Genomic DNA, 63,964 nt, shown 5'->3' on the forward strand with positions numbered 1-63,964 from the left:
CTCAGAGCTACTGGACATAATATTTCATCTTTTCTACACAGCAATCTATGCTGACCACCTTTAACAATGAAAATCAGCTCCAGTCAACTTTCAGTCCTTCTGTGCAATCTTCTCACATGTTAATTGCTTTCCTAATCATTAATCCTGATTATGTTCTAAAACTGCAGTACTTGCCCTATGAGGAGCCTCACTAAATTATCCAGGTGGCTAATCCTTTGTATAGTCTCCTACTAGGCAGCATTTCCTTGGGATTTTTTTATTGATTGCCACTAGCATAGTTATTCTAAGGTTCTGACCTGTATTGGATTTACACTGTGACACCAAATCTGTTTTTGGTCATGCAGTTTTGTTGTGTTGCCTGTGTTCATATTCCTTTTACATGAGCGTTAGCCATGGTACCTAACACTGACGTGCCATAGATGAAACTTATATAGGTGTAGGTTAGACTTGACTTTTGAATGAATATGTAACTTTCCTTTTGTAAACCAAAACTGCTTTGTTTACAGTTTTGTTCCTAGTTCCTATGGCTGCATGTGGTTTTTAGATAAAGCTGGAAAATTGATATACATACATAAATACATACATACATACATACATACATACATACATACATACATACATACATACAGTACATATGTGAATATAATTGTGCCTGCCCCAGTGTTTTTTAACCAATATTTCAAGCAGTGTTACAGTAATGGAAACGTTCTCCCTCTTGTAATTTCTTTCTAATCAGAAAACATGGCTACTGGTTACTGACTGTCTTTCCCACATACTTGAAGTACTAATTCCCAAATTGTGCTTCTAAAACTTTTTGATGGTAAAGCACAGTAAGCTGTGCAGTATAGTACATGTCTTACTGTACAATTAATGTGTTTCAAACTTGCTTCTTAGCTGCAAAAGCAAAATTAAGGCAGTGGGGTCTCATTTAAGACACTTGTGGCCCACTATATTAAGTATGTTAGAGCTTTAATCAGTGACAGTAGCCATGTCTTTTGGGCACAAGAATTTGGCTGGTCAGCAATTTTCAGTGCTCTAGCAGTATCTGAGTTGTTTGGCTGGCTTATTAGTAATCTTGGAAAGCGCTGAAGCCATCCCTTCTGGGGTACTGCTGGGGGACCTTTTTTTTTTTCTTTTGCTGACACTAGCTTGTCTTGATTCTTTGCTATAAATGTGAACTGATGTTTTATACATTCAGCAAACAAGAACCCGGTTGGTATGGAAGAGGCATTTATTATGTAAATACTGATGATATGCTTGGGTGAGTAAAAGGTAATCCGCATCCATGCAGTTTTGCTATGGAGATGGTTTATTATTGCCTGAGATGTCTTTTGGCTTAATGCCTAGCCCCAGAGCCCTGAAATGCTCTGATGGTCTCCCACATGAGCCCAGACCCTGCATAGCTTGTAAGCATAGATGTGGTCAACCAGGTGCTGCCATGTGAGGATGCACGAGGGAGAGATAAACATGAAAATCCTTATCGAGGGTGACTTCTCTGTGCTTGAGTTACCTCTGGCCATTTTATTCTTCCTTTTTTGAAGGGTGTGGGGAGCAATTATTGAGGCTTCTGAGCTGTTCCAGAGGAGTAATTAAACATAGCAGAGATAATTTACAATATCTGATTCAATGGTTTGGGGGAGCTATCAGGCCTTCTTTAAGAGAAAGTAACAATTCTTGCATATAGTTGCATGTTGAGAACAAATTAGAAGTACAGTGGTACCTCTACTTAAGAACTCAATTCATTCCGTGATAGAAACATAGAAACATAGAAGTCTGACGGCAGAAAAAGACCCCATGGTCCATCTAGTCTGCCCTTATACTATTTTCTGTATTTTATCTTAGGACGGATATATGTTTATCCCAGGCATGTGATCAGGTTCTTAAGTAGAAAAGATTGTAAGTAGAAGCATTTTTCCCCATAAGAATCAATAGAAAAGCAAATAATGCGTGCAAATCCATTAGGAAAGAAATAAAAGCTCAGAATTTGGGTGGGAGGAGGAGGAAGAAGAAAAGGAGGAGGACAGTCGCTGCCAAAGGAAGAAGGTGAGGTGAGGGGAATCAAAAAAATCCCAAATGTTAAAGTTTAAAAAAAACAAAAAAAGAGGGACTCTGAGGTGGTGATGAGGAGCATGTGCCTCCCATACACCTGGTGCGAGGCTGCCTCCCATACACTGCGCCAGAGAGAGAGACCCAGGTGGCCGAGAGGGGGGAATCTCCTGCTCCTTTGACCGCTGCTGTTGCTGCTACCTGCTTCCTCTTTCTTCTCATGCTGAAGGGCTCCCCTCTCCTCTCGCTCGCTCGCTTTGTAGCCAGCACCTTTCCTTCACTGTGGTGACTCCTCGGTTTGGCTGAAGCCAAGTTATTCTGGCCGGGGCAAAGCGTCCCCTTTTGCCTTTCCATGCCCAGACGCTCTAGGAGGCAACCTTGCTCCGGGTGTATGGGAGGCAGCGCGAGAGAGTCACCACAGCAAAGTGGTTTATTCTCTCTCCAGGCGCCCAGAGAAAGGAAAACGCTTTGTTCGCTCTGGACTGCCAAATTCTCCTTAAGCGCCACCCAAAGGCTTGTCTGGCAGCCCAGAAAAGCCCAAAATGGCGGGGATTAAAGGGGGAATGGCAGGAAACTGGCCTTTGTGCCACTCTCAAATTTCCTGGGAAATTTTTCTGGGCTCAGGTTCTTAAGTAGAAATGGTTCTTAAGAAGAGATAAAAAAAGCTTGAACACCGGTTCTTATCTAGAAAAGTTCGTAAGTAGAGTTGTCCTTAGGTAGAAGTACCACTGTATTTGATTTTCGCTCTTAAGGAAACTGGTGGGTAATTTTGGTTTACTCAAGACAGCCACAATGAATGACCAAGATTTCTCTATTTGTGGATTATGTATGTCTAAGAAAGCTCTTGTGAGTTTAAGTAGTGGTTTCAGTAGTGTAAGATTAAAACAGATTAGTGTCTATTCAGGTAATGTAAAATTGCTAGCAAATGTTTGTGTTATCTTGGAGAACTTGTATTTCTTGTGAATACCAATATTATAATTTATAGGTCCATCCAAGACTTATATGATACATGCTAAAAGCATAAATGTAGAAGCCTCATTCTAATACTTTTAAAACTTCTTTATATTTTCCACTTTTGGAAGAATTTCTGAAATAATAAACAATAAGTTAGCAGCACACATTTCCTAAATAATGAGTTGTCTGGAAATTTAGAACAATGCAACATGAATACAATAAAACTCAGGGATCAGACTTACCGTGTCACATTGCCATCATGTGATGTTTCACCCTGTTTTTCCCATTTGCGAAGCTGGGGTGGGCGTGGCCTGCACCTGGTGCATCGGGCCCATGGGTCGCCAGTTTGACACCCAATGCAGTAAGTGACTAGGTGACTTCTTAAGAATGGAGATAATATTTACCTGCATCTATAAAACATTGGCTGTATCTCAGGTTATTTTTGGTCCTGTTGATAAATGGCAATGTGAAAGAAAGCAACTGAACAGAGAAATAAATGGAAATATTTAATTTCTGTATTGCTAGTCAGAACCTTACCCAGCTGAATTTCTTTCTTTTTCCCCCAACTTTGTGTACTTACCACCAGTGTTCCCTCTAATTTTTTGGGGGGGGTGGGCAGAAAAGTATAGTGTCTGAGTGGCAGTCCCTTCGGGACTGGGCGGCACAGAAATAATAAATAAATAAATAAATAAACAAACAAACAAATAAAAAACCCACCCTGTTTTGCCTCAGAGAATTTCAAACTAAAATACTGTACTGTGTGTCTATAACAGTGAGCTCATAATAGGGCAACTCTATCAATATCAAAATGCCACTTAAATAGTTGAGCTAGTTTCAAACTAGATTTTGATTTTCTTTCTCTCTTCTTTACTCCCATTCTTTTTCTTTCTCTTTTCTTTCCTCTCTTTTTTCTATCTGTTTCTCTCTCTTCCTCTCTCTCTCCTTCCCTCTCACTCTTTCCCTCTCGGCTTCTGGGCAGGTTTGGAAAACTCTGAGTTGATGATGATTTGTAAGTGAGTGATTGCTCACTGCTCAGCTTAGAGGGAACTATGCTTACCACTGTTCTTCTATTAACATGTATGGGAAAAGCTAATCAAACAAAGACAGGCTATCAGAACCACAACAGTAGATTTATGCTCAATAATGACTATCCAATTATAGTGTATATAGTAACCTGGAGACAGGTAATTCTCTAAGGTTCTGCATGTTTCCCATTCCCTTGTCTGTCTTTTCCTTCCATCCTCTGGTCTTGCTGTTCTGTTTTGTAGATAAATAAATACCTCAGGTAGAGTGAATTAATTAACTGACTTTTTTTTAAAAAAGGTGCTATTCTTGAATACTTCTCCGTTACAACTATGGGGATATAGTGTTGCTTTGAACCCTATCAAGTCTATAAGGGTAATTCCTTGGCAACTCTCTTAGACTGCAGCTCTCTTGCTAGGCTGTAGCGTAGTATAAGGCGTGCACTGTGAGCGAGGCTGCTAATATGCTGAGTCAGCATGACTGGCTCAGCACAGCCATGCAGGACCCGGGCTGCCAGGCTATTTTTAAATGTGGCTTCATCCTATTCCAGCTCCTCCCAAACTTCCAAATCTTCCTTTTTCGTGAGCATTTGCTCTTAAGATTTATAGGAAGCTGTGGGGTTGGCAAGAGACTGGGCAGAATTGGTTAAGAGGTCGTGTGAACCCCACAGTTGGTTAATGCTGTATAGAGAATACCTGTATTTGGTACTTCCATGCCTGCCTAGTCCGAGTATTTATATTTATATTTATATTTATATTTATATTTATATTTATATTTATATTTATATTTATATTTATATTTATATTTATATTTATATTTATATTTATATTTATATTTATATTTATATTTATATTTATATTTATATTTATATTTATATTTATATTTATATTTATATTTATATTTATATTTATATTTATATTTATATTATTTATTTAGCTGCTTTTGGATGATGCAGAACGTGACTTTGATACCATCTACCCATTTTGTATCTTCCAGAATTTGATTGTGAAGGCTTGCGTGTTATGACGACCCCCAACAAAGGAAACAAAGCCTTGAAGGTAAATAAGGCAAGACTTGGGGTTAGCTGGCCATGCATGCAACCAGAATCCCCCTAAAGCATGTTTCTGCGGTCTCTGCAGGTGAAGCGGGAGCCAGGGGAGAATGGGACCAGCTTGACAGATGAAGAGCTGGTGACCATGTCTGTACGGGAGTTGAACCAGCATCTGCGGGGCTTATCTAAGGAAGAGATAATCCAACTCAAGCAACGCCGGCGGACCCTGAAGAACAGAGGCTATGCTGCTAGCTGCCGGGTCAAGAGGGTAACACAGAAGGAAGAGCTGGAGAAACAGAAGGCAGAACTTCAGCAGGAAGTGGAGAAGCTGGCTTCCGAGAATGCTAGCATGAAAATGGAACTTGATGCCCTGCGTTCCAAGTACGAGGCACTGCAGAACTTCGCCCGGACCGTTGCCCGGAGCCCTGTCATCCCTGCACGGGGGCCACTTGCTTCCAGCATGGGGCCCCTTGTTCCTGGCAAAGTTGCCACCACCAGCGTTATCACAATAGTTAAATCCAAAACGGACGCCCGGTCTTAGTGAAACGAGCACTGCCTGGGCTTGTCTGTGCAGGGCAGTTAGGCACAAAGCTCATCCGGAACCCCCAAAGCACAACCCTCTCCCAGATGGCCTAGCCCACACACAGGCACATGCTAGCCTGCTTGTCACTGCAGTTGCTTTGTTTTTAGCTTGTTCTGGTTGGTGTGACTGATGGTAACGCAACCTTTCCATTGTGAACAGAACCGTCCACCTAGTGTGTTCTGAACGTGGAAGCGGAAGGACCTCGGTACTCTTGCCAAAGAGATTTCCAGCAGCACGGAATCCATTCTTGGGTAGGAAATAACCCAAAGGGGAGGGAAGAGGTCATAGAGAGTTGGAAGACCTACTGTCAGTGATGACTTCAATACCGTTCTTCCAGGGTTGAGTCAGCTGTCCAGTTTGCTGCTTGTAAATTGCTTGGTATCAGGGGGGGTAGTTTGTGTAAACCGTTTTTATATTACCATCTAGTTGCACCTTTTAGGTTGGAAGATGGGATTCCTTAGGACTTTTCTTGAAGGAGAGGGAAGTGGGGAAACAGCTATTTCCTGGTGTCTGTGCTGCAGAGGAAGGAAAGTAGCCAGGAATGAGCACTGTTGTATCTACGTACCAGATGATGTGGGTTACATTGCAGTGACCACAGGCCAGTTTTGTGCCTAATGTGTTGCACTGAACAAGACCAAAATCACTAGCTGTTTTCTGTGTTTGGAGAGTATCCAGTGTCTCTAGTGTGATGGTTTACACAACTAGTTTATGTAGTTTAAATAGCCCTTTATTTAAAAAGAGAAGCATTCATTTAAAACGTTATTAAATGATCTAAGTTTCAAATCTACAATTCGGTGAAGCACTTCTATTTAACAGTCTCCTTTTAGCCTGGGGACATGAGAATATACAATTGTCATATTCTTGGAGACAGAAAATGCAAATTTTAATAGTTTCTCGTTAAGTCTTTGTGGCTCTGAGGTTGGTTTTTATAAAGAGTTATTAGACTTTTATTTATAAATAACATAGGAAAAAAAAACAAAAAAAAAGAGGCTAGTCCTGTTTGATATCTTTTTTGCAATTGTACCAAAAGTGACTTATTCTTGAATTCCCCATCTGCTTCTTTTGTATTCCTGTTGTATTTAGTTGTCTGTGCTCTGAGGTCTTTTGTGGCGCTGTGACGTGATGGTGCCAGTGGCCACTTTGCTATGTGGGTGTCCTGTGAGCATTCGTTTGGCTTTCCCAGGGCTGAGTGCAGGTTTTCTGGGGCATTTGCCAGTAGGCCTTCTCAAAGGTGTTGTCTCATGAGAAAAATTACCTGAATCTGAAGACTGAAAAGAATGAGTTCTTTTAAGAGGTTAACAAAACTGCTTAATGATAGCTGGCAGGCAGTGTTGCATTATATCATGTCACTTGTATTACAATTGCCAATTTTTATTTTTTATTTTTGTGTGTGGCCGGGACTGGATGTTCCTAAATGTTGCAATGGTAATGGGTTAGAAGGGATCACTCCTGTAGGAATATGAAACAATTTACAGCATATCATACAAAAGGTCCACAAAATATGTTTTCTTGGGTTGGATTGTATGTAGCATTTGTGAAGATCCACTATTGCGGCAAGATTCTGTTGCTGGTAATACTACAGAAATTTTGTTTCCTCTTTCCTGTTTCCTTCTATGTTTTAGCATATTGAGCATTGCATAGCTTTCTAAGCCAGGAACTCAACAAGGTCTAAAGAGCATATGATGGTCAACATGACCCAGGGAAGTTCAAATTCATTGTTTTATCTTCTGGATACATAGTCTTATGGGAATCCTGATTTAGTTTCTTTGAAAGAGCTAGTCATTACAGACAAAGAAAGTTGCTTTACCTTCTCTGTTGCTTGCTTTGTAATTGACTTACAGAGTGTGTTACCAAGAGGAACAGGTGAGTTTGTATCTAGGTGGGCACTTGACCTTTTGCCCAGAAAATTGGCCATCAAAGTGAGCACAATTACTGACAGCTGGTAAACATTGAGTACTGGCCTATTCAGATCACCATATTTGGTCATTGTTTAGTTAACAGATACTAGAACCTGTTTTCACTAACTTTAACTGTTTCCAGAATTCACACTTAGTGAATTCTGAAAATTTTCACAGCTGAGACTCGGCTCAAAAAGCTCTTGTGGCTTTTCAAAAACTTCCAACTACATTCTAGGTATTGATGGCTAGAAAGAAAAAGTAGCTTTAATAACTTTTAAAGCAGTGTTAATAAATTCAATAAATAATAATAAATTCAAATCAGCTCAGAAACAACTATTCACAAAATTTAGTTGAGAATTTTGAAAATGATATTCCTGATATCTATTAACTGGCAAAGTTTTGCTGCCTAGAGTATGCTGGAGGGGAAAAAGGCTTTTAATGAGGACTTGCCTTCAAAATACAGTATCTTCATCATATCTGCTGGAACTCCTTTTTTTCTCACTGTAAGACCAATGCCCTCTGCAGATTACCTTTCTCAAATGGAGGGAAGGGCACTAGCTGTTTACAATATCTCAGTTGCCCTTTTGACACAGCAGATGGAAGGTGTTTCTAATTCTTTGTGCTTATTCTTGGCATATTTGAATTACATGTGTGTAAAACACCACTGAGCGATACGTAGACACTAAGAATAGCAAACTTCAGAGAGAGAAAAAAATAAGGTGCTTTAATGTGAACATGCGCTTCCCCCGGCTCCAGATTCTATCCAGAAATCACCATCACCACATTAGTTGCTACTTTTTATTTTAAATTTAAAAGCAATGGAATACAGGTTACTGCATACAGTAGCAGTAATTGCTAAGTCTTGCCTTAATTAAGGCATGCAGTTTCGGATCTTAAAAATTGTACCTGTGTGAAATAAATTGCTCTGAGCTACCTTGAGGTTAGTAAAATCTGATAATTTCCCTTGGGGAATGTTTTATCACTACTAATTTGAAAGACTTGGTAACCAATGTAGATCTGTGCAGAATTACTAGAGCCAGAAATTTCTTATGTTTAATTGTTCCATATCACTCTACCTCCTGGCATCTTTCTCTCCATCCTTAAGCTGTAGATTTTTTTCCCTTCCCTTTTCTTCCATTGCCTTCCACTTTCTAGTCCTTGCCAAAGAAGTCTAAATTCTGTGAAAACCAAACTATTGTAACTGAAATAAGCAATATTTATGCTTTCATGACAAACATGCAAATAACAATATGTAATCGCAATTTTCTCACCATCAAATTTATAAACAAGAGGTGAATTGTGGATTGAACTTTTAGGTTACCCGGTCATAGCTTCCTTTGAGAGTTGCATGAAATGCATTTATGTCACCTTGATGGAGGAGGAAACAACTCTCATATCTGAGCTGCCTGCTGTTTTAATTCAAAAGTTTGCCTCTCCATTGTTTGGCATGCTTTCTCTGCCATATTTGCACATTACTCCAAGGAAAGCAAGGCAAAGACATTGGTAATAGTTCCATACTGTCACAATACAGTTCAGTGTTGGGCTGCATTTCTGAAATAGGAATTTGTTTTTCGCCAGATAAATAGTTTTGGATCTCTTCAGTTCCATGACCATATATCATCCTAGACCAAGTTGGTTCTTCTATGATTTGTGGACTTCAACTTCCAGAATTCCTGAGCCAATCATGCTAGCTCAGGAATTCTGGGAGTTGAAGTCCACTTTGTAAGCGAACCTGAGTCCACTGGAAAAGGGTGGCCTAGAAATCCAAATATAATAATATAATAATAATAAAAATAATATCATAGAAGAGCCAATTTTGCCTACCCCTATCCTAGACATTTCTTGATTGGTAATCCTTAGAATTGGCTAAATAAATTTTTTTTGGTGCTTCTTCCTGGGTTGCTTGTTTTACAATCAAGATCCTGGATGCCGTGAGAAGCTGATTAAAAAAAAGTCTGCCTAGGATTTTATAAGAGTGGCTAGATTGGTTTTTGTAGTAAAACCAAGTGTCCTGGCACTTTAAAAACTATTACAACATCTTTTGTGGATTGAAATTTACTTCAGATCCATGAGATGATATCAAATTGGCTCTAATATATACAACTATCCAGATACATTTTAGATATTAAAAAGTACAGACTAATAATTTTTTTAAACCTTATACATACACACATTAATAATATAGCTTCCGTTTTCTGCAAAGTTGGTAACAAACATTACAAGGTATCTATATTATCTGCATTAGTCTGTGATCACTAAAAACATTAAAATATATTGGAAGTGCAATCTATATTTCTTGCAATTAGATTTTGATTATTCTTCCTACAGTAACAGTTTTCCCCATAAACAACCTGTACTCAGTATTAATTGGCCAGTTTGAGCTAATACTTCATCTATTGAAGTTGACTTGTCCACATAAATCTATGCCATAACATATTTGCTTGTCTTTAAGGTGCCACAAGACTCAGTCTCTTCCTCTAAAGATGCACCTTTTGCCCTTTTCAAGGCTAGATAAGTGAGATACTATCATCATTTGAGTGGGTTGCAAGACATTCTTATCACCAAATGGATATTTATGGAGCAAATCTGGCTCCAGAACCCAGTGGTCAATCTTCCAACTGGAGGTTGGGGAGAAGACAAGGGAACCCTTCATATCTCCCAGCTTCCTTCACTCTCAGCCTGTCTCCTAGTGTTCATGAGTTTGTTTTTGTTTTTCTGTCCTAGATTCCCCTCTCAAGCCCTTGCCCTCAATTTGTTTTCTGGTGTATAGCATCCAGAGTGTGATAGTTCTTGTTTTATAGGTGACTGTTTGGTTTTCCTGCTGTGAAGGGTGTTTTTGTTTTGTTGTTTTGTTTTGAATGGGGCATTTTGCTTGATGCAACAGGTTGCGGAGCGTTGCTTTCTACCTGGATGCAGAAGAGCGCCATGAAGTAGAATTCTGCCCTCTTGTGGCTGGCTTTGGGTGGGTGGGAAAAGAAGGGTTGTTTTATGTCGTGGTGAATTATGTAAAAGTGATATTTTGGATAATGAAAAAAACCTTTTTCTTTCCAGAAAAAATGCAAGACAAAACTGCAGGCTAAAAGCTGAGGAATATGCTAGTTAGCAATGGGTAGAGGCTACTCAGATGTTAGGTCCTTGAGGAACATGTTCCGGGGTGAAATAGATGCAGGAGCAGGAGGGAATGTACTACTTTGCACAGAAGACATTAAACATTTGTTGTTTCTTGCGGCATTGATCAGGTTTTTGCATCTGTTGTACACTGGCACATCCCAGTGAAATAGGATAGCATTTCACTATAATCTAGCAGTAAGCAGAGCTGGCGTATCTATATATTACTTTCACTTGGACTAGTAGTGTGTTCCAGTGGTACCCCTTGTCTTCTGTGCCAGTGAAGATAGAAGCACTTTCTGACAACTTGCCTTTCACCTCTTTCTGATATCTCAAACTGTATTTTGTTAGTAAAATAATTAATTAAGGGGCAGGAATCTTCTTTTCTGGTTTAATAGCACTGCTGCCGCTTCCAGTGATGCAACAGTGAAGAGCTGTGACTGTTCCTATAGAGGATTGTTCCTCCCTATGCAGAAAGGATCACGTAGTGATCCAGCTGTGGGCATCAGGCAAGTAGTTCTTCCAAGTATTGAGGACTTAGTCCCCTTCCAGATCTGATATACAGTATATGTGAGCTCTAGCTGCTTGCAGCTGACACTTGCCTGAATGAGAGGCACTGCACAGTTGAGTGAGCAGTCTCCTGTTTCCCAGTAAAGATACGTCCACTATTTGGCTATGCAAAGGTGTTTGGGATTCCTGTGCAGTTTCAAGTGCTACTTGTCCTTGTCCTCACCTGCGGTTTGCTCTGAATTTATTACATCCTTTGTCAAACTGGAATATTATGGAGAAACTAAATTATATTTGGTGTACTTAATGAACTGAACTGAGGGACTGTTCCTCCCCAACTCTCCAAATGTTGAAAGTAGTCCTTTAAAATATTAATTGAAATGACTTCACTACTGCTTTAAAATATTCGTTTAACAAGTCGGGGAGGAACATTTTGATCATAAGAAATTCAGTCTCCGAAGCTGATACAACTGGAGACGAATTCTATATGTTAGGGGTGTAAAAGCATACTGTCATGTCCTGGGTCTCTCCTGTACAACAGCCGAACCCAAGTAATTAATCAGTATTTATTGCTAAATTATTGTCCTTTTTCAATCTGTAGATAACTGTTGGGGATTTGTTGCCACAGCCCCAGTGGAGGTGTTGTTAATTTATTTATGTATATAATGTATGTTGATATGAAGCATTCTTTATTTTGTATATGACCAATAAACATCTTTAAAGAGGCTGGCCCCAATGATATCACTGAGCAGGTTTGGGTTGCTAAACTTGTTCTGTTGCTGTCAAGAGCTTTTAAGATTTTACTGTTTGTGTGCATTGTGTACACAACCTGCTCCCTGCCGCTTGAAAAGTCAAGTTAGTTTCCTGTTTGGATTTGGAAATTTCCCAGGAATCCTTTCCAGCTCAAAACTTTGGTGTGGTTGTTTTATTAGAAACTGTCCAGATTATTTGCCTCAGGGTTATATTTTTATTCGACATCCCTTTCCTCCAAGGATGAATAAGTTATATTCAATATTTGGTGATGGATAAATATATTTATTCAAATAGCATATTCATTGGTCTTTATCTACTGTAGTACAGAAAACTACATACTGCTTTCTAGTGAAATCAGGTTAATGTCCTTTACATTAATCTCCCTGTTTTTGAATTATGTACTTTAAAAAATGTAAAGCTTGAAATCATGCATTAAAATATGCAAATCTCTGGGCTTGTGCTCAGGACTGACACATCTAGGTTGTAATAATCCAGATGACCACTAAACAACAAAGAGGTAGCTATTTGCTGCCATCTAATGATTATCTAGATTTCTGTAATCCAGATAAAGTAGCCAGGTTAGATTTTATATAACATCTTTTTTAAATTTAGCTTTATTAAAACAACACTATTGTTCAGGTTATTAAGGTACGTGCTGGAGTTGGGCTAATACATGTAGGATTTAAGAATAAAGTGAATATTTTTGTATTTATCAAGTATAGCATAACTATAGGCAGTGACCCACAATAATTTTTCTTAATTATGTATTTCTTAGCAGTGCCTATATCTAACATTGTTGATATGTCATTACAAAAACAAAGTAATCCAAGAAACATTTTTGTGTTGAAGTTTCAGATTTCTCTTTCAGCACTCAACTAGACAAGGTCTAGTCTAAGATAGTGTGGCAAATAGCCCTGTTCTAATTTACATCAATATGCATAATAGCATCTGAAGCAATGTAAAAACAGAATTATAAGAACCTCTGTCCATTTCTGGTAGTAAGAATGCAACATTTTTGTTTTCTACAGATCTCATTAGACTAATATGATGAAGAAAGAAAAAGGAATCTAGATATTATCTGGATCTATATAATATACGAAGCATAAAGCTATAACAAAAGAGCAACTGGTAGCATTTTAAAATGGGTGCATTTACATAACCTATTTAGGCATGGTTCACTCAACCCAATTTGCTGGATTCACATGGCATTGAACACAACCCAAACCATCACCCTAAAGTTAAAGTGCTGTGGTAAAGCAAAAAATGCAGTTGACTAATTTGTGGTTCAGTAAGTTGTGCGAACATGGCCATTGGCAAGCTTACTTCAAAAAATGTGCACTTTTTTGCCTAATACGATCAAGGGTAGGTTAACTTGTTGCTGCAAAAGCTTTAAGCTTTCATGTAACAAATCCAAGAGAATGGCAGTATGAAGCAATAAAACAAGCAAAATCTCCAGGTCCTTTAAACATTGCACATTTATTATATAATAGTAAATTTATTATGTTATAGTAAAATATTATAGTAAATAAGTAAATAAATATATAAATTCTAGTTCACAACGCTAAAAATGGAGTGGTTGATGAAAGTTTCTGCAAAACTTAGGAGGCCCAAGAGTACAGTATTTTTAAACTTTCCCCTAATATGTGGCCTTTTTCTCAGTGCCAAATTTCCCTTTGTATTTTGTAACGCATTAAATAAGATATGGTTGACTTTGGCCGTTGGATTTTGATAGGAAAAAAATCCACTTTTTCTTTCTCAAGTAAGACCGACGAAATGTTTAATTCTCATCCTTCAATCGTTCATGAATTAAATGCAGTTATATTTCTATGTAACGTTCAGCAGAATAGACAATACTTTTTCGTTACGGGAATAAGCTAACCAAGATCAGCATGGCTAACATAGATAGAGCCGGGGTGGCGCAGCAGGTAGAGTGCTGTACTGCAGGCCACTGAAGCTGACTGTAGATCTGAAGGTCAGCGGTTCAAATCTCATCACCGGCTCAAGGTTGACTCAGCCTTCCATCCTTCCGAGGTGGGTAAAATGAGAACCCGGATTGTGGGGGCAATATGCTGGCTCTGATAAGAAGTGCTATTGCTAACATGTTGTAAGCCGCCCTGAGTCTGAGGAGAAGGGCGGCATAAAAATCAAATAAATAAATAAATAAATAACAGAAGATCTTGCAAGCTTGAAAGGACTACATTGCAGATAACGGAATCATCTGCTTTGAGGCGGAAGAACAGCGACAGAATTTCACACGGGGCCACCAGGGCAGTCTCGGAGAAAGAGAGGCCGGAGCAGCGCAATTATCGTTTAAGCCAGCATCATTTTTAAACCCCCAATCCGAAAGAGGGCGCACTTTCCCAGGCAAGGAAGACAGCAGGAATTCGGACCCCTATTCTCTATGGAGGTAATAGAAGCAGCAGTCTTGTCTACAGGGGAAGACAAGTGCAACCGGAAGTGATCAGATAGAGCGGTGCCCTCAGCTTCTACCTTGGAACGAAGAGCCTGGCAACAGCAGCGAAAATAATTTAGCGTCCCCAAGGCAACAAAGCAGTCCGCCGCCGAGCGCCTTCCGTTTGCCGGAAGTGGAAGTAGGCAAACTGTCCTCTTTGGATGAGAGTAGGAACCCGGAAACTACCCAGGGGATGGCGGCCGGCCGGAGTTTGAGTCGCTCGGAGCGGAAAGCGGTGGCTCGCGCTGAATTGCTCCGCCAAGAAGAGCAGCGGGAACGACGGAAGCAGGTACGGCGGGGTGGCTGGCGGGGTGGCCGGGAGGCTCTTCTTGTCGAGGCGCCGGCTTGGCAACACGCCCCCCTTTCCCCTTCTCTCTCTTTTCCCCTCGTTCGGCCCAGGTGTCCCGAATCCTCCGCAAACCGGTGGCCGACCGGAGCGCCGACGAGGCGATGCTTCTGTCTGGATGTCAAGAGATGGTGCGGGACCTGGAGCGGCTTCGCAAGAAGCGGGAGAGGCTGCGGCGCCGGCTAGAGGAGGTGGGTGTGTTTATTAAAGCTGTGCTGTCAGTACACTTCGATGGACGCCAGGGCTTGTTTATTTTATTGTATTTATTTACTTCGCTACAGAGCACTGCACACCAAGACAACTAGAGACAAGAACAGTTTTCCCCCGAACGCCATCGCTCTACTAAACAAATACTGTAATTCCCTCAACACTGGCAAACATTTTACTAAGTTTGCACTTCTATTTCTACTAGTTTTCGCTCATCATTCCTATCACCCATTTCTTCCCACTTATGACTGTATGACTGTAACTTGTTGCTTGTATTCTTAAGATTTTTATTAATATGGATTGTTTCTTCATTGCTTATTTGACCCCTATGACAATCATTAAGTGTTGTACCTCATGATTCTTGACAAATCTATATTTTCTTTTATGTACACTGAGAGCATAGGCACCAAGACAAACACCTTGTGTGTCCAATCATACTTGGCCAATAAAGAACTCTCTTCCCTTCCCATCCCATCCCACCCCATCCCATCCATTATGCACCCCAACTCCAGAAGGACACTGGGAGGCATACAACACCTAAAAAGACAATTTAAAACCATTTAAAACTCAATCTATAAAATCATACAGCCTTCTATTGGCCGGATCTCGAGGTAAGTCAAAGGCCCCAGGCCTGCCAGCAGAGCCAGATTTTTAAGGCTTTCTGGAAGGCCAGTACAGTGGAGGCGGTATGGATCTCAGGAGGTAGTTGGTTCCAGAGAACCAGTGCCGCCACATAGAAGGCCCTCCCCTGCGGCCCCACCAACTGACATTACTCAGTAGACGGGACCCGGAAAAGGCCAACCCTGTGGGCTCTAAGCGGTCACTGGGAGCTATGCAGCAGAAGACAGTCCCAAAGTTCTCGCTCACCCCTAGGGATCTTCTTTTTCTATCTGTGATTTATTTTCTTCATATCCTCAGTGGACAAGTTTGATTGATGGTGGCCTTAACTAGGCAGGAGTTAAATTCTTTTGCCAGGTCGGAAATCATCTTCAGGGTGTGTAAAAATTAGCTATGCTTTATCATCTACTAGGATTCGGGGCGGGGGTGGGGGAAAGTTAGGTGATTGGCAATGACTGGTAATATAGGCACAGTTGATTATATGCCTTGAAGTGGCTGTCAACTCTTAGTGACCACATAAATATTTTTTTCCCCATTCTGAGGATCTAATCCCTATATGGTGCTTCACCCATCAATACTGTAACTGAATGGATCAGACTTGTGGTAGATTAACTTCTTCATCCCTTCTGCCTCCGCTTCTCAGCATTATAAGGTTCTGTAGAAAGTAGATCTGTACATAATGTGTCTGAAATACATGGTAATTTTGGCCTGCGCATTTGTGACTGAAATTAAAATTCTGGATTGAGTTGCTTGATGATCCTTTTGTTTATTTTCCTGGCTATCTACAGTATTCTCAGAAGTCTTTTCCAATGTCAAAGATCAAAGGTGTCAAATTTGACTTTGAAGAAGCAGAGTTTCCATTCTGCTTCTTCAAAGCTAAATTTCTACTTCATACTGTGTCATGAGAAAAACTATTGTCTGCACAATTCTGGTCTTTAGATGCAGGATAGAGATTGGCAGTCAGGGCAGTAAAACTCATACAAGCTTAGTTTTTCATTAAACAATTGATGGCTCCTGGGTCATCCTTTCACAGATGTTTCCTTACCAGATTGCTCAATACTTCCAACAGTGAGAATATTTATAGTTTGAGATTACTGTAAATTGTGAGGTCCGTGGTGCGTGGAATCAGTTACCTCCTGAGATCCAGACTACCCCCACCCTATTGGCTTTCTGGAAAGCGGTAAAGATCTGGCTTCTCCGACAGGCCCGGGGCTGTTGATCTTATGGTGGTAACCAGAAAAATCCAGCCATGAATGGTATGCAGGGTTTTAACTGTTGTATTGTAAATGGTTTTTAAACTGTTTTTAGAGAATTTTTTTGTTTTATTATTGATGTTTTATATTTTTGCTGTGAACTGCTTAGAGTCTCTAGGGAGTTGGGCGGCATAGAAATTTAAGAAGAAGAAAACATAAATAAATATACAAAAAGCTTCAAATGACTTTAAATGATTAACATAAACATCTCTGAATGAAGAGTAAGTGGTAGAAGAAAAAGTTACTTCTATAGTTTCTTTCAGGAGAAGTTTTTACTAGATTTAATTTCCAGTTGTGAACTGAAGGCCTTTTGTTTCTGAAAATGCAGATCTGGATCTAACCCTCCTTAACCTGTTAAATTGGTTGCCCTCCATAGGCTTTAAAACAACCTAATTGTCTTTTGAACTGGTTTTGCTTGTTGAAAATTTGTGGTTTTCCTTGCTGACAGGCAAAACTAGATAAAGATTTCTGTCAAATTTACAGAAAAGGAATCTGTTAGTTTATTTGCATCTCCTTTTTGGGCAATTATTTTTTTTTACTTTGAAGAAGAAAAATAATAATTAAAGGTAGAGATAATAAATATAAATACATTATTGAACAATTCCAGCATTGAGGCACCAAGTAGATTTATAAGTACAGTGGTACCTCTACTTACGAATGTAATTCATTTTGTGACCAAGTTCTTAAGTAGAAAAGTTTGTAAGAAGAAGCAATTTTTCACATAGGAATCAATGTAAAAGCAAATAATACGTGCAATTGGGGAAACTACAGGGAGGGTGGAGGCGCTGTTTCCTCCCAGGAGATTCCTAGAGGGGCTCCACAGAGGCTTCTCCCCGCCTTTCTGGTTACAGTTTTGCAGGCTCGGGTTTGTAAGTGGAAAATGGTTCTTGAAAAGAGGGAAAAAAATCTTGAACACCCAGTTCTTATCTAGAAAAGTTCATAAGTAGAGGCATTCTTAGGTAGAGGTACCACTGTACATGATAGGAGAGCCAGTGCTTATTCAGAAGAGTATGTAATTTCTATTTCACTACTTGATATTCTAAAATTCAGTTTCTTTCATCCACAATCAGAGAAGGAAACTAAGGAAGGACTCATCCTAATAGAACAAGCAGATAAAAGTAGAGTGGAGGAAGTTTGTGCTTATAGACTGGCAGGATTGATGCTGGCCTTCCCTGGCAACCAGGCAGGAAACACAACTAGATGAGATAAATCTATTTTATTGTAAGGCTACAATTACAGGAATGAACAAATGCTAGTAAAGAAATGTGTGGATTACATCATTTTGGAAAATATAATATTTTTACTCTCTCTTTTTTTTTAGGTGTGTGATGAGCCTGATGAATTGAAGAGAAAAGTCAGCAAGCTGTCTGCTGTTGTCCGAGGAGCTAAACATCTTATTGTATATACAGGAGCTGGCATAAGTACGGTAAGGTTGTATCACTGTCTCTTCTAAAGTCATCAACAACAAAAGATTCTTATAACTGAATTATCTGTTTTGCTTATCATGTGGGAGCAGCATTGTTTTACGGTTTGAAAATTCTTTAAAGCTCCCAGGTTAAACTAATTGGCTTCATCACCTTCTGTAGAAACACAACTTGAGAGCATTTTGGCATTTTAAGTTATGACTTTTATGTTGTATATTGATCCTAGCATTGTTGCGAAAGTCTTGAAAAATTGGGTGTGCGTGTTTGTCAGAAAGGTTTTTCATTTTTCTTCTCAATCTCTTTGGGGGAAAGTGCTACTTTTTCTGCAACATTTTTATTAAAAAATTCAGAAAGACTAGATTGTGTTATGAATTTAAGAAAAATGTGTGTTCATTGTACTCATGATAGGTAGCATTCCAAAACAGGGCACTGATCCATGGCATAAACTGTGTATCATTAAAGACTGGTAGAAACAAGTAGGATTGTATATACCAATCTTCTTCTAAATCTAAATTGTCAGTAAAAATTAAACTCTAAATTGAGCTGTTCACAACTCAAGGAGCCAACTCTTGTTTAGAATGCAAAATATATATCTGGAAGGAATGCTGGAGAGGTGTAAAATATGTGAATACTTCACACCTTTTGTGCTTTGGGGAAGAAAATAACTTTGACAGGTTGCTAAATACTGTGAAAGTGGAAGTGAGTTCCCTGGCTGGTTCATATTTTGTGTAACAATTTTATCCAAAAAAATTATAGACCTGAAAAGAAAGATTAACTACATACTTCCCATGTAAAACCTCCTTTGAGCCAAGGTCAACTCATTGTGACTTCATGGCCATATCTATACAGTTTATTTGGCATATTATAAAAGTGTTTTGCAGGTACAACACAACAGTCCCTGACCCTGGGCCTGGGCAGCATGTTATATAGCCACAACTTTACAATAAATTGGAAATTGTCTGTTGTTTTGTTCAGGATAAACATTTAAGAGATGCAGATTGAGCTGAAGGATAAATATATATTGCTCAAAAAATAAAGGGAACACTCAAAGAACACATCCTAGATCTGAATGAATGAAATATTCTCATTGAATACTTGGTTCTGTACAAAGTTGAATGTGCACAATAGCAGATGAAATTGATTGCCAATCAGTGTTGCTTCCCAAGTGGACAGTTTGATTTCACAGAAGTTTTATTTACTTGGAGTTATACTGTGTTGTTTAAGTGTTCCCTTTATTTTTTTTTGAGCAGTGAATGGCTTTGATCTTGGGTGATGGCAGCATATTTGGTACAAAAATTATCAGTTGCTTTAGGATTTTTATTTTCTTAATCAAATTTGTAGAGCCACCTAATCAGGAGTGGGTTGTGGATCTGCTGCCGGTTCGCTCAGGGTTATGCAGCAATCAAAAATCCAAGATGGCAGCATCCACAGACCATGATGTCATGACCCCTTTACTACATTTCTAAAGAGCCGGTTAAAACCGGTAGGAACCCACCTCTGCACCTAATTCACAAAAAGTGACTCCATTGTGTTTTTTTTAAAAAACAACAATCCAGTAATTTCATGGCATGGAAGTAAAATGTAGAGATGCTTATAAATATAGGCAAGACAATGCCTTCTTGAAATGAACCAGTAGTTTCTTTTTATTTGTGTATTTATTTGCCTGTATTTATTTATAAATGCAAGCAGGACAATGCCTTCTTGAAATGAAGCCAGTAGAGTTTCTTTTCCTTTGTGGCTCCTTATAGGCAGCTTCAATTCCTGACTACAGAGGCCCAAATGGGGTGTGGACAATGCTGCAAAAAGGGAGAAGTATCAGGTAATTGGTTCAAAAGCATTTCTTATGTTCCGTTGGAATCCTAGTTCTGGCTTTTCTTTTCTTTTTTTTTTAAATAGTTTTTTATTATTATATTACAAAGATAAAAAAGGAAGAGCAAATGTTCTGGTTTTTCATATTGCTTTTCTTTCCATGTATCAGGGCTACCGATCTGAGTGAAGCAGAGCCCACACTCACCCACATGAGCATTGCTTGTTTGCACAACAACAAGCTGGTAAGCTCTTTGATTTTCTGGCCTGCGCTTCTGAGGCCATATTCTTGCTCTTAGATTTGCTGCGTGTTTTTCGTCATATTGTTTCTAGGTGCTTTTATAAAAGAGAAGACATGCAGAATCTGTTGATGCCACTGTCTAAATCAATGCTTTTTAACCTGGGCAGTTTTAAGATGTATGGACCAACTCTGAGAGTTTCCCAGCTTGTAGTGCTTGCTGGGGTTGAAATCCATACATCTTAAAGTTACTGAGGTTGAGAAATACTGGTCCAAATCATAGATGTGCAAAATTACTTATGTGAGGGCTGGCATTGTCACCATTTTAGATCTTCCCTTTCTTTGCTTTGCTTTCTTTCCCTGCTTCATCCCTGTTCTGCCTCCACTGCTGTGCTACTACATGTCTTCTTTTTCTGCTATTGCTATTGGCTTTCTTCTTTGACTCTTATTATTTTTTGTATCAGTTTTCTTCTGATAGGAAGTATGATTCTTTTTCATATTTGTTTTCCTTGCACAGAAATCTCAGTGCTTAAAGATTCTGAAAGCTTGGCTTAGAATCACAGTGCCTAAACAATATGCTGTATGTTAACAGTGAGATAAGCTACAGTATAATTTTTCATATACTTCTTACATATAATTTTGAACTGCTTTTTAAAGTGGAAACTTTAAAAATGTGGAAGTGCATTACACTTTGTAACCTTAGAATTTAAAACTCAGTAGCCTTTTGGAGGGCAGTCCATGGCCCAGCAGTACTTGCCTTTCCTGTAATTTATTTATTTATTTATTAGATTTGTATGCCGCCCCTCTCCGAAGACTCAGGGCAGCTCACAGCAACAGAACAATACAAATCCAATAGTTAAAAACAATTTAAAACCCTTAATATAAAAAAACAACCATATGTCTCATACAAACCATACATAAAGCGGAAACGGCCCAGGAGAATCAATTTCCCCATGCCTGATGGCAGAGGTGGGTTTTAAGGAGTTTGTGAAAGGCAAGGAGGGTGGGGGCAATCCTAATCTCTGGGGGGAGTTGGTTCCAGAGGGTCAGGGCCGCCACAGAGAAGGCTCTTCCCCTGGGTCCTGCCAGACAACATTGTTTCGTTGACGGGACCCGGAGAAGGCCAACTCTGTGGGACTTAACCGGTCGCTGGGATTCGTGCGGCAGAAAGCAGTCTCAGAGATATTCTGGTCCGATGCCATGAAGGGCTTTATAGGTCATAACATATATGTTTTCTTTGAGACATGCTAATAGCTTTATCTGTTTTCAAAAGATTAGTTTCTGATCTTTGGAATTCTTCAGGAGATAACATTCTGCATCTCATATTTTTACACTGAGAATCCAAATAGCATAGTCATTAAATATTCCATTTCCATTTTATTGCCTGCTGCAAATCAACAGAACAGGCAAAGGCTGTCCTTGACCTACAACCATTCTTTCAGCGACCATTTGAGATTAAGTTGGCACTAATCAAATCAAGGTTACTATCAGTTCTCAACCTCACAGTCATGATTGTGATCTGAGTGCTGGGCAATCCATTCACAATTACAACTGGTTGATAAGCACCCTTTGATCACATAATCACCATTTCCAATTTTCCCTGCTGATTTCCCCCAGAAAATTAATGGGAGTTACATTTTTTTTGAAATTCAAGATTGCAAGTCCTTGAGGTAAGTTTTCCTCACTGTGGCATCCTCCCCTGCCCCTTTGCATTTGTACAATCCCTCACACATGTTCAACTCACACAGCTCTTTTCATGCACCCCTTTTTGCAATGTCTCTGATTGTCCTTTACATCATTGTGCACATCTCTTACACACCCTCACCTTCATGTATGCCCATGTCCCCTTGTTCCCTCCCCACCTGGGAGCAACCACTTACCTGCCTGTGGGCCTGGCACATGCAATTTCCTGCTGGCTTCCCCATTGACTTTGCTCATGAAAAGCTGTCTTGCCTAAGGTCCATGAGATTCAGTTAATGATGACAACCAGGACTGCAGGGGCTGCTGCCACTGAGTGATATGGTCACAGCTTACAACTGTATTGCTTAGCAGTGAAAAATTCAGTTCTAATTGCTGTCATAAGCCAAGGATCTCTGTAGTGAGAAAAGGAGGATAAAGTCTTTTGTACATCATTAAGGATTTTGTTAGTGTAGTTTGAATGTGATTGAGCAAAGACAAAGGAAAAGAGGAAAACATCTTCTCTTGCTATCTAGAATACTATTTCCATTTTCACCCCATTTTCTTTTCTTTTTAGGTGAAGCATGTAGTGTCTCAAAACTGTGATGGGCTTCACTTGCGCAGTGGCCTCCCTCGAGAAGCCCTTTCTGAGCTGCATGGAAACATGTACATAGAGGTGAGTGCTTGGAGAGAGTGAGATTTGATGCATTGTCATAGAAGAAAAATGCTGATAAATTCTATAATTCCATCCTGAACTAGGTTTGCACATCTTGCACACCCAATCGTGAATATGTACGAATATTTGATGTGACAGAGCGCACAGCCTTGCATAGGCACCAGACTGGGAGATCATGCCATAAATGTGGAGCACAGCTGCGAGATACAATTGTACACTTTGGAGAGAAGGGTATTTTACAGCAACCCTTGAACTGGGAGGCAGCGACAGAAGCTGCTGGCAAAGCAGATGTGATCCTTTGCTTGGGATCTAGCTTGAAGGTAAAATTGAATATTTTCTTTGCACATTAGTGCAAAAGTATTATGATTTAAGATCTATTCTTTTGTACTGCTTATTGGAAGCTTTTGGGAAAATACTGAAAATTTTAAAAAAATAGCTGACAAATTAATTGAGATTTTATTTTGTAGTTTTCAAGATTCAGCTTACAAAAATAGAAATTTTTAAAACCACAGATGGGTAATCTGTGGCAAGAAAGAACACCAAATGGGGCAAAATTTACTTAACAAATGTCCCACTTAGCAACAGAAATTTTGGGCTTCATTGTGATCACAGGTTCTATAGTTTCCAAGTAAAATAATATGCTTTCTCTGCTGGTTTGCTATTTATTATTCCCTGGAAATTTCATGCAACAGGCACTGTTAAAAGAAAAAGATTTTCAAATTATTCATTTGGAAGTATTGAGAAAGAAGAATTGATTAAATCCTGTAGAAAAGAACAGGTCTGGGTTTTTTTCTTGTATTAGTAAAATAGATAATTTGCTCCCTTTTTCACTAAGAAAGTAGCCAACAGCACCAAGTAAATATGCTCTTCTTGAAACGTTTTGAGTAGCCTGTATAGTTCAGTACAAGGCCAGAAAGGGTTTAAGAATTGCCTACTCTATAGTTAAAATTCCTCTTAAATTAGGTATGGACTACTTCTATAAATGCCCAGTTGGACACTAATTCATTACTTTTTTCAAAGCCAAAGTGCATGTTTAGAAACTTTTACACATAAGGTTTGATTTACAGTATAAGTTACAGACTTTGAGAATATTTTTGTGTTTAAGAACATGAAAGCTAGTCAGCCTAAGATAATTTTCCTCCAACCCAACACTTTCCCAAGATAACATTCTTAAGATATGTGGGGACTGTATCTCCAGAATTCTGATATATGGAATAAATATAAATCCAAAGTTCTTCATAAGAATCTCAACAACTGGCACTTGTCAAGTAGGACCATAAGTTAACTCTGCTCTGCTTCTTCTCTCTCTGTTTCTCACCTTTAAACATGATGCACCTTGGTATATCATATTTAAAGAGAAGAGTTCCTGATACCTTAGGCAGCATTTTAGTTTTTCATTAACTCAGGCTGTAGCTCTACATATATTTTCTTATCAATAATTTCTGTTAAACATTATTGGATATGTTTTAAAAGAAACTTATATAGACTTACATTTTAGCTATAGTTGTAATGATAGGAACTGGAATTAGTAAGAACATTTTTCAGGTATTCTGTATTTAAAAGTTTCCTCTTGGATTTGAGGTAGTAACATTTGGGTTCTAATGTAAGATTGTATCTTGGCTACTTGTTCTTGGAATTGTACCTATACATGTTACTTAGTCCAGAAATATTTTTTCTTAAAAAAAAGTCTTGCAGATGATTTGGTAACCCAGAATCCTAGAAGAAAGGTCTATAAACAGATGATTGCTCTTTTTGCCCTATTATCCTTTTTACTTTCAGGGAAATCTGTAAATATGCATTGGAGGAAGTCTCTGTATATAAATGACATATCATGGGGTCCTATGCCATGATATCTGAAAACTGGGAGGTACATTCACTTTTAGCACTAACATGCTGGGTTATTGTCCTTTTTTCCAACAGGTTTTGAAAAAGTATCCACATTTATGGTGCATGAGTAAAGCACCCAGACAGCGCCCTAAACTCTATATTGTAAATCTCCAGGTGAGTACATATGAAGTAGAGCATAATATACAGATGCATGTATACTTTTATGCTTTTATATACTTCTGATAAGGAACAATGCATGCCGAAGGTCGTAGACTGTTCCTATTACTGTGTACCAAGAATAAATAAACCATTCTTCAGCAGAAGGCATGTGTGAACCTTTGGAGGTTTGTCAATTAAAATAGATGGTATATAGCTGGGGTCTGCAACCTTAAGCATTCAAAGAGCCATTTGGCCCCGTTTCTCACAGAAAATAAAACACAGGGAGCCACAAAACCTGGGTGGGCGTGGCTAACTACATCATTCACTCCCACCCAGTCACATGACACCCCCCAGCCACACCTACTCAGGTTTTGGGGCTCCTGGTGTTTTCTATGGGAAACAAGTACTGTATCTCTCTCTCTCTCTCTCTCTCTCTCTCTTTCTTCCTCTCCCCTCTCTCATCTCTCTTTCTCCCTCCTCTTCCTCCCTCTCCCTCCATCTCATCTCTTTCTCTCTCATCTCTCTTTCTTCCTCTCTCCCTCTCCCTCCCTCCTTCTTTCATCTCTTTCTCCCTACCTCTTTCTCTCCCTCCTTCCTCTCACTTGGTGGCAGTGGTGGCTGCTCCTCTCCATTCCCCTCCTTCCTAAGCCGACATGAAGAGGACCGCAGCTGTCACTGAGCTGCCCACGAAGGACACAGAATTGCAAAAAGCAGCCAATCATGGCCAGTGCAGAGAAAATGCTAGGGGCGCAGAGAGCCCTGTGCATTCTCGGGGTGGAAACCAGGTCATGTGACCATGTCAACAGGGAACCACAGGAGAGGAGTTAAAGAGCCTCATGCAGCTCTGAGGCCATGGGTTGCCAATGTGGAGCAATTGCTTGCTTAGTTTTGGGTTTCCTTAAGTTAAGATTTCCATGATAATGACTCTTAACATAGTGTGAATAGAATCTGAATCCCAATCAGCTATACTCAGAAGTATATGTCCTAGCTTGATTAACGTCAGACAATTATTTCCTCTTAAATGTTAGGTTGGCTTGTCTATTTCTATCCAGTGATAATGCAGTGATGGTTGGAATGTGAGCTAATCATGTCTCTTTCTCAATATTCCAAAAGCTTCCCATTGTATTCTGACTTACACTTTAATTTTATTAATGCTATATATTCAAACTGAAGAGAAAGTATTTTTTCCTAACTGACTAACTATTGGAATGCCATTTTATTATAAGGGCTAAATATGTTTTATCAGCGCTGCAATTAAAAAAAACCATGTATGTCTGAATCTGATGAATAGCAGTGTTTTGTCACTCATAGACTGTTTATCTTTGAGTAAACTAATCCAACCTCAACCCATTATATTTGCAGTGGACACCAAAGGATGGCCTCGCAGTCCTAAAACTTCATGGAAAATGTGATGATGTGATGAAGTTGTTGATGGATGAGTTGGGACTTCCCATTCCTTCCTATGATAGGTCAGTGACAACCAAACTTGTTCAGTGTCACTTTTGTTCAGTGTCAGGCTTGGTTAGTGTCAAGAGCTATCAAATTCCTTTGATAATATAACTTATTTTGACTTATTTGGAGACAGAATTTGTCATCCAAAATTGTAAGAAAAATGATGTGGTCCAATCCTGCTACGGTGGAATATACACTGCTCAAAAAAAATAAAGGGAGCACTTAAACAACACAATATAATTCCAAGTAAATCAAACTTCTGTGAAATCAAACTGTCCACTTAGGAAGCAGCACTGATTGACAATCAATTTCCCATGCTGTTGTGCACATTCAACTTTGTACAGAACAAAGTATTCAATGAGAATATTCCATTCATTCAGATCTAGGATGTGTTCTTTGAGTGTTCCCTTTATTTTATTGAGCAGTATATTTTGTGTCAGAGAGTGCACAGGTCTATCATGTTATCAAATCAGGAGCAAGTACAGCCAGCAGTGGTTTGTATCAAATAGTGTTTTTTTATCTACAGTAGAAATATAGGAATACCATACATAAATGTGCTACAAGCAGAAAATAACCAAACAGCAATTACAGCAGGGAAGAAACCAAGGAACACTCTAGCAAATCCTCTTCTTATTACACAGCCTCTTAAAGGGACAATGCCAAAGAGCTGCTGACTCATTCCCCTTGTTGCATCTGCTGATCAGCTCTTAAATTATCACGCTGGCATTTTGCATAATAGTTCAAAATGTAAGTTATTACTTTGGTTCAAGACTCTTATTCAGAAGTCGCTGTGTAAATTAATATTACATATTATCATGTTTGTCTGTAGAATGAAAGACCCCATCTTTTCTCTGGCTGTTCCTTTGCAACCTGCAGAAGAAAGCAGTCATAGCCGAAAACCTGTGGCTCCACCAGCAAGTCTTCATGAAGTACAACTGGGAGAGGAACAACAGATGCACCCAGATCCTCCCTCTGGTGGCTGGTTTGGCAGAGGCTGTGCAAAAGGCACAAAGAGGAAAAAAAACTCTTGATAAGTTTAAAAAAAAAAAGATTTTGAGGACCAACTATAGTTGCTAAAATCAGGGCAAGAAATGACATCTGCACTATATCATCAGGTTTGCTGGGCTAACTGGAAAAAAACAGCTGCTATTTTCATAGAGATTTTTTATAATTAGCTGACAAGGACCAAAGCTTAGCTTGGGTTTCTGCCATCTAAGGGGAGGTTGGCTTTTAATACTCAGGGCTGCCAATTAAAAAAATATTAATAAAATTATTATAAATGGCTGCTGGCAATTGTTTGAGTATGGCTTTTTTGGTTTTGATATAGATCATGTGTGTCAAATTTAATCATGTCACGGGACGGATCGTGACATATTGTGAAACTTTTTGCCTTAGGGGGTGGATGGATTTAGCCTGCACATGACAATCTGGTCCAGTTTGACAGGCTTGGTGTGTAGATGATGTACAGGTAATCCTTGAGCTATGACTACAATTGAGCCCAAAATTTATATTTTTCTAAGTGAAACATTAGTTAAGCGAGTTTTTCCCCACTTTACAAATTTTCTTGCCACATGTTAAGCGAATCATTGCATTTCTTAAGTAAGGGGCATGGTGGTTAAAGTGAATCCGGACTCCCCATTGACTTTGCTAGTCAGAAGGCAGCAAAAGCTGATCACACAACCCCAGTTCATTGCAAGCATCCTAAATATGGACCAGTTGCCAAGCCTCTGAATTTTGAATGTATGACCATGGGAATATTGTGTGAAATACCAACAATCCTGTGTGGAAAAAAATGGTCACAAGTTGCTCTTTTCAGTGTTGGTATAATTTTGAATGGTCACTAAATGAACCATACGAGGACTCTATTCCAGCACTCATTTAGGTCAGCGATTCCTATATTAAATTCTGCCTGTGAGCAGAGTTCTGTTATTAGAATAGAAATGGAAATAGCATATCCCTTGGAAAGTCCTCAAAGAAGGGTGGCATACAAATATAATTAATAAAATAAATAAATAAATGTGCCTTTCTAAATCTACATCCCTTCTGACTTTCACATTTTAGAACAGGGGTCTCCAACTTTAACAACTTTAAGACTTGTGGACTTCAACTCCCAGAATAAATCAGCCAGCTAAACTGGCTGAGGAATTCTGGGAGTTGCAGTCCACAAGACTTAACAGTTGCTAAGATTGGAGACTCCCGTTTTAGAATGTCTTATGTACCCTGGTAAGGTTTCAACTATCACTGAAACAGGAATGGTTGCTGGGAGTAATAAGTGTGTGAAAGGTGATAATTCCACACACAAAAAAAGTGCAGCTTCCAAAAGCCACATGCAGTAAGTTAGAGAAAATGGCGTTGAGGGAAATCCCCGGCTGTCCAATTAGTTGCGGCCTAGACTGGGCGGCAAAAAAGTGCGAATGAATCTCTCCCGTCACAGACCATCAGGTCGACCACTTCAAATACCACCACCACCCCGTTCTCGCGCCGCCCAGCGCCACCTTTTCAAACAGAGGGGCGTGGCCTCCGGGGACGTAAGTGAGCGCGGCGACGCAGCTTTCGGCAAGCTCCGGCTCCTCCCTGGTCACGTGGCCGGGGGAGGGGGGAGGTCCTGGACTAAGTGACAGCAGCGGGGTCGAAGACGGGCAGCCGCCTGTCCGGCGCACTCTCTCGCTCGAAATGCTGCGGAACGGAGCTGCCGGAGGCGCCTCCTCTTTTAGCGCCACCGCCCGGCCTGTGCGCGTCTGGTGCGACGGCTGGTGAGTGTCCTTCCCGTGGGGAGACGACGGAGCTTGTAGTTGTGTGGGGATGCTTCGCCTCGGCATTTCTATGGCAACCGCTGCCTAGGCGTCTCTCCTCCATCTCCGCCGTCGGGGAGCCGCCGCGCCGAAAACGGGTCTCCATGGCAACGCCCCTCGCGCTTCCTCTTCGGTTGAACGGCTCCTCTTGGAGCGGCCCCCGTCAGTGCCTGACTCCTGGGCTGCTCCCAGTCACACGCGTTGGCCGAGAGCATTTCCTTCCCGCTTAAGGGCTCATTTATGCTCTCTCTCTGTGTGTTTGCTGCCAGGGTTCATCTGGGGCTACGGTCAAAGTTAGTGCGCCTAGATCTGGATACTCCACCAGAGCTAAATTTACTTTAAAGCTATCATTGACCCGGGGAGGGGGGTTGTGTGGTATATACGGTTGAATCACCACTTTATAATGCCTTGATAAGGCCACACTTGGAATACTGCATTCAGTTTTGGTCGCCACCATGCAAAAAGGATATTGAGAGTCTAGGAAAAGTGCAGAGAAGAGCAACAAAGATGATTAGGGGACTGGAGGCTAAAACCTATGAAGAACAGTTGCAGGAATTGGATATGTTTAGTTTAATGAAAAGAAGGATTAGGGGAGACTTGATAGCAGTGTTCCAATATCTCAGGGGTTGCCACAAAGAAGAGGAAGTCAAAGTATTCGCCAAAGCACCTGAGGGTAGAACAAGAAACAATGGGTGGAAACTAAACAAGGAGAGAAGTAACTTAGAACTAAGGAGAAATTTCCTGACAGTCAGAACTGTTGGAACTGCTTGCCTCTAGAAGATGTGAATGCCCCAACACTGGAATTTTAAAGCAGATGTTGGATAACCATCTGTCTAAAGTAGTGTTGGGTTTCCTGCCCAAGCAGAGAAGACCTCCAAAGTCCCTTCCAACTCTATATTATTATTAATTATTATTATCATGGAAGCCGCCCCGAGTCTACGGAGAGGGGCGGCATACAAATCTAATAAATGAAATAAATGAAATGTTTGCTGCAGCTCATCTGAAAATTGCATCTTTTGGCAAGTACCACTTGACCTCTTCAACATTTTTGGTGGAGTCTTTTGGCCCTGCTTTGCTTTGGAACCAGGAGGGGGGAAATGTCTGTTCTGCCAGATGTGCTGACGAAGGACAGAATCTGTAATGTGCCTGAGCGTGTGCTTGCAAGCAGTAGATGTGAATAAGCAGGCCATTTGTGCACCCATGGAGTTTTCAAGATGAGCTGACTGCAAGGGCTGCCAATCCCCGCAGCTGAGTATTTGGCAGCAGTTCCAGTAGTACGCTAGCTTGATAGCTGTGGTTTAATACGTTCTTGTGGGATTTCTCTTTTATCTTCTGACTGACTTTTTTGTGAAACAGTCAGCGTTTTAATAAGGGACCCATGTGAAAGGACTGGGTGTCCTCTTTGCCTGTGCTTTGTCAAAAGGACTTTAGAGTTTGGATAGGCTTATAAACACGAGGCATACTTTGAGATTATTAAACATTCTGAGAAGCTACCCTGTTTAGCCACGGAACACTATTTGCTTTTATCTACTCATGATTTTTATTGGCCTAAATTAACTTTTATTAGCCACCAGTCAAATTGGCCTAAATTGTATTTGTAAATGGTTAGGGATGGTATAATAGTGGTAAACCATTGCAAGAAGCAATATTGCTTTCCCAGAATTTTGTAATAGCCTGTATTTCTTGTTCTTTTCTGTCAACGTGTATAAAGTTTTGAGGCTGCCTGGAGGCTTTGAGGGTCTGGATGGGAGTTAACAGGCTCAGGCTTGACTGAATGGCTAGGGTACTGCCTCTGAAGGACTATACCATCTGTCCTTGGTTCGCGGGGGGGAGGGGGGGAGAAACATTAACCCCTTCAGAATGGGTTCACAATCTGGGTGTCATCCTAGATCTTCAGCTGAGACTACAACAGTGATGGCGAACCTATGGCACACGGAACCCACAGGGGGCACACGGAGCCATATCTGCTGGCATCCGAGCTGTTGCTCTAGCTCAGCTCCAACATGCCTGTGTGTGCTGGCCAGCTGATTTTTGGCTCACATAGAGGCTTTGTGAGGGTGTTTTTGGCTTCCAGAGAGCCTCTGGGGGGTGGGGGAGGGCATTTTTACCCTCACCCGGCTTCAGGAAAGTCTTTGGAGCCTAGGGAGGGCGAAACATGAGCTGGAAAACAGGCCACTTCTGGTCTCCATAGGGCCTCTGGGGTGCATGGGGGAAGCTGTTTCACCCTCCTGATGCATTGAATTATGGGTGTCGGAACTCGTGCATGCGCAATAGTGTGCACGCACGCACTTTCGGCACCCAAGGGAAAAAAGGTTCACCATCACTGGACTAGAACAACATCTCTCGACTGTGGCTAGGAGAACCTTTGCACAGTTTTACCTAATGTACCAGTTGCAACCCTATCTGAATCAGGAGTCTCTTCTCACGGTCACTCATGCCCTTATCACCTCACAGCTTGATTATTGTAACATGCTCTACATGGGGCTACCCTTGAAAAGTATTCGGAGACTAAAATTGATCCAGAATGCAGCCGGGTGAGCTGTTGTGGGTGCACTGAGATATACCCACATCACATCAACACTCCATGAGCTGCACTGGCTCCCAGTTGGTCTTTGGGTGCAATTCAAGGTGTTGGTTATCATGTATAAAGGCAGACTATCTTCGGGACCACCTGCTGCCACACAGTTCCCAGCAACCAATAATGGCCCAGAGAGTTGGCCTTCTCTGTGTCCGATTGGCCAGAGAGTGTCGGTTGGCAGGACCGTGGGGGGGGGCTTCTCTGTGGTGGCTCCAGATCTCTGGAACTATCTGCCTGCTGAATACAGCACCACCTTACTGGCCTTCTGGAAGGCCTTGAACACCCGACTTTGCTGGCAGGCCTGGGGTCGCTGATATATGTGATACCATTTAGATCCAGCCTCTAAGGATATGAATAATTTCTTAGTGAGTTTTAGATTATTTTATACTGTTTTTATATGTTGTTTGTTGCCCAGAGTCCAGAAGGAGTTGAGTGGCCTATAAATATAATTAATTAATTAACTAATGAAATCAAACCCATGACTGTTGGAATCCAACGTTTTGTAAAATTGCAGTTTCTATGACTATCTAATATGAAGGCTGTGAGCAAGTTTCAAAATGATCCTCTTTTAGTTCTGTTATCTTTCCAATCAACACAGTAATCCCTCGCTACTTCACGCTTCATCTTTCACGGATTCGCTATTTCATGGATTTTCAAAGGGGGCTTAAATCTATTAAATCCATTAAAAAATTTAAATCCATTAAAAATTGATAAAATTCTTCTACAGTACTACTGTACTCTATTAAAGAAACTGGTAGGATATCACACGTAGTTCCAGTTGAGAAACATTATAGAATGACTGTTTAATGCAAAGGGTGGGTTTTAGAAGTCCAAATACTCGTTAAATACATAAAAAAATATCTTTCCTCTACTTCACGGAAATTCATTTTTCACGGGTGGTCTTGGAACGCATCCCCCGCGAAAAATGAGGGATCACTGTATTTAAAATTCTAAATCAATAGACAAAATCTAGTTTAGTTAAATACTGTTTGAACAGAATTATTTGCTTTTATACAACAATTGTTTAAACTATTCATTACAGTTTTCAGTTACTGATCAAATTTGTAGTCTGCTTTGTGATCAGATAATTCAGCAGTTTCACCAGTGTAGTGCCAAATAAAGTGTTGTATAAATTCCATTGTACTGAAATGATAATTCAAATTGGAGAGTACTTCATGGAATTATTCTGTACTTGCTTATATCTTAGTAGAGTAGTAGTTTTTTGTATTAATTTTATCTTCATAATCACATTGGATTCTAGAATTGCTTCCACCCTAATTGTTATCGCTGAAAGTAATACTGTATTGTTATATTTTTATATATACTCTTACTACAAAAAATCTAAGTGGAAAAAAACAATTTTACTCCTATTCATTATTATAACTTTTTGTAGTTATGGTGATTTATGCAGGATTTTTTCTTTGTAATAGTTTATAATACAATCCTAGCGATGTAGACTTCTTGGCATATTTATAAATCCCTTGGTGGAAAAGTATTCAATGTTCTCTAACATGTTTACTTAGGAATGCCCCGATCTTGTTAGTCCTACTTTCAACCTGAATCAACCAAACAGCCCTTCATTTCTTGCTAATCTTAGCTCAAAATCATATCTTATCCAAATTAACATAATGGTGGCAGCACCTTTCCAATCTTGGCTGAACTTGAGAATGCTACCCATGCTCAAATTCTCAGGACTGTAAATTAGACTGGAAAGTCAATTTTAAAAAATCCTAGTAAACAGCTTCTTTGTTGTTGTCATAAAAACAACACGAGTGTGTGCCAATAGTTGTTGGGAATCATTTAAATTGAGGCACAGCAATATATTGCAGTTGGGCTTGTGCAGATAATTACTATTGGAATGTCTGAAACAATAACTGATTAAGGATATCAACAGCCACGGAGTTTCATAACAGCAGCAGCAGGAAAATTTCCTGAGTTTTTTTAAGGAAAAAAAAGGGAATAAGATAAACTATTCAGTATTTATTGCTTGAAAATACCATAAAGGAAATACAGTGATACTTCTACTTAAGAACTTAATTTGTTCCGTGACCAGGTTCTTAAGTAGAAACGTTCTTAAGTAGAAGCAAATTTTCCCATAGGAATCAATGTAAAAGCAAATAATAGGAAGTAGTCAACAGCTTCATGATATCAGGAAGATAAAGGAAAATATTATATTTGGCAATGAAATCATCATAGAAACTGTATTTATCATAAACATGTGCCAGTGGGTGGGAGAAGGAGAAAGAAGAGGAGGAGGAGAGTCGCTGCCGAAGGAAGAAGGTGAGGTGAGGGAAATTTTTAAAAATCCAAAACTTTAAGGCTTAAAAAAAAAAGAGGGACTCTGAGGCAGAGAGGAGGAGCACACGCCTCCCATACACCCAGTGCAAGGCTGCCTCTCATGCACTGCCTCCTGTACACTGGCTGCTGCTGCTGCTATCTGCTGCCTCTTCCTTCCCATGCTGAAGGGCTCGCCTCTCCTCTCGCTCACTTGCTTTGTAGCCGGCACTTTTCCTTCACTGTGGTGACTCCTCGGCTGCCCAGAGCGAAGGGAGCATTTCTTTTCTCTGGGCGCTGGCAGAGGTTTATTCCCTGTCCAAGCGCCCAGAGAAAGGAAAATGCTTCGTTCGCTCTGGACTGCCAAAGCCTCCTTAAGCGCCACCAGAGTAGGCAGCCCAGATGGCCGAAATTAAAGGGGGAATGGCGGGAAACTGGCCAGGCCTTCATGCTGCTCTCAAATTTCCTGGGAAATTTTTCTGGGCTCAGGTTCTTAAGTAGAAAATGGTTCTTAAATAGAGGCAAAAAAATCTTGAACACCCGGTTCTTATCTAGAAAAGTTCTTAAGTAGAGGCGTTCTTAAGTAGAGGTACCACTGTATTTAAAATTATAATCAGCCAATCAGAGTGCCACTTGGGGGAGGGGGAGATATATTGGATCTTTTAACAAGTTGAAATCATAATGGTAAATCTAAGGATATTCAAGCAGTTTATCCAGGTTTCAGCAAAGTATCCTATGGAGTTTCTAGGTGAAATTAAAATCTGTAGTGAAAAATTATTGAATTAAACAAATGCCTAAGGGACCTTTTAGTTTTGGTAAAATAAGTTAGAAAGGAAACAAACTAGTTGGGGGAATGCCACACAAGGAAGAAAATGAAATCAAACAATAGGAAGTAGTCAACAGCTTCATGATATCAGGAAGATAAAGGAAAATATTATATTTGGCAATGAAATCATCATAGAAACTGTATCATAAACATGTGCCAGTGAATCTAACATCCTGTAATACTTGTCTTGGAGGATTTTTAAATTGCAAATGCTACTATCAGCCATATCCCAGTTGAGTTACAGAGGAAGGGAACAAATGGATCTGGAACTGTTCCAGAAGTTGTCATGGAAACTGGATTTAGAGTCATATGACTCCTGGAAGGTAACCCTTGGGAACACCGACACTAAGGCTCTTCTGAATTGTCATATGATAGGTGTGAGCAGTGGGCCACATTAGAAACTGCTTGGCATTGACTAACATCTGGGCTACAGCCAAATGAAACGTGAAGGATTGAAGTTCTCCTGAAACTCTATTCTTATTTTATTAATATGTAATCTATCTTTCCAATTACGCACTTTTATTTTTAGCTTGGAAAAAATAATTTGTTGTCTTAGCAAAATAAAATGTATTAATTTATTTAGGCACATCTATTTATAGGATGCTTTCATTGTTTACTCATTCTAGACATCATCAATCAAAGAAGCAGTACTAAGTAGAATAACAGTATTGGAAGGGACCTTGGAGGCTTTCTCGTCCAACCTCCTTGCTTAGGCAGGAAACTCTACAACATTTCAGATACATGGTTATCCAATCTCTTTTTTAAAACTTCCAGTGTTGGAGCATTTACAACTTCTGGAGGCAAATTGTTCCACTGATTAATTGTTTTCACTGTCAGGAAATTTATCCTTTTTATTACTATTATTTATTAGATTTGTATGCCGCCCCTCTCCGTAGACTCGGGGCGGCTCACAACAGTGACAAAAACAATATATATTGACAAATCTAATAATTAAAATCTAAGATAACAATTACACATTTAAAAATCTAAAAGCAAGGAACCCCAATATAAAAAACATACATACAGTCATATCATGCACTAGAACTACATAGGCAGGGGGAGATGTCTCAGTTCCCCCACGCTTGACGACAGAGGTAGGTTTTAAGGAGTTTACGAAAGCAGGGTGGGGGCAATTCTAATCTCCGGGTGGAGTTGGTTCCAGAGGGCCGGGGCCGCCACAGAGAAGGCTCTTTCCCTGGCCCCCGCCAAACGACATTGTTTTGTTGACGGGACCCGGAGACGGCCCGCTCTGTGGGACCTAACCGGTCGCTGGGATTTGTGCGGCAGAAGGCAGTCTTGTAGATACCCTGGTCCGGTGCCATGAAGGGCTTTATAGGTGATAACCAACACTTTGAATTGTGACTGGAAACTGATTGGCAACCAATGCAGGCTGCGGAGTGTTGGTGTTACATGGGCATTTTTGTGAAAGCCCATAATTGCTCTCGCAGCTGCATTCTGCACGATCTGAACACTTTCCGAACACTTTTCAAAGGTAGCCCCATGTAGAGAGCATTATAGTAGTCGAGCCTCGAGGTGATGAGGGCATTAGTGACTGTGAGCAGTGACTCCCGGTCCAAATGGGGCCGCAACTGGTGCACCAGGCGAACCTGGGCAAATGCCCCCCTCGCCACAGCAGAAAGATGTTTCTCTAATGTGAGCTGTGGATCGAGGAGGACGTCCAACTTGGGGACCCTCTCCAAGGGGGTCAATTATCCTTGATTCCAAGTTGCTTCTCTTCTTTCTTTCTTTCTTTCTTTCTTTCTTTCTTTCTTTCTTTCTTTCTTTCTTATTGTTTGTTTGTTTATTTATTTATTATTTATTTATCTATTTATCTATCTATCGATCGATCGATCGATTTGATTTGATTTGATTTGTATGCCGCCCTTCTCCGAGGACTCAGAGCGGCTCACAACAGTACAAATCCAATGATTAAAACAATTTAAAACCCTTAATATAAAAACAATCATTGCTTCTTGGCCTACCCTCAGGTGCTTTCTTTTCATCAAAGTAAACATACCCAATTCCACAGTGGTGAAACCCAATTTTTTTTACTACAGGTGGGGATGGCTTGGTGGGCGTAGCTTGGTGGGCATGGCAGGGGAAGGATACTGCAAAATACCCATTCCCTCCACACTCTGGAGCCAGCCAGAGTTGCTATTTGCTAGTTCTCCAAACTAGTCAAAATTTCCGCTACCGGTTTTCTAGAACCTGTCAGAACCTGCTGGATTTCACCCCTGCAGTTCCAGCAACCATTTTTAATTGTGATGTGCTTCCTACATACCTTAGTTAGCTGACTAGCAAAAAGTTGATCTATTTCCTCTGTTTGGTTGGGTAGCCTATAGTATACACCTATGACAATGCCAGTTCCTCCCTTTAATATTGACCCGAATACATTCAAGATAATAGGGAGACTGAATATATGCACCACCTCTCTAATGCCTCTAATGCTTCAGTTCAATATTATTGGTGCAACAGAGATAATGAGAATTTCTGCATTTACCACAATTTAAATTTCCCTTTCTAATTCTATTTGGACTTTTTACCTATGGATCTTTGGAAATACCATAAAAGTATATCTAAATTTATTGATAATATACATACTTTCCATTTATTAGAAATCTAGAATGTAATATTATTATTATAGTATATGTATAGATGCCTGAAGTCAAAATTTTAGGTGCAGAGGAATGAAAATAACAGAGAAAACAGTAATAATGAATAAATTTCTAGTAACATAATGGAAAATAAATTTACAATTTTCTGCTTGTGAGAGTCATGTTAAGTGAGGGGAGCAGAGGAAGGGAATGATGAAGGAGCTTCACCATTGCAATGCAAGCTCCGTCCTTTTTGTATGTGCTTTTTGTCACTGTACAAAAGGGGCAGGTGCTGAAAGCTTCCAATTCTGTAGGCACCACTAAAAAGCAGTGTTGATGGTACAGTGAGTAAATTCTTTGTTTTTTAGGACTGTTATGTTCTATGCATGCTAATGGTGGAATCTTGTGCAAACAAGCATTAACATGCCTTTACAGAAGTTCCTTTGTTACTTTTGGTTTTGTTTGTTTCTTTGTAGCTATGATATGGTACATTATGGACATTCCAATCAGCTGCGACAAGCTCGTGCAATGGGAGATTATCTGATTGTGGGTGTCCACACAGATGGTAAGGAAACTGCATTACTATTTTTCTTTTTAGAAGTATGGTGCCTTTGAATACTTTCTAAAATTGTGGTTTGTTTCTTCATCCTGCCTTTATTATTTTTATAAATAACTCAAGGCAGTGGACAAACGCTATACTCCTTCCTCCTCCTATTTTCCTCACAATAACAACATTTTGATGCGACTTGGAGAGAGGACCTGGCTCAAAATTATCCAGGCACCTTTCATGACTAAGGTGGGACTAAATCTTACAGTTTCCTGGCTTTTAGCCTGGTGCTTTATACCCTTTAGGCCTAATTGGTATTGTGGTTAAGAGACCAAGAATAGAAACCAGGTGGGTGAATTTGAGTCAGTCACCCTCTTTTGTCCCATGATATGAAGCTTAGGCAACAAACTTGTTGGTCATATCGCAATTAATGGATCAATTAATAGATTGACATTCAGGCACGACCCTGAGCGAATCGGCAATAAAAGGATCCAGAACTCACCTGCTGTATAAACCATTATAAGAAATTATCATAAGATAACGCTTTATGAACCATTATAAGAAATCCTTCATGAATAAAAGGAAAAGACTAACGAACTAAGTGGAGGAAAAAAGGAAACCAAAAAAAAGCAAAAGAAAATATATATAAAAGAAATCAAAAGTTAAAAGCAGAGTAAAAAGGAGTCCAAAATTTTGAGTTTCTGCTTCTTTTATACTTCAGAGTCTTAATCATGCATTGATGCAAATCATTAAAATTTAAAGTTAAATATAGACTACATGGTATCATGTGGTTTAAACAAAATAAGTCCAAAGGCTGAATTTGACATTTGGTACACAAATGTCTTTTCAGAGAATATCGTCATTACCTTTGTAGCATTCTAGACACAATTTATCCAGAGGTCTTCATAAATTGTTAAATTCTAGTTTTTCAGAATATACTTTAACTCGCTAACATTTTAAAACATTAATTTCCTGCCTAGAACTTGGTTCAGCATAGTATTAGTATTTAACTAATTACAGATAGTTTCTGACAATTCAGTAGCTGTTTGAAGTTCTTATTAACATTTTTCACACGTATGATCATTGTAGCATTGTTGCATGATCAGCTTTTGGATGCTTGGCAACTGGCATGTATTTATGACATTTGCACTCTCCAGAGTTCATGTGGAAACCATTTGTAATCTTCCCGATAAGCAAAATCAATTGGGGAAGCTGGATTCACTGAACAATGCCGTGATTTATTTAACAACTGCAGTGATTCACTTAAATTATGGCAAAAAGTGTTGTAAAATATGCCAAAACTTCCTTGCTTAGCAATGGACATTAAAGTTGTAAGTTGAAGACTACCTATACAGTGGAACCCCGACATAAGAGCTGCTCTACTTAAGAGCAACTCGAGATAAGAGCTGGGAGGGGAGAGATATTTTTGTTCTACTTACAAGCCCAAATTCGAGATACAAGCGCCAAGGAGCTGTCTCCTGAAGCCAAACGCTAACTTCCGCGTTCGGCTTCAGGAGACAGCTGCGAAGCGGCGCGCGTGTTTTAAAAGGTTGCAGCCGGCCTGGGGGGCTCGGGGGGGTGCTTGCAGCTTTCTTTCTTGCTCTTTTTCTTTCTCTCTTTTACCTTCCCTTCCTCTATTTCTTCTTTTCTTTCTCCTTCCCACCTTCTTCCCTCCCTCCCTCCCTTCACTCATTCCTCTCTTACTCTCCCCTTTCATAAGTTTCCTTGCTTCCTTCCTCTGTTCCTGTCCCTTCCCCCTTTCTTTCTTTCTTTCTTTCTTTCTTTCTTTCTTTCTTTCTTTCTTTCTTTCTTTCTTGCTCTTTTTCTTTCTCTCTTTTACCTTCCCTTCCTCTATTTCTTCTTTTCTTTCTCCTTCCCACCTTCTTCCCTCCCTCCCTCCCTTCACTCATTCCTCTCTTACTCTCCCCTTTCATAAGTTTCCTTGCTTCCTTCCTCTGTTCCTGTCCCTTCCCTCTTTCCTTCCTTCCTTCCCACCCTCCGTCCATTCATTCACCCATTCCTCTCTTGATCGCTTAAAGCCGGTCCCTGGTGCAAAAAGGGTTGGGGACCTCTGTCGTACAGGATTGGGTGGCAGAGAAGTTGAACATATGTAAATTTAAAAGTTTAAGAAAGTTTACAAGTTAAGTGAAAGAAACTTCATTATTCATTTATATGTACATGTACATTTCTTCATTAAAAACATGTCTTTCTGCATAATTTAGACTAACTTTGTGAGTTTTTTGAGGGCTGGAACCAATTAAAATTATTTACATTAATTCCTATGGGGAAAAGTCGTTCGAGATAAGAGCTGCTCGACTTAAGAGCCCAGGTCCGGAACGAATTAAACTCGTATCTCGAGGTACCACTGTAGTGGACATGAGCACAATGTGCGCATGAAAATTCTTCAAACATATTGCATCTCCATCGGATAAAAGTTAAGCTTTTTTAGCAACATTTGAGGAGTCCTATGAGCCTGACAAATATTTTTTTCTGAATTAAATTAGTTTTTAAATTGTGTATAACACCCTTAAAACTATTACTGTATAACTCTCTGCCATATTTCTTGTTTATTATTCAAATTTATTTTTATTAACATTTTCTAGTAATATATTGTTAATTAAATCACTATAAGAGCTTTTTTCCCAATGCAGTATATATTGAAATATTAGAGTCTGCTGAGGCATCAGGGTCAAACAATGAAACCAATAGTGTTTGTGTATACAGCTGCTCCTCACTTAACAACAATTTGTTCAATGACCATTCAGATTTGTGATGGCCATGAATGAGTAGTATTTATGACTAGTCTTTGAAGCTTTGACCAGTGCAGTGTCTATGCAGTCACGTGATTAAGGTCTGGGTGCTTGGCACCTGGTTCAAAATTATGATATTGCATATTCCACAGTCTCATGGTTACCATTTACAATCTTCCTTGCCAGCTTCTGACAAGCAAAATCAATGGGGAAACAGCAGGAGCTTGCAGATGATGACTACATAACGTCTGCACTTAATGACATGTAGTGATTCACTTCATTGTGACAACTGGGAATGCTGGAATTGCCATCACTAAGCAATGTTGCCATGTGACATCATGCTTTCCTGCATCATTTAATGGTAATTCCAGTCCCAATTGCCATTGTTAACCAAGATCTGCCAGCATTGCTATTTGGCTATATTAAGTAAATTACATTCCTTTTGTAATTTGTCACGTTCTCAACATATGCGAAATAATACATAAACACATAAATAAATAAATGAATGAATAAATAATTCCTTTTATAAAACTTCAAAGGTTTTGAAATTGTCTACTTATTGCTTGCTAGTAATCTCATTGTCAGGCCAAGTTCCTCCCCCCCCAAAAAATTCTTCCAGTATATTTAAATAGGCATAATCCCACAACATTAGTTTTTCATGAGAATTGAAATCACACTTTTTTCCCCAGCAGAACCCACCTTATGACCTGAAATAAATAAAGTAGCAAACTCACAATAGTACAATAGCTAAAATAGACTTGCGAGGGGATCAAATAATAGCTTTAAAGTCCAGTCCATTCTTTTAATCACAACATTTTACTGAAGTATGCCCAATTATATTCTTTAAAATCAGGTAGGACAGGATGAAAATTGTCTAGAGCTAAAATAAAAACGGTTTCCTTAACTATCTTCAAAAAGAGTGACTCCAACCTACTTGAAAATTATAGACCAATATCATTATGTTGCGTCCCATGCAAAGTCATGAAATCAATCATAAACCAATCCATTACCCTTTATTTAGAGATCAACAACCTACTCTCAAACATAGATTCTTGTAAAGCCTTTAAATTCAGTAATACATGACAAACTACTGTACTTCTAAAACTGAAATCTTATGGCATTTACAGATCCCTGCATAAATGGATAGCTGTGTTCCTATCAAACAGGCAACAAGTAGTCAAAATAGGGAACGCCCTATCAAACCCTGCACCAGTTAACTAACAGCGGTGTCCCCCAAGGAAGCGTTTTAGGACCTACACTATTTACACTTTATATAAACGACCTTTGCGATCAGATTATAAGCAATTGCACTCTCTTCACTGATGAGGTAAAACTATTCAACACTACCAATACTACCATACAAAAAGACCTTGACTATTAGAATAGTCAAACAAATTGGCAACTCCAAATTTCAACCAACAAATCTCTGTGTTACACATTTGGAAAAAAAAAGATCAGAACACAAATACAAGCTGGGCGTATATGACCTCGTAGATGACCTTCACTCTGTCAAGGATCTTGGAGTACTCATCTTAAATGACCTAAGTGCCAGACTCACTGTAACAGCATTGCAAAAAAGGCATTAAGAGTTGTTAATCTAATCTTACGTAGCTTCTTCTCTGGTAATATTAAATGCAAATCAGGGTATACAAAACTTTTGCTAGAATACCTCATCTGTCTAGAACCCGCACTGCATATCAGACAGTAATCCAATCGAACAAATCCAGAGATATTTCACGAAAAGAGTCACTCATCTGCTAGCAACAGAATACTTTATGCCCTCAGACTTGAAATTTTGGATTTAGACAACTTAGAACTTCGCCATCTACGATCCAACCTAAGCGTAGTATATAAAATTATCTGCTACAATGTCCTACTTGTCAATGAATACTTACACTAACACATAATAGATACAAACTTATTGCAAAAAATACGACTTCAGTAACAGAGTTAATGCTTAGAATGCACTCCCTGCCTATGTGGTTTCTTTTTCAAATCTCCACAACTTTACCTTAGACTGTCTACTGTTGACCTCACCTCATTCCTAAGAGATCTTTAAGAGGGCGTGCAAAAGCGATCCTAATGTTCCCTTTTATTCATATCCATTTCATGTATTCATAGCTATGTTTATACTTATATCTGTTATCTAATACACGCTTTACTAAACAAACAAACAAATAAATAAATAATAAATAAAATTCCCAACTGAAACATGTCAAGGACACAGAAAAAGAACAAAGGTACATTTTAAAAATGGGGGTGATATTAAGGTATTGCCTACTTTAAATATATTTAAACCAACATACTCAATAATGCTCCAAACCAATTCCTATTATAAGAGATGGCTGGATTCATATATTTTGCTGAGCTATCAATTTTTAACTATTGAGTTGATTGGGTTCATGCTTTGCACTAACTTTGAAGCAGGAATAGTCATCCTGTTTGGATCCAAGAGCCATACTTTCATTTTCATTTTTCTTTTCAGCTGCTGAGGGTCATGCATGGACCATGATACTGACATGGTGACATCATCAGAGGGTTAGGGTTAGTAATTTTCAATCCTTTTTCTTTTAAAACATTTTTGCCAGTTTGGATTTTTTAAGTGAAATTGATATGTTGAAACTATTTTCAATAATTTTCAATGTGGAAAATTATATTGCTGATTGTCTTTAATGTGCCATCAAATTTTAGTGGCATGACTTTTGGGGTATTCTGGGAATCTGCAAAATATTGCCATCAACTATACTTTTCAAATTGTGGAGCATTGTAGAGCATACCCAACACAGTGAACCAAATCAAAATAATCTACATTTCACCTTAGAAGAACATGGTTTCATATTGAATTGATTTTAGTTTAGTGTAATTCATCTTTCTTGAAATTATTTAATTTAATGCCCTAAGAACTTTAGTTCTTAATAATCCTCTGAGTTCATTGTTAATATTGTTAGATAATAGCACAACAGTTGACCCTATAGAAACAAGCTGGAGATCTCAGCACTTTTTCTCCCGAAGCTGTATGGGTCTTCAAATCCTGGCCTTATGTTAGCCTTCAGGAGAAAACTTGGTAATTCACAGTGCCACAGCCTACTTTCTAGTCACCTAACTAGCATTCATCCTCTCATCTCAGGGTATAAAAGATATAAGCCTTTTATACACTATGCTCTCTTTCTAGTGAGTGAAACATGAAAAAAATTAAATGCAAAAAATTCAATAATTTTAATATTGCATGTCTTTGTCAGTTAGCTCAAAAGTATGTAACAACAGAATTCATCCCTTTTTCTCTCACCCTAAGGAGATACACCTATCTTATAAGATATAAACAAAATCAAAGTTTATTGAAGAAAGAAAAGATACATTATAATAGCTATAAGCTATTCAATTTTAAATGTCCCAGAATGCCAGAGTTTAATAATGAATGAGATCAGTTATAAAGCTATTCAGATTATGGGGAAATAGTCTTATTAAGAAGAACATTTACATAAGAATTGTAATATTCCCAGCAGATTACAGGATTTACTAGTCTGCTACAAATAAGCATTTTACTGTACCACAATTACAAGTATGTTGCTGGAAGCTTCAAATTAACCATTAACAATCAGAAAGATTCTAAAATTATTGTCTTATGCACAAACTAAGGATAGGCATAAAAGCTGAAGAACAAATAATTAATAAACCTGTACAAAATAAAATTAAAAACCAGGACACTTTAACATATAACAGAAAGATTAAACAATGCAACATTCCTAGCTAAATATTTTTACCTATGTTTTTAGTCATAATCTTTTCCTGAAACAAATGTACAATTATCTATTAACTTATCTTTAGTTATATAATAACTCTCTTCTTTCTATAATCTATCCTGTCCAATTATCAAAGACTAAAATATAAAGGGTTTATTCTTTTTCTTTTGGCAAAAAGTACAGAAGGGATTTCCATTCACCAATAAATGCAGATATTGTATTTTCTCTAATCAAACCACCATCATCACCCTTTTCATCCTTTCAGCAAGTTCTATCATCTTCATCAACTATTTGCCAGATCTTTCAAACTTTGTTCAAACAATAATCACACTGCAAAACAATGCTCCTTGGCTCTTTTTTTAACTATTTATCCATCAGTCCCCAGAGGAAAATTTCAGTTTTTGAAATTCTTTGAATCACTGTTTTTGCACATCCATCAAACATGATCATTTTAAAAAATGTTCACATTTCAAACATACATTTGAAGAATATTTATACATTCTGGATAATTTTTATGGTGCCATATACCAACAGTATTTATTAATAAAATTTCTAAAAGTCTAATATAAGGTAATTTTCAGTCCTTTAAACCACATATTTTCTCATTGTTAGATATGTATATTATAGCCAAAATGGAAGCCTCTTTTATCCTAAATTATTTGACTCTTCTATTGCAAATTTTATTAAAAGTTTATATATCTTAGTAATTGCTAAATGAAGTTATTCATCATTTCTTCATAATTTCATTTCAAATTCTGCCTTATTCATTGTAGTGAACAATTAATTATTTTATGTATTTTAAATCTTTCTGATAACTATAAATAAGAAAACGATTAACAACTATGTCCCTCTGTCTTTTGTTGCTCTCTTTATTTTATTTTACATTCTCCTTGAATTGACTTCCTTGCATCCTGAGTACTTCAACATATTAATTCTGAGTCTGCTGCAAGGTGTTAGACAGAATCCCAGCTTCCCAATTCTTGGTCTGTAGTTTTTTCCCCCTCCTCCAGTTCTTGCTTTGTGTTTTAAAAGAATTCAGAATTTCTATCCCTAAATTGGGATATTTCTGCATCTGTGTGTCATAAATCCTGACTCCTCAATAAAATATGGATTGACAGTCTGGCATATACATTGGCATTCACAATGTGTTTGGAAGATTTTGTATTTTTTGGATGGTAACCCTAATAGCATGCTATGTTATTTGCCCAGAATAATCAATATTTAAGTCTGTACTTGGAATATTCATATTCATTGCCAAGAAAATTGATACTGTACCCTACTCAAGCTTTTTCCTGAATGAGCAGTATAGTTAAACAAGCATGAATGTCTATGTCCCTCAGAAAATAGTATTTTTTTAAAAAATTAAATCATTATAAACAATTGGCAATTGTCTAATCAGGAGAACAATCCTGCTTCAAAATCTTTACCCTCTTGTAGTATTCTACAGCCAGAAATTGCTTCCTGGGGCAAGTTAATTGAAGCTCACTATTGAATTTTAAACGCTATCTAGATTTTAAAAATCTTTTTCCTCCTGTAGGAGTTTTGGGGAAATTAACAGTGGCATCGGATGTATACACAGGCCTGATAATCACCTCTTTTTCTTTCCCTTTTTATACTAAATGATAGATGAAATATCCAAACATAAAGGTCCCCCTGTCTTTACTCAAGAAGAAAGATACAAAATGGTGAATGCCATCAAGTGGGTAGATGAGATTGTTCAGGGAGCTCCTTATGTCACAACACTGGAAACTCTGGATAAATACAACTGTGACTTCTGTGTACATGGAGGTGAGTACAAAAGTTTGATGTACCCACTTATCTCTCTATCACTACATACCTACATGGCTACTAGAACTCTGCTTTACTGGTTAAAATAAATGGTAAATTTATTTTGCTATCTTTGTTAAAACATCCTCATTTTTTGTGCAACTGGTATAATGTAATAAATAATAAGCTATACAAGTATGGATTGATGATAATATAACGTGTCTTGCTTTTGAGAACAGACCTATAATGGAGATTAACACTGCTTGCAATTCAGGCTTCACAGAAAGATAACTAGAAAAAATCTTTCTTCACCGTTAAAGAAAATAGCTTTCACACCTGTTTACTATAATTAAAATGCATATTATAGGAATTTGCTGATTAGACTACCTAAGCAGTTTCTCCAATTTATCAACAGTGTTTATTTTTAAAACAGATGACATCACACTTACTGCAGATGGCAAGGATACTTATGAGGAAGTGAAGAAAGCTGAGAGATATAGGTAAATCCCTATTTATTCTGCTCAGAGATCCTGAAATGCTCTGTTTATTTTTTTTTACATTGTATCCATAGTTTGCTTCTCTATAAGTTTTAAATGTTACACTAGATTAATATTATATTGATCCGGTTTTGTCCTTAGCTCTTATTCAGCTATGAATATGAATAAGTGAAGATTGCAAATCCTTTAATCCAAAAGCCATGGAATTTATTAGTAATTTAACAGAAAGGATTGAGGAGGGAAACATGGGAAATAGTGGGTTACTATTTTAATGTTCTGTATCATTAGCAATTACAGTGATCCCTCGATTTTCACGGGTTCAAACTTCGCAAAACGGCTATACCAGGGTTTTTCAAAAAATATTAATTAAAAAATACTCCGCGGGTTTTTTTCTATACCACGGTTTTTCCCACCCGATGACATCATACGTCATCACCAAACTTTAGTCTGCCATTGCTGATGGGACAAAATCTCGGCCAATCAGTGTTGTCATTGCAAAAATTTCGCCCGTCATTGCTGATGGGACGAAAGCGCTCTCAGCTAAGGGACTGCGAGAGGGGCAGGGCGGGCATTCTCAAAGCACTCAGAGCGGCTAGCGGCCGAATGAGGAGGACGAGAAGCTGTAGCCGCCAGCACTGCTGCAGGAGGACCCGCGCCCCAAGAAAGCCAGTGAGAGGGGCGGATCTGGTGGGCGGGGGGGCCGGAGGAGCTGGGGGGGCAGGGGCGGCCGACATTCAAAACAATTTTCACTGGCCTCCGCACTTTCGTCGCTCCCCGTCCCCAACTTCAAGCCCGGCTCCTTGCGCGGCCTTGGAAAAGGGTGCGTGGGGGGTAGTTTTTGGCTGTCCATAGCCAAAAATTGTGTTTTTACTTCCGCATCTCTACTTCGCGGAAATTTGACTTTCGTGGGCAGTCTGGGAACGCAACCCCTGCGAAAATCGAGGGATCACTGTATCGGTATTTTCTTGTTAAAAACTCAAAACATTTTTTGAAAAAATAAAGAAAAAACAAGTTTGCCAAGATATTCTCAGGGAAACAAAAAGATTTAGAGGGAAGGACTTTGCTAACATTGTGAATCGTGGATATCAAAATTCCCATCTTATCTGAAATCTGACCTGTTGCAGGGAATGTAAACGTACCCAGGGAGTGTCCACTACGGATCTGGTTGGCCGGATGTTGCTTATGACCAAGGCGCATCACAGCAACATTGTAAGTGAAAAATGACATAGCGAGTTCCAAGATGCTTCAATTCCTTCAGTACTCTGAACCACTGATGTAGGGATGCTTTTTGGATCAGAGAGCTTTTGAGTTTCTCAAGTGAATCTCGGGGAAGTTTGTAAGCTTTCTGATTATTCTTTGATATGATTCCAGGATTATTGCTGTTTGATACAGGCAGCCAAAACAAAGTAAAAGTATATATTTAGAGAAGTGCTGTTTGTAGTGAATACGATGTGCATCAGATGTGCTGCCAAGAAGAAAAGAAAATAACTTATCATTGAAATGTTCTTATGTGATAAAGGTAGGATTTGGAAAGAGGTCAGGTTGTCTTACTTGGGAAATGCATCAAGATTTAATTTAGCTCAGTGGCATTTATGTATACTTATGAAATAGTGCTTAAATTATGACAGTTTACTAAATGGGCAATTGGGCTAAGTATATAATTAATGTGTGTATCTCTGTAACTGAAGTTGGAAGGTCATACTGTGCTTCTGAACTATTGCTGAGCTAGTTTCTAGAAGTATGTAAAGTATCTGTCTTTTACACAGCCAGTCATTTCATACTATGAGGTCAATACATTTCACCTCATTAAAGCAGTGAAGCAACATAATCTACTCTGTGTCTCCTTGGGCTTCATTCCACAATTCTGGTAGCTCTAAGAGGGCTTGGAATGGTGTGATTAAGAGTAACATGGTAAAATATGGTAAAGTAAATATCTGCTTTATTTTGGACATAGAGACAAAGTACACATTGTTTTGTAAAGCTCAAGGTGTGGTTAGCACAAAGCATGCTTTAAAGTTTTGCATAACTGTACCCTTTTCAGTTCAGAGATTCTCTTTACATGGGTGTAAAATGTTTAATAAGAACCAGTTTAATGTAGAACCTGAGTGTTTGCCAGTTCTAGTCCTGACTAAAATACAAAAGCCAGCTGGGTATCTTATCTCTCAAAACTGAGAAAGAAGGCAGTTGGCAACCCACTTCTAAAAATGATGTCAAGAAAACTTCATGGAGTTGTCTATCTAGTCAGCACTATTCTCGGGGGTGGGGGGAGCCAGCAAAGTTGAGGAATGGCAGGTCTGATGTACCTAATTTAGATTTGCATGTGTTGTTTTCTTTTGTTAGCATTAATATGTTTCTTTTTTATTTTAGGCTGAAGAAACAGATTATCGGAAGCATGCAGATAATCTAGGAAAGGTAAGAATTGGCACCAGAGGTATATCACAAGTGTGCCTCCACTCTATGCAGTTTATGCATAATCAAATATAATATTCCAGTGCAATTATTCCAAATTTGAAATGATTGGACTTATCTAAAATTGATGATTTATTCATTTAAAGTATTTCTGTTTCCCTATTTTCTTATATTTTAAAGCTGCCATCAGAAATTGTCTGATAATGATTAATATTATGATTATGATTATGATTGATTGCACAGTTAGCCAGATGTTTAGGTTTGATTTGGCATTTTTATCCACTTATGAAATCCTTCGCAAGGATCTGGGAAATGCAGGTGTTGTTATCTGATGACATTAAGGGTATCATCACAGAATGTAAGTTGTTCCAAGTAAAGCTATGTTTTGCATTTGATTGATGGTAATTTTTTGAGTGATGGTATTTAAGTGGTGTTCCAGGTGTTTTAGGATTGCAATAGTGTTATTGGTACTGTCTTTTACTTTATTTTTGTCACAGTCATTCAACTTCTATTTGCAAGTCATTATACTTTGTGACCTTTTCTCCTTCTTTTCCTTCTCTCCTCCTCTTCCCTCTCCTCCTCTCTTTCATGCAAAAAAAAAAAAATCAGTCTGTAAAGGAGTGGAATTTGTCCAGCAGTGATGCAACACTTGTTTTGTCCTTTGCTCCTCTGCAGATGCTAATCTATGGAAATATTTTTATGATATCAATGTGTGAAATATCTGAATAAAACAAAAATCACTTTATTCATTCATTCATTCATTCATTCATTCATTCATTCATTCATTCATTCATTCGTTTATTTGAATTCTAAAACTCCATTTATCCTAAAACAATCATTTACATTCATCCCAACTGAGTCTAGCCACTCATAACATTGGCCAGAGTTAGGTCTCAGCACTCACGGCCCCCATGCCTGTCGGCAGAGATGAGTCTTCAGAGTTTTGTGAAAGGCCAGGAGGGAGGGGGCGGTACATATTTCTGGAGGGAGTTCGTTCCAAAGCACCAGGGCCGCCACAGAGAAGGCTCTTCCCCTAGGTCCCGCCAGACGATATTGTCTGGCCGACAAGATCTGGAGAATGCCGACTCTGTGGGACCTAACCAGCCACTGGAATACATGAGGCAGGTAATCTGTCCTAAGCCATGTAGGCTTTATAGGTCATAACCAATGCTTTGAATTGTGTCAGGAGACCAATCGGCAACCAATGCAGCTGACAGACTAATGTTGAAATGAGGGCATATCTTGGAAACCCCACACTTTATTTTCCATTTTTATTTAAAGACTCTTACTAAAGGACAAACTTGTAAGCATGGATTTCAGAGTTACAGTATTTTATAATCAAGGAGTTTGTTTGGAGCCATTATAGCTAGTTTTAAGCTTTGCAAATATTTCAAGGAATATCTGTACTACAGGTCATTGATGGCAAACCTATGGCATAGGTGGCACGGGGAGTCATATCTGTTGGCATGCGAACCATTACCCTAGCTCAGCTCCAATGTGTAAATGTTTGCCAATCAGCTGACCTTTGGCTTCCCCGGAGGCTCTGGGAAGGCATTTTTGGCTTCCGGGGAGTTTCCAGGGGAGTGGGGGAGGGCATTTTTGCCTCTGGAGTCTGGAGAGGGCAAAAAACGGGCTTACTGGGCCCACCAGAGTTTGGGAAATGGGCTGTTTCAAGCCTCCAGAGAGGGGGAGGCCATTTTTGCCATCCCCAGGCATTGAATTATAGATGTGGGCACTCACGCATGCACAGGTACACAAGCTTTCGGCACCGGATATACATATAAAATATTTTTCATATTTTGCTTCTTTATCATACAGAACTATTACAGTATGTAAGACATTACTATCATATTATGCTTTGAAGAATTATATAGCTTTATATCAAAGGTCGGTTCCTGCCGGTTCGGACCGGTTCTATAGAACCATTATAACATGGCAGCCTGGGTCACTGGAACCGGCAGCGACTCAGGCCTCCATTCCCCTGAGCTGGTTCTCTTGGATGCGCCATAGGCAATGCCATCTTGTTTTTTTCTTCTGCACATGTGCAGAAGCTTTTTCAAAAAGTACTGTGTTTGCGCAACACGCATGCGCTCACATGTCGCATCCCTGAACAAACTGGCAGTAGAAGAATCTGGAACCCACCCCTGTTTTATATGTCTTACAACAAACAAGTTTGTCTTCATCATTAGAGTTGTAATCTGCATGCAGTCGATGAAGTCATTCTACTGAGTTGTAGAAACAGTCCCAAAGAATGCCAACTGGCGGAACTAATTTTCCTTTCCATTTTACACAGTTTCTAGCATTTACTTTGCATATATGAAAGACATAACTCAGAACAAAAGAAGACAGAGGGGATATATGGATGGGCAGAATCTTCTAAAATGTAGACTATAAAATAATAAATATTAAATTCCTTTAATGTGTCAATTCTTTGTCATTATGACCTTTAAATATGTATATCTACTTAGACTGGTCTGTTAACATTTTATAGCAATTACAGGGTCTTTATCAGTGCTAGTTAATATATAAGTTGATTTATTAGAATTATTTTTTAATTTACTATTTCATTTAAATTGCACTCCTTATATTCAAACAGAATTACTTTAACAGCTACAAAAATATTGAAGATGTTATTTTCTTCTCCAGTGCCCTAAAGGTCACAGTCCCTGGACTGGAGTTTCTCAGTTTCTGCAAACATCTCAGAAAATCATCCAATTTGCATCTGGCAAGGAGCCTCAACCTGGAGATACCATAATCTATGTGGCGGGTGCCTTTGATCTTTTTCGTATCCTAGATTTGTTTTCTTTGGGGAAGAATTGAATTAAGAGTTTCTTACAGCAATTTAGGAAGTCCTGATACCTGTTTTTGATCTCCCCCACCCTGATATTCCCCCCACCCTTGGAATAAATCTAGCTCCCCCCCCTCTCTCTGAAAACTATTTTGTAATAGTTACTTTATTCAGCCACTGTTTTGTGCCTTACCCCTCAATCTTTAGAGAATGCTGAATGAATGTCAATTAATTTTAAGTATAATTATAGCTTTTAAAAAAAACCAGGATGCAGATGCTAAAGGTTGCAGTACAACAAGCAATTTCCAATAGTTCCTGCAATCAATTCCAGAACTTTTTCTGAGCATGAGCCTTGTCTAGTTATTGTAAGTCTTGTAATCTACAACTATTGTGAGCTACTAAGGAAAGACATAGAGGGCTTGTGAAAAGGAAATAACTTATCTGTGTCTCATTAGCTTCATTTAGTGCCTAAGGTTTGCTTTCTTAATATATACATTAGATGTGGGTCATGTGGACTTTCTGGAGAGAGTGCACCAAATAGCAAAGCGTCCTTATATCATTGTTGGGCTGCACTTTGACCAAGTGAGTATCAGTTCTGTATGGCTTGGTTGGAAGACTACTTACTCATTTTCACCTACTGGGGAGATGAATTAGGATCTGATGCTAATTGCTATAATTTAATTACAGGAAGTGAATCTCTATAAGGGCAAGAACTATCCCATAATGAATGTGCATGAACGAACTCTCAGTGTTTTGGCCTGCAGAGTGAGTATTTGACTGGAACCATTCTCTTCTTTTTAAAAAATCATGTTTTATTTGCAGTTTTCCTTACACACCATACATATTTTTGAGGACAGTGTAATGACTGGATCAATGTCCTTTTAAAACAATTTTAACAATAATATAACAAATAAGTATGCATAATCCTAATCATCCAATTTCAGCAATACCATTCTCTCCTTAGAGTTCTCTCTCTCTCTTTATATATATATATATACATATATATAGAGAGAGAACTATAAAGAGGGAATGGTATTGCTGAAAATATATATATATTGTCATTGGGATTTCTCTGAGTCCCTTGAGAACTCATTGTTTGTTTGTTTATTAGACCTTTGTCCCATTTTATTACTTTATAAATAACTCAAAGCAGTAAATATATCTAAAACCACCTCCTATTTTCTCCATTACAATCCTATGAGGGTGGTTGGGCTGGGAAAGAGTGACCGGGCCCAAAGTTGCTGAGTCTATTTTTCATGCCTAAAGCAGGACTATGGTTTCTAAGTCAACTCCTTAACCACTGCACCACACTGGCTTGCTCTAGAGATTTTATAAAAGAGAGACTATTATTCTCTGGTAGAACTTGTAGAACAGGAGTCCCCAATCCCCCAGTCTGTGACCCAGCCCATTGGGAACCAGGCCACACAAACTGGTGAAAGCTGTACTTGTGCAAGCAGCTCACCTGCACAAAACCATTCCCTCTCCTCACCAGCCATCCACAGTGCTGGAAAGGTCAGGGACCCTGTTTCAGAAGACACAGATTTCAAGTACTACTTCTCTGAACTATAGTCCTATTAGCACATGCCACAAAAGTAAGTCTCATTATCTAATGGAATATTTCAGTGCCACATTTGTCTCCTAAAATCTTAGGTTTCATATTCACTAATTGAAACAATAATTGATAGATGTGTGGACTGTGTAGTTATGGCTGGTTTCCCCCCCCCCTCCCCCCTCTTGTCTTTAGTATGCTTCTGAAGTAGTGATTGGAGCTCCCTATTCGGTTACTGCCGATCTGCTTGATCATTTCAAGGTGAGGATGTCTGACTTCCTTCCTTCCTTCCTTCCTTCCTTCCTTCCTTCCTTCCTTCCTTCCTTCCTTCCTCTTTCTTTCTTTCTTTCTTTCTTTTTTCTCTCATATATATATAAATTTCTTATGTCTTATTGATAAAAAACCCTTCAAATTGGGCAAAATGATGCATCAATGGGGCAACAATTTTTGAATCAACAATCCAACAGGTCATTGGTTGTGTTGTGTACAGATAATCCTCAATTTACAAATACAGTTGACCACAGAATTATGATCATAAGTCATTGTAGTAATCAGTCACCACATGATTGGATTGGATTTTATAATGGTAATTAAGCAAGTCATTAAACAGAGGTGGTTGTTAAGCAGACCATGTGATCATAAGTTCAAATCCAACTTATCCAGTGGGTGCTTTTTGACAGAAAATAGCAAAAAACTTACAAAATATAATGACATAACCACGTGAGTGGTGCAGCATCCATAAATTTGAAGATGCATCATTAATAACTTTTTTCAAGTCTATCATAACTTTGAGTTACACACACACACACACACACACACTTATATACAAAGTTTTAGAAATATAGATAGTTCTTAATGAGGGAAATGGAATTCCAGGTGCTGTTAAGCAGAGTGGGGATATAATCTATTTCTTCCAATGCTCTGAAAATTGATAACTTGAAAATAGCTTGAAGTGGATATGAAGTGAGGCAACAGCATCCGGGAGACAGTTGGGAAATTTTACATTTTACAGGATTTGCCAAAATATAGTGTCTTCAGTAAGGGGCATATTGCCTATATCAGCGTTTCCCAACCGGTGTGCCAGGTGTGCCGTGAAGCTCCTAGGGAAGCTCCAGCTGGGCGGGGCGCTGCCGGTGCCGACCTGGAGCTCCCGCTCGCAGCTGTCCCCCGGCTCCTACTCGATGCCGCGGTTTTCGGCGCTCTCCTGCTGGGCCCCAAAGAAGGAAGGCAGGAAGAAGGAGAGCTTCATTCTTCGCGCCTTTTTCTCGCCTTCCTTCTTTGGGGCCCAGCAGGAGAGCGCCAGAAACCGCGGCATCAGGCAGGAGCCGAGGGACAGCTGCAAGTGGGAGCCCCAGATCGGAGGCACCGGCAGCGCCCCACCCAGCTAGAGCTTCTCTGGCGTCGGCGGCAAGTGTCCTTTGGGGCCCGGCGGGAGGGCACTGGCGGTGGGAGGGGGGGTGGCTGCAGCGGCCGCAGGCAGTCGCGGGGAGATGGCGGCGGCGAGAGGGAGCTCCAGGCGGCGGCGAGAGGGAGCTCTCTCTCTCTCTCTCAGCTGACTGCAAGCGGGAGCCCTGACGGTGGCGGTTGGACGTGCTGCTGGACACCGTACGTGCTAGCGCTGCGGGCCTGGCATATACGGCGTCCAGCAGCACGTCCAGCTGCCGCCGTCAGGGCTCCCGCTTGCAGTCAGCTGACAGAGAGAGAGAGAGAGAAAGAAAGAGAGACATAGCAAGAGAGGCAGAGAAAGAGAGACAGAGCGAGAAAGAGAGACAGCAAGAGAGATAGAGAAAGAGAGAGAGAAAGAGAGACATAGCAAGAGAGGCAGAGAGAGAGAAAAAGAAAGAGACATAGCAAGAGAAAAAGAGAGACTTAGCAAGAGAGGCAGAGAGAGAGAGAGAGAGCAAGAAAGAGAGACATAGCAAGAGAGACAGAGAGAGAGAAAGAGAGAGAAAGAGAGAGAGATAGCAAGAGAGGCAAAGAGAAAGAAAGAGACATATAGCAAGAGACAGTGAAAGAGAGAGAGAGAGCAAGGGAGAGAGAAAGACATAGAGGAAGGGAAGGAGGGAGAGAGAAAGAGAGCAAAAAAGAGAGAAAGAAAGAAAGAGGGATGGAGAGAGAGAAAGAAGGGAAGGAAGGAAAAGAGAGAAAGAGGGAGAAATAGAGCGAAAAGGAGGAAGAGAGAGGTTTTTTGTCCAAACTTTTCTTTAGCCCGCCCCCCCGCCCCCCCCCCTTTCAATGTTCCCCAGGATTTTGAAAATATGAATAATGTGCCGCGGCTCAAAAAAGGTTGGGAAACACTGGCCTATATCATACAGGTGAGTTGTGCCTGTTATATGATGAATCAGCCTCCAGGCAAAGAAAGACTAAAGAAGATGTCACAGTTTTTCTTTTTGTATAGGTGGATCTTGTGTGCCATGGGATGACTGAGGTAGTATCTGACAAGGATGGCTCAGATCCATATGGGGTAAGAATGATGAAACCCTATTTTCCCCTTATTTGGGCCTCAGTTTACAATATATGTCAGGGGAATAAATTTATTTTCTTTTATAGAAATACAATACATTTCCCTTTAGTAAGAAAAAAAAATTGACAAGAGATTTTGGAGCTTGTTTAGTCTGTTCTCCAGATACTATTGATAGGTAACTTCAAAAGCCCTGTTCTTTTGATTCTTTATCATGTTGGCTAACAGTTCTTCAGTTTGACATGCTTTTAAATAGATTTTTTTTACAATATATGTCAGTAGAATAAATTTATTTCGGCATTTTAAAACTATTCTTTGGTCACAAGAACCGTAAGAATATAGTTTATAGTCTATTTGAATTTGGATGGGGCTTTCTGGAATAACATCACTGTTCCTGAAAATCGATGGCATAATTTCCTCCATGTTGAGATAGCACATCACATCCTATAAAATATTTAAAGTACGGTAGTTGGTGAAAAAAAGACACACACATCCCAAATCCAAGAGAGTCATCCTAACCCCACTGACATACAACATTGCTCTGTCAGTTGTAGACCCATGTTAAATGAGACCCCTGGCCATCACTTCTGCTACAAGAGATTTTGTTTTCATTTCTCATTCATTCATCCATTCATTCTATTCTCTGTATCTACAGGAACCCAAGAGACGTGGTATTTTCCGGCTGGTAGACAGTGGCAACAATCTCACCACTGATCTGATAGTGAAAAGAATAATTAAGAACAGGTTAGCTGCCTGTAATTTTGTGTGCAGTATAAACTCTTCATTCATTGGACCTATCTTTTTATAGCACAACACTAAGCCTTACCCACAAAATAATAATTTACAGAAGGAAGAACCTACACAAAAGCATTCTGTTTTGTTTGGGGATATATTTTGATTTCTCAATACTGAGAGTTACAGTGAAAGTTATTATATTTTTGTACCGTAGTTGCGAAAAACCGGACATGGGGGCGGGGCTTTGTGACAGCAAAAATAGCAGTATTTGGTGTATAAGACATACCGACATTTCCACCCTCTTTTTTGGGGGGGGGGGGTGTCTTATATACTTCAAAAAATACAGTAGTTATACAACTGTGGTTCTGAGGATATATTTTTTACAATATAATGTGAACGCTCAAAATTTTCCCTATAGTTTTAGGTCTACATTAATCTATAGGTCGCAGAATGCCAGGACTCCCTATAGTAGCATTAAGTTATATTCTCATTTCCTTAAAAATAACCAATATTGCAACTAGAATACCTTTCAGTATTAGGAAGAAGACATGATAAATTTTTTTATTGTCAGTATTTGGATTTGAACAAGAAATTATGCTTTGGATCAGCATGAGCACTCTCTTTGTATTAATCACTGTTTCTTAAAGAGCCATGCTTTTGGCCACTGTATGACACAGAACCTTCATGGATCCCAAGCACCCTGTCCTGCTTTCTGATCTACATGTAGAAGAAAAGTCTTAGAAATAGCTCAATGCAGACATAGGAACATCAGAGTTGCCCAGCAATTTGAACAAGTGTAATGAAAATAAATCTCTCTACAATGATGGATGTCTTGATTGTTATAGGCTGGAATTTGAAGCTCGGAATCAGAAGAAAGAAGCCAAGGAACTGGCTGTATTGGAAGTCATGAAAAGAAAGGAGGAAGCAGCCCTACAGAAGATAGGTTTAAGGAACCAAGAAAGTTAGCATGGGGACGAGTGCTGCAGAATCCTCTTCTTCTGGACCAGCAAACTTTCCTGGAGAATAGGACACTGCTGAATTAGGCCTGGGGCCACAGTTTTCCTGGCTTAAGTAAATCAGTTGTCCATAGGGAAGAGCCAGGTGGATGCTGCTGTCTAATTAATTGAGAAGCAATGTCTTTCCAATAACCACTTTAAATTCTGATGAAAGTTAGCAAACTTTTATCGGTTTTATCTACTGGCATTTTTGACTTAATGGAACTAGGGAATTTTCTCAAATTATCTTCTGAAATTTAAACATCTCCCAACAATCTCTTTAATTTGTGCCTGCCAGAGATAATTATCAAATGTATCAAACTATCCTTTCTGGATTCAGAGTCCTTTGTAAACAACAATGGTTGCCATTAGAGGTTGCTCCTTTTCAAGAGGACAAGATGCAGCCAAACTTACCACTGTATTTCCCAGCTAAGTATACCTAGAAAAGAAAGAACTGTAATTGTATACACTGCCTTACATCTGGTGCATTCAGAATCTTTCCATATTGTAATTGTGGAAGGAGTTCAGTGGAGTTCTCTAATTTCAGATAATGCTCTCCTGACTTTGTGTACAAATAAGTCTGTTAAGGTCCATAGCTATGCAGGAGAGCTGCAGTACTAATTGCTACCATAGCACAACAGTGTAATCGTTAGAAAACTCACTGTGGCCAAAGTGAATTTTCAGAATTTCCATATTGACCACAAATTACATCCTGGAAAAGCATATTGTCCCTTGTTTATAAATGCTTTGTACTGTACTGCTAACTTTGGGTGCTTTGGTGATGAAGCTTACTGCCTAAAGCTTTTTTTCTCACACATGATGAGGAACATAGGAGGGCCACATATAAGAATGGGTTTCATTCTCACCCAAACAAGCTCTTTTCAGTCTTGATCTTGTATATTTTCAGCAATGGATATTAATAAAATCTTATTAACTAGCATTTATAGTTGAAGTCTGAAATTAAGGCTAAAAGGATTGAAAGAAAAATAGTTGAAACCTAACCAACCAAAGGTATATGTACTAAGCAAGTCAGTGCTTGAGAAATTTCTTTCATTTTCAGTGTAAGATGCTTCTATACAGTGATTAGAAAACACATAATCATTTATCCCCATACTACATTTACAAGAGAAGTAGTTGACCCCTCCATACAATGTTAACTATTAAATGACACATTGAAATATATATGTCAAGTACAGAATATTTAGTATATAAAGTAAGGACGAGTTTCCAAGGGCAACCTTTTATTAATAATAATTCAGAAATAGAATTTGTTCTACTGTGGGAACGGCACGAGATAAACTTTATATCTGCAGTTGCTATGGACTACATGGAATGAGATATCGAAGTTTTCCCCAAAATATATATTTTCTTTTACTGAAATGTAGCTTGAGGGACTACATTTGATCTCAGCAGGAACAGAGACATGTACGGTAATTCCTTCTTAACTACTTCTTCATTCCCTTACATTTGAGGGGAAAGACAAATGTAAAATCTTTTGATTGGACAAGTTCTACAATTATCTTTGAGTTTATTTTCAGGTTTACCAAGATAACCTCTAACTGCTATGAAAACATATTTGATTAAATGTCTTATTTTTCCTCTGCTGGGCACTACACATCAATACAATTTCATAGCTGACATTTTGAAGGAGAGATGATGCAGAACTTCCTTTACTAAATTATCTCCAAACTCTAGCGTTTCAGTAAAAGCAATACAGAAGACATAAAATGACAATATGTTCGTATTCTGTTGCCTCTATGCATAGGAATGTATAGAGGCAAATAATTAGTATAATTTAAATAGAAACACAATACATTTCCCTTTAGTAAGAAAAAAAAATGACAAGGGATTTTGGAGCTTATTTACTCTGTTCTCCAGATACTATTGATAGATAACTTCAAAACCCCTGTTCTTTTGATTCTTTACCACGTTGGCTAACAGTTCTTTAGTTTGACATACTTTTAAATAGATTATTTTCCTTTGTGAAATAAGATACATGGCCATCTTCAGACCCTTCTTTCCCTTTAAATTAACAAAGTACGGTAGCTTGTCTGCCAGAAATGTCTGTCCTTCTGTCTCCTGTTTTTTAATCTTGGGCTTGTTTCCATTTTTGAATTAATTTCTCTGAAATATGAGATTGCTTGGGGCTTTTACCACAGTGTGAATTTTTTAAAGGATTTGTCATTAAATGCAAATAGTGCAATACAAAAATGTTAAATCTACCTCAGGCTGCACATTTCCATAAGAAAGGTTGTCCCTGGCAGCCAGTTGCTTGAAATTGTTATTAAAAATGTCAGACTTATTTAATTTCTGTCTTCCCTGCTGGAAGAATCTGAATCTGGAATTTCAGTTATCTCAATCAGAGGCAATAAGTAATGGCTGGCAGAGCTAGAGTTACTCACAACACCTTATTGCTGTTTTATAGCCCAAAATCTTTTGCATTTTACATTTCTTTGCTTTCTAAGTGCCAGGAGTCCCTTCTTTTTATGTTGATGTTTGCTGATAGGTTGTTTCTGCCTTGGGGAATGAGAATGCAGGGTAATAAATTATGGGAATGCTTTGTGAATTTCAAATGTCAAGGCTGTTTACTGCTTTCAGATAAACTTTCAATAAACTTTTGGAACTTGGCATCTGTTGCTCAGTTTTAGGAGCAATCTTCTTCAATTATCGCTAGAAATATGGGGAATTTCTGGCCTCTTCCTTCTGATGTGTTCTGTAGATGCCCTTTCTGAGGTTTCTCACTTGTCCCAATGCTGCACTCTTTTCAGAGACTAGACTTTTCAGAGACTTTTAGATCATCTCCTAAATATAATTTCATTTATCTCATGTCTTTCCCCTTGAAGTGACAGGTAGCAGCTTAATTCCATTCTCTATTTACATTTTCTAACATGAGAAGGGCAAGTGAGGCACATGTAACATAGGAGTTGGGTACCTTGAAGGCCAGAAAAATAGTTGAGGAATGGGAGGAACATGTTACTCTTATCCTACTTCCTGGAAACAATATTATCATCAGACAAAAAAAAGAAAGAAATCCCACTAAGTGGAAACTGCTCCAGCTTAAAGGTAAGAAAACAACATAGCTTCAGTTAATTGTTAAGCTTTCAGTGGTCTGAAATGTTCTAGGATACACTTATTAAAATTGTCCATAATCCCACATATCAGTAAAAAACAAACCACATAATTCTGTTAGGCTCTTGACATAGGACAAATCTCAATTCATATTTCCAAAGCTGTGCTATTTGAGAATAGTGGAAGTCAAATCCAGCGCATCTGGAAGACAGAAATTTCAAGAAAGATGATCTAGGTTACTGAAGACTCCAATCCATTATTTTAACCCTCTAATTGTAGAGAAACAGATTAGCCCTTTAAGTATTATTTTACCAAAGAGTGAAAAGTTGAGCAATAAGAGTTCAGTTCCCTGTACTACCCATTCTTGTATCACAAGCTTTAGGGAAGCTCAGAAATGTCCAAGGAGTGTGTGTGAATCAAAATTTTGCAGGATGTTGGGTACAGTGTTACAATCTAAGATGGGGATATAAAATGAGTGAAGCTTGCATCACAATGCTGCATTCACCACCACCATATTGTAAACTTTGGTTCCTTCATAGAAGCTGCTGTTGTATTAGTTTGCAAAGGTTACTAAAAATATCCTTTAGCCACATATTAGAAAGTATTGGGGGGGGGGGGATTCTTATTTCTCATCACACACAAAAAGCACATACAGTTACACAGTATTAGCAACCAAATCTTCATAGAGAGATCTTGACAAACTGATCTGTCTTCTTTATAAAATAACCTGAGACTTTCATCTAAACAATACTTTTATTAATTTATAACAAAATTATATAAATTTTGCAATAGTGGCAAATGCCTATAGCTCTGGTATAGAATGAGGGTGGATGTTCATTCTCTGAGCTTAGGGGATGTCAGTATTCTGCTTAGAAGGGCTTCATGTGGTCAGTAGATTTTGTGATAGGTCACAAAAGGTGAGGGTCATGTTAGATCAGGGTTTTGTGATGAATCGTGTGGGTCACTCACATGAAGGTCTTGGAAAGGTTATGTCAGGTGAGGCCAGTAGTGGGTTCTAAAACCCATTGTGCACACTTGCACACTTGTGACACTTCTGCACATGTGCAGAAGTGTCTTGGGTAGGTAGGCGGAGCCTCTACTGGTTCACATAATCGGCTGAACTGGGTGCAACCCACCCCTGGGTGAGGCACATTGGGAAGTGAAATGCTGGTTGCAGAGATTGCATGGGTTGATTGAGGGTTGTGCCATCGCTGATTGGTTGTCCAGTTGATTTGAATTCTCGGGTTTATAGGCTGGTTGTAGGTTGATGTGTCTGTTGATAGAATTGCTTCTGGAGTGCCATAAAGGCCAGGACACACTGCAACACCACAGCACTAAGAAAAAGCAGAAGAGAAACAGCTGCTTGATTTCTTTCTCCGCAATGGCTATCTGAAAAATTTCATTTTATATAGCACCCAAACCATAACACACCACATAGCCAACCAGCAGGCAAAAACGAACCTTACCATACACAAAAGGGGCATTGAAAATGACAGGTTTCTCCAACCTCTAAGAACAGCAATAGCCCACAAACACACAGCCATACTCCACCAGGAATTATTCATAACCAAATGGGTGGGTTCTAACTTACTTCACTGTCGATTCACTTCCTCCTGTGCCATGTGCCCATGCCTCATGGTCACACAGGTGCAGTGCCCAAAAATTAAAGAAAATTCCCCAAAAATCTAAAAATAAGATGGCGCTGGAAACGTGGCTTCTGCGAATGTGCAGAAGGGAAAAATGGAAACAAAATATAATAATGATGATGATGATGATGATGCAGAGTCCACAGACTGGCACTGACCAAACAGGTTCCATGATGTCATCGTGACATCACCAGCAGTTTGCTACCAGTTCAGGCGAACCAGTCCAAGCCAGGAGGAACCCACCCTTTTTGGGAGTACTCTGGCCCCATATCCTGGTCGGGATGCCATGGGATGATGGTGGTTATTTCGGCTTTCCCTCTGTTGCTCTTCCTGACCAAAAACTGGCCATTCTCACCTCTGAAAGGCCTTCCCCGCGGTTGCCCCCCCAACTTTCGCCCACATGTCCGCACCATTTTCGTTCGCCCAAATTACTGGCTGTCCCTGTCCATGTTGCAGCTCCAACAGTAGTGGCTTTGGGAGATGTAGGCTTGTCTGGAGTTTCTCCCTTACAGCTGAGCCCACAGCTTGTCCCTGCTGCCCCCAGGTACAAGGGAATGGGGCAGGCAAGAGGTGGGCACAGCGGCTTATGTCCGGGCAGGGTGAAGGGAGGAATAGTTCATCTGGAGCAGTTCCTTCACCCATGCCTCCACCCCATTTTCAGGTGCCCAGCTTGCCGGGCTGCCCGTGTCCTTGTCACATTTCCAACAGTGATAGCTTCAGGAGACGCTGGCACAGAGGCACAGGCGAAGGCTGGGAGGGGAATGCAACTCACAGGAGGCTCTCCACAGTTCCTCGGCTCATCTGAAGCAGTTCCCCTGCAGCCGAGCCCACGGCTTGTCCCTGCTGACCCCGGATGCGAAGGAGCAGGGCAGGTGAGTGGTAGGCATGGTGCTTGTATGTTTGGGCAGGGTGAGGGGGGGAATGGAAGTGCAGCAGGAGTGTTATGGGCTTGGGGAGAGACAAGCATGGGTGCGTGGTGTTGGTTATAAGCTGTTGCTTTTGTGAGGATGTGCTGTGTGTGAAGGACAGTGGTTGGAGGAGAGGATAGAGCTTAAATCCAGGAAGGCAATGAGAAGGAAAGTGAGGGCAGTGGGTGGGATGAGGGAAATGTGCCCGGGACCTAGCTGGAAAACTTCTCCATGTGCAAACTATGGTAAAACAGACCTGACTGGAGGGGAGGGATGAGAGAGGAGGTGGGGTCGGATGAAGACCTTTCTGTCCCCAAACCCGAGCAAGCCAGAATCTGCTGGCTGCCTCTAAGTTTACTCGTGAGCATGTTTACTCATGAGCATGGTGCTCACAGGTAAACTGCAGATTAGAGGCAGACGGTGCGGGCGCTACACCTGAAGGGCAGGTAACTTTTGGCAGAGGTGGTGCCGACTCTGCTCGGCAGCACTAGCGACTCTGCCAGCTTGTGGGGCTGCTGCTCGCTGTATCCTGGCCAAAGCTACAGAAGAAAAACTCCCCGGGAGCTGCGAGATGCCTCGTTGCCACTGCTGTTGCCACAAGCTGGGATATTGTCACTGCCTGCCACTCCTGTCATTCCTGCTGCCACCACTGCCCTCTCCTGTCGCTCCCTTCTTCTTCCACTGCTGCTTTGCCTCCCTTGCTGTCGCATTGCTTAGCTGTGTAAAGGCAGGAGGCAGCAGTAGATACACGTGGTGAAGGCGAGGCAGGGCAAATGTCTGAGCAAGCAGAACTGGTTCGGGGAATGGCCAGGTGGCCATTCCAGATGATTTAGAAAACCAGTCCCTATTTTTACTACCAGTTCTATACAACTGGTCTGAACCAGGAGGAGCTAATTCTGATACATACTGTGTTTTTCCGAATACAATATAAGATCTTTCTTACATTTTTTTTTGAACCTTGAAATAAGCACTTGGCCTTAT

At 39.5% G+C, this 63,964-nt stretch overlaps 3 protein-coding genes across 13 annotated transcripts in view; all 3 read left to right on the plus strand.

Moving 5' to 3' along the window:
* Positions 1-6,412, plus strand: part of MAFG (MAF bZIP transcription factor G) — a 10,092-nt gene extending 3,680 nt beyond the window's left edge. For 4 of the 6 annotated variants that reach the window (XM_070740088.1, XM_070740085.1, XM_070740086.1 and 1 more), the window contains exons 2-3: positions 5,020-5,081; positions 5,163-6,412. In XM_070740088.1, the coding sequence (XP_070596189.1) occupies positions 5,046-5,081; positions 5,163-5,615 (489 nt within the window). In that variant the 5' untranslated portion in view covers positions 5,020-5,045 and the 3' untranslated portion in view covers positions 5,616-6,412. Of the gene's footprint in view, positions 1-4,323; positions 4,399-4,672; positions 4,753-5,019; positions 5,082-5,162 lie in introns of those variants that run through there. The other 2 variants (XM_070740087.1, XM_070740084.1) reach the window with 2 other exon arrangements.
* Positions 6,413-13,760: 7,348 nt separating this feature from the next.
* On the plus strand, positions 13,761-27,351 carry SIRT7 (sirtuin 7). The gene is made up of 10 exons (XM_070740083.1): positions 13,761-14,664; positions 14,775-14,912; positions 18,121-18,225; positions 19,972-20,042; positions 20,202-20,274; positions 22,522-22,620; positions 22,704-22,940; positions 24,541-24,621; positions 25,969-26,075; positions 26,888-27,351. The coding sequence occupies exons 1-10, from the start codon at positions 14,569-14,571 to the stop codon at positions 27,087-27,089; spliced, it is 1,209 nt and encodes a 402-aa protein (XP_070596184.1). The 5' UTR covers positions 13,761-14,568; the 3' UTR covers positions 27,090-27,351.
* Positions 27,352-28,567: 1,216 nt separating this feature from the next.
* PCYT2 (phosphate cytidylyltransferase 2, ethanolamine) lies at positions 28,568-58,300 on the plus strand. Of its 6 annotated transcripts, none has more exons than XM_070740134.1 (13): positions 28,568-28,811; positions 37,599-37,687; positions 45,786-45,947; positions 46,360-46,426; positions 47,548-47,632; positions 48,791-48,835; positions 51,479-51,617; positions 52,120-52,202; positions 52,308-52,385; positions 53,365-53,430; positions 55,568-55,633; positions 56,286-56,374; positions 57,211-58,300. In XM_070740134.1, exons 1-13 carry the CDS (start codon positions 28,732-28,734, stop codon positions 57,329-57,331), a joined length of 1,170 nt encoding a protein of 389 aa, XP_070596235.1. In that variant the 5' UTR covers positions 28,568-28,731; the 3' UTR covers positions 57,332-58,300. The 6 variants fall into 6 exon arrangements, with proteins under 6 accessions (XP_070596235.1, XP_070596234.1, XP_070596240.1 ...); XM_070740133.1 differs by having other exon boundaries at positions 28,646-28,811; positions 46,342-46,426; XM_070740139.1 differs by lacking the exon at positions 37,599-37,687 and having other exon boundaries at positions 28,647-28,811.
* The last annotated feature ends 5,664 nt before the right edge of the window (positions 58,301-63,964 follow it).

This window comes from Erythrolamprus reginae, chromosome 2 (genome assembly GCF_031021105.1).
Source record: "Erythrolamprus reginae isolate rEryReg1 chromosome 2, rEryReg1.hap1, whole genome shotgun sequence".
NCBI classification, from domain to species: Eukaryota; Metazoa; Chordata; class Lepidosauria; order Squamata; family Dipsadidae; genus Erythrolamprus; species Erythrolamprus reginae.

What these genes read in the sequence shown, in the direction of transcription:
- SIRT7 (XM_070740083.1), top strand. Translation starts at nt 14,569, where the DNA reads ATGGCGGCCGGCCGGAGTTTGAGTCGCTCGGAGCGGAAAGCGGTGGCT. An exon ending in AGCGGGAACGACGGAAGCAG is followed by an intron (nt 14,665 to 14,774) that starts GTACGGCGGGGT and finishes CGTTCGGCCCAG; the next exon opens with GTGTCCCGAATCCTCCGCAA. An exon ending in GTTTGCACAACAACAAGCTG is followed by an intron (nt 20,275 to 22,521) that starts GTAAGCTCTTTG and finishes TTTTCTTTTTAG; the next exon opens with GTGAAGCATGTAGTGTCTCA.
- PCYT2 (XM_070740133.1), top strand. Translation starts at nt 28,732, where the DNA reads ATGCTGCGGAACGGAGCTGCCGGAGGCGCCTCCTCTTTTAGCGCCACC. An exon ending in TGTGGGTGTCCACACAGATG is followed by an intron (nt 37,688 to 45,785) that starts GTAAGGAAACTG and finishes ACTAAATGATAG; the next exon opens with ATGAAATATCCAAACATAAA. An exon ending in GGGTGCCTTTGATCTTTTTC is followed by an intron (nt 51,618 to 52,119) that starts GTATCCTAGATT and finishes TATATACATTAG; the next exon opens with ATGTGGGTCATGTGGACTTT.